The sequence below is a fragment of the Abrus precatorius genome, unplaced genomic scaffold (genome assembly GCF_003935025.1).
Source record: "Abrus precatorius isolate BTA unplaced genomic scaffold, Abrus_2018 Scaffold5, whole genome shotgun sequence".
Taxonomy (NCBI): Eukaryota; Viridiplantae; Streptophyta; class Magnoliopsida; order Fabales; family Fabaceae; genus Abrus; species Abrus precatorius.
Window position 1 is genome coordinate 16,238,156 of NW_020874395.1, and position 50,853 is coordinate 16,289,008.

Here is a 50,853-nt window from a genome sequence, read left to right on the forward strand (position 1 = left end):
AATATTAAACAAGCTCATCCTTTGACTGAAGTCTTGAGTAGAGTAAGCAATGGGTTAACATGAATCAAAGTAGAATACAATGGAAAGAACTACTAAAGACATTATTTTGTTCAGTTTCAATTCATTTATTTGTTATTACTTATGCATATATATATATATATATATATATATATATATGCATAAGTAATAACAAATAAATGAATTGAAACTGAACATATATATATATATATATATATAAGAGTGTGATTTTAATTTTTTGACATTATTGGCCCATGCTGCCATGGAAAATCTCTAGAGAGGGCTCTGCCTGTGCCAGGCTGGTTGTGACCTATTCATGACCCTTGTGACCTTCCTTCATCCTTCGCCACCTCCATCCCCAAAAAATAAAATATAAATATAAAAGTGGGTGTGCATGTACCATACATATAAATATGCATATTATATGATGTAGAAATACAATCTACAATAATAAACATGATTTGGTTTTGAAAAGAGAGCCATTCGTGTGGGACTGTGGAGGGTCCTTAGCAATTACATGATAAGACCCACGTTTTTCTTCGCTTGTTTGGTTCCTTCTCTTCCTCACTACTAAAACCCCCCTCTCCCACACACCTTTCCTTCATTCATTCACCTCATTTTCCCATTCTCACAAACACACACACAGTGTCACTATCATTACGACAACATTCACAACACAAACACACACACACACACACACACATTAAACACATCAAACAAACACAGATCAAAACAAAAACTTTCTATCAGAATTTCTTCAATGGGTGAGGCTTCGAGCCCAGAAACAGACACGAACTGCACTTCACCCTCTTCATCACCTCCACCATCGAACTCGAAGAAGCGAGGGAGAGAGAACACTAACACAAAGCACCCACTCTACAGAGGGGTTCGAATGCGCACGTGGGGAAAATGGGTATCCGAAATCCGCGAGCCACGTAAGAAGAACCGAATCTGGCTAGGCACGTTCGCCACCGCCGAGATGGCGGCGCGTGCACACGACGTCGCCGCGTTAACCATAAAAGGCTCCTCCGCAATCCTCAACTTCCCCGAACTCGCTTCCTCTCTGCCCCGACCCGCTTCCAACTCGCCCCGAGACGTTCAAGCCGCCGCCGCCAAGGCCGCTTCCATGGAGGCTCCTCCTCTCACCCCTCCCTCCCCAGCGTCCACGCCGGAGGATCTCGCCGAGATTGTGGAGCTTCCGCCGTTGGGAACGAGTTTCGAATCGCCCGACCCGTCTACCGAGTTCGTTTTCTTCGACCCGGATGATGGGTGGCCCTATTCTCACCCGTGGTTACACGGCATTCATGACGGTGGGTACTTCGTTGGTGACATGAACTCGATATCACTGTGGCCTTAGCTTGTGCCAACACTACACTAACGTTACCTACCCGTTGCAGTGTGCTTATTTTACTTTCTCTTTTTGTTTTTTTTTTTTTCCCTTAAATTGCATAGTACTTTTTTACATATGAGCCCTTCGGCAATTTTTCTTTTCAAGGGCTTAATATATATATAATATATAATTTTTCTTGTTTCTCAAGTAGCTAAATTGCGTTTGTTTGTTTGAATTTTTTGCTTGTGATCCTCGTCTTTGTTGTTGTTATTGTTATCAATTGCTTACAATGCTAGGTGGGGTTTTGCTATGGCATGGTTATAATCGAGTCTTCTATAATGATGCAAATGAAGAGTAATACACGTGTAGAAAGTGGTTCTAAGCTTACATTATATAGTTCTGCTTTTCGAGGACAAGAATAAAGGTTAAAGAAAGATTCTCTATTGGGTTTTTTTTTTTTTTTTACAGCTCATTATTTGTTTTTTTTTTTAATGTGTGTTTTTAACGAAAGTCTATCTTGACCGTAACAAAATTGCAAAGTCTCTATCTTATGATTGGACGAAACGATTAATGCACCTTTAATTTTACATTGTGTTTGCAAAGGTGGATAAAGCTTTGAATAGAAATGTGTCTCATGGTACATACAGCTAGCAATGAGTGATAATATTCAAGACACGTACGCAACGCGGAACTTCATGTTTTCACTTTCGTTATCACTGATTCATATTACTCCAAAACGTTATTATCTATACTTTCTCTTTACAAGAACAAAAAAAGAAAAGTAAAAAGTGAAAGAAATCCACTTTAGTTTTTTTGTATTAAAGAAATATGAAATGGAGGGTAAAATATACAAGGAAAAACACTCATGTTAGAGAAAAAAGTGCAATATGCAATCTCATTATCTTAATGTCATGTGATGATTTGCAAGAAAGATACATACACCAGTGACAGGAATTTCATTGCTATAAATATCATCACTATTTGATGAAAAATAATTGCATTATTATGTGGAATTATTTGCCCTTACGAATGTTCCATTTTGCAACTTTAATACTGCGCTTGCTAGTTACTTTGAGATGCAATAATTTAAAGGGGTGATACATGTCATTTTATGTGATATATTAAAAGAAATGGTATTCTAAATGATTAATCTCACTCCCACAATAGAACAAATGATGCCAAAAAATCTAAAGGAAAAAAAAAGTAGAAGCAGTACTTTTTTCTCCTTTCATGCTTCATTAATATATATACCTGACTTTGTTGTGGCCTTGTGGGGTTCTGATAGCTCTTTCTAGCGACAGGTTATTTCTTTCCCGTTGTTGTGACGCGTGTGTATGTATATGCATGTGCTGTCTGGACTTTACAATGTGGTCAAACACTCACAATCTTTAGGCTTGAATGATAAAAGAACACTGGTAAATGCACATAAAAGGTAGAGTGTATAGATATCTAACTGGTGGATCATCACCGTTTATTTTTCTTTTTCCTTTTTTTAATCCCTCTATGGCTCCAAGTGTAATTAATTAACATTTCTCATAATAAAATACCCAGAAATTTTATGACCTCGTTTTCTTCAATACCAAAATCTAGAGGGAGGGGTTTACCTTAGTTAAAATACAAAAATGTAAAATGCTGCAAGTCGTTTGTTCATACCAGTCAAATTTATTGTGCGAAACTAACCCCAAAAGAAATTAATTGGTTTAGTGTTAGACAAACATGTGCACGTAATTTGTGACACTGTCATATGATAAATGTTATCATAACAAAACTTGACACAGTAATTTGATCAAACCATCACTGGCCGGGAGCCTCTTATATCATAACCCAGAAAGAAACTATCAGCACTTTCTAATACTTTGAGCAAACTCATGTGCATTTTTCTTATACTCATGCTGATCATCCTTCCTGAACTATAATAAAGAGGACCGTAGCAACAGGATCTTTCACCTAGAAATTTTCTGATGCACAGGATCCATGAGAATGGCAAGTGCAGAGCATACTTCTTTCTAGTCAGGGACTAGTGGATATTCATTACAAATAAAGCTTTCAAAGAGAGAAACTTAGAAACAACTCATGATAGATATGAAACACAAATTTTATTTCGGGTTTTCTTCTCTTCTTTTCAAAAGACAAGAGCTCCTCCTTATATAGAGGATGGACAGCCAACATAATAATTACACACGATAAGGTTGGATAAGATTTCCAATCCTTTTTCAAAGTAGCTTTTTTAAAGCATATAAAAGCTTATACTTTAAGTACATCTGATTCACACAAAAAATAAAATGTCTAAAGATACTTTATTACATAAAGGTTCTTTATCAGAGATTCTTCAGTCCTTGAAGATTGGCTCGTGACTTGGTGACAAGTTGGGATCAGGACTTGAGGTATAGCTTAGAGAATCATCCGGATCTTGTGAATCCATGTATGTATCATTATGTGAAGACCCTTCATCTTTGATTATTACATGGCTTGTCGTTTCCCAATTTCCAAATGTGACACTAGAACAAGTTACTGGTGGACTTATCTGTTGAACCTTATTCCAGATATATGGATTGTCACTATCAGAAGGGCAAATTATGTCCATCGATTTTAATTTGGAGCATGTAGATTTTACTTTAAGCATTTCTTCGAGAGCTCCATTTTCCACATGAAGATGAATATTTAAGTCTGCCTAATTAAAAGGTGGTCTGTCTGGTTGAGATATTTCTTTGAGATTGAGATAAGTATTCCAAATTCTGACCTGATTTTGAGAATAAAGTAATTTCGTAACAAGATGTTCAAAATAAGGTCTATGAATGATTACCACCGTCACATGCTTGGGAGTTTCTGCTGGAGGCAGATCAATTTCTTTCCAAATGCTGAGTCTTTCCATTTCAGTCTGAACATCTTTTATCCAGTTTGGAATAGGTTGGAACCAGGATAAGAATTTCCATACCAATGTTGACTGATTTCGTGAATCACTGAGGAATTCAAACATATTGAAAGTAGGAAAAACTATAGGGTAATGGTACAAAAGGGTGGTACACCAAAGATACCATACATCTTCTTCAATTAAAGGAAAATCCATTAATAATGCAAAGATGTTTAGGTATAGTGCATCAGGTTGAAACCAAGTAGGTTTAGGTTTAACACTACGATGGTAGAGTGAAAGAGACAGATAATGGAACATGTGATTTTTTGTAAAATCTTTAATGTATTCTATGGTAATAACATCATGTCTCATATCTGGTGGAAATAATGGAAGAGGAGATGATCCAGAGCTGGTACTGGTTTCAGCAATATTGAGAGAGAAAATTAATGGATATGTGTTCAAGGTGGTAACAAGGGTAACTGGTTTTTTTGGTCTGGACAAGAGGTCAGGGACAACATTTTTTTCTCCTTTAATGTGTTTAACAGTAAAATCATACCTGGAGAACCAATTTTTTAGTCTGAGAACTTGAGGATTTGGTGGCATCTTATTTTTGAAATCAAGCAGTGCAGGAAAAGCAGAGTTATCCATATAGACTTCAAAATTATGACCTCTGAGATAGAAGTCAAATTTTTTAATACCATTTTTGACTGCAAGAGCCTCTTTGTATGTTGTATGATAATGCTTTTCAGATTCTTTGAATTGTCCACTGGCGTGTCCACAATAAGCCTTTTTTCCATTAGTTTCTTCAAGTAGAACAGCTCCCCAATAATGATCACTAGCATCTGTTTGCAAAATTCTTTTTCCATCACCAGGGATCTTTAGTGGAGGAGGATTTTGAGCTATCTTCTTCAGATGTCGAACAGCTTCAGTTTGTTCATTGCTCCAGGATGGAGGATTTTTCCTTAGTAATTTTGACAAAGGACTTGTGTACTTGGCAGCATTAGGGATGAAATCCCTCATATAATTCAGCACTCCAAGAAACTGTTGAATCTGTTTGACTGTAAAGTTTTCATCAGGAAAATTTAAGAGTTCTTCTGCAATGTGAGGTTGTGGCTGATAATTCTCCTGAGAAAAATGCATTCCCAGAAAATCTATCTGGGTTTGGGCTAGTTGAATCTTTTTTTCTGATAACATAATCCCATAATCATTGGCAAGCTCAAAAAATTTATTCAATAGAATTTTATGGGATTCAGTATCTTTTGAGAATAATAGTACATCATCTATGTAGATGAGTATACTATCAAGAATAGGTTCAAAGATTCTGGTCATGGCTTTCTGAAAAAGGGAAGGTGCTACCTTTAAACCAAATGGAAGGACTTTCCATTGATATTGAGCATTTGGTATGCAGAAAGCAGTTTTGTATCGATCAGAAGGATCAACACCGAGTTGCCAAAATCCTGACTTTAAATCAAACTTTGAAAAGATTATGGCATCTTTGATTAGTGTATGTAGAGAAGAGGTTTTAGGAATGGGAAATTTATCATCTTTGAGAAAATGATTAAGAGGTTTGTAATCAATGACTAACCTTTTTTTCCCTCTGATCTTCTCAGATCTTTTTTCAACATAGAAAGCTTGGCATGCCCATTCAGATTTGGTTGGTTCTATCAATCCTTGACGAAGAAGTTCAGCACATTCTTGTCGAGCTATCTGGAGATCAGTAGGACTCATTCCAGGATGGGTGGCTTTGGTGGGATTGATATCTTCATTGAGCTTGAAAGGGAGTTTTATAAAAAACTCTGGATTGTTCCAAATTGGTTTGGGATGAGAGAAATTTTCATGTCCATCTGCACACAAAGTTTTTAACCTTTCTTTAATTTCAGAGTATTCTATTGGGCTTTCTTTAAGGGAATAAAGCTTCAATATATCTGTATAAGGCTTGAAGGTCCTTTTGAATTTTATTCCTCTGGGAAGAATGTGGAGTTTGTCAGTGAGACAGTAAGCATCCATTCCAAGCAGAATGTCCTTATTAGGGAGATGAGTCCCTATAGGTTTAATCCAGATAATGCAGTCTGGAAATAATTTAATCCCAATAGGCATCTTTGAGATTAAGTGAGTATTGAAGACTTTTCCATCAGCTGCAATAAAGCTGGTTGTATATTGAGTCCAGCATTCTTTTGGAAGAATATTTGGATTCATCATAGTTCTCTGTGCTCCAGTGTCCATGTAGGCTATGGCTTTGATTGGAGTAGCATATTTGTTGATGAGAACTTGAACTTCCACACAAGGTTGTGATGGAGTTTGAAGAACGCTGTTTACTTCTTGAGTAAAATAAAGAGGAATGTATTCATCTTCTTTGCTTGATGATTCCAAAGAATCATCAGATGATTCTTGAATAGCAAAGACAGTATCCTGATCAGCTTCTTCTTGTTCTGAGAATTCTGATTCAATGTCTCCTTCAATGGGATCTAAAGAATTTACCAGATTTTGAGCTTTTGCATCTTTGTTGGGGCATTTTTTTGCAAAGTGTCCCTTTTTTCCACAAATGAAACATCTGGTTCCTTTGTTTTTCCCTTTTTTGGTCTTTTTCTTGAAGTATTTCATCATCTTCTTCTTCTTCTTCTTTTTTGAGAACTTTTTTACTGTACCTTTTTTCTTGGATGGACAAACACATTTCTTTTCTTTGCATCCAATCTCAAGGTATTTCTTTTTGCAGGCCTTAGTAAATTTTGATCTCTCATTCATCACGTCAAAGATGAAAAGATGTGTCCTGCACAATTTATCAAGAGATTCTAGTGTCTTCTGGTGGATCTGGCCAAGGCTTAGACTAGTTAAGTCTTGTCCTTGAGCAACAATAAGTTTATGGATCTCTGGTTGTAATTCTTGGGGAAGGAAGGCAACATAAGTGTTTTTTAAGCTGACATCATTGTATTCATTGAGAAGATAGAAAATTTCTACCATTCTTTTATGGTGTCTCTCCAGATCATTCTTCTTCAAAGAGCAGCATCTCATCTCAAAGTAATCTTGCCTGATTTTCTTGTCATAAAGATCTATGTCTCCTACAAATTCTTGATGTATTGCTCCAAGAACTTGGCGAGTATTTCCCAGTTGATGAAACTGGTCTTGTTTGACACTACCAAGATTATGATACCATTCTTTTAGAGTGCCAGTCATTCTACAACAAAATTCTTCAATGACTTTATATGGATCTGCATCTATTTTCATGAACTGAGTATCTAACCACGCTCCAAAATCAAGTAATCTCTTTCTCCAGTATTTTGGAGAAACATCATCGAGAGTGAAGTAAGGACCTCCATTAATTTTTTATCCTTTTTTCTCTCGTCTACTAGTATCTTCTTCTTCATCCGGTGAATCATAAAAATATCCTCTTTGATTACTGGATTGTGCTGTGTTAACCATCAGCATCTCAGTGATGTTTGTAAATTCTTCATCAGAGGACTTAACTTCTGGTACTTCTGATTCACTTTGGGATTCTTCAGCTGTTGAAGATTCATAAGATTCTCCATATTCAGCTGATTCAGTATCTAAAAGATTAAGTTCATCTTCTTCAAGAATTACTCCTATAAAAGGAGTTCTTTCTTGGCTTCCTTTTGAAGATTTCTTTGGGGGAGATCTTTCTTCTTCAGAAGAATCTAAGCTCTTTGTCTTAATGGTTTCTGAAGAGGAAATACTCATTTTTCCTTTACCCTTAGAGTCACGAGTGGATGGCCTAGGCTTAAGTTTGTAAGCAGAGGGCAAGAAATATGATGGTGCTGTAAAAGTTCCTTGGTAAAAAGGAGATGGGTTAAAAGGAGAATAATAACTTGAGGGAGCAGGAGGTGGAACTAAAAAGGGATTTATTTCAGATTCCCTATTCTGTTGTTTGGCAGCAATCAATTCATCCATCTCTTTGATTTGCTCTTTAAGTCTCCTGATTTCTCTATCTTTTTTGTGATATTCTCCAATGAAGACAGCTTTTTCTTCTGTCAATTTTGAGATATCTAGCTCCAGTTTTGCAATCTGCTTTTGAGATTCTTTGTAGTATCTTCTGAGCTTGTCAGAAAGATATTGGAGCTTCTCATCATTCTTATGGACAGTTTCAGCAATCTGGTCCATCTTCCCATCCATCTTTTTCAAAAGTTGGTTTTGAGCCAAAGAATTCTCAGTTTGCCAGTTGAGAACTTCTTCAGCTTGAGATGGAGTCTTAAGAGTTCCATCTGGATGTATTTCTGAGGGTATCACCGAAGGCTGAGTGTTGACCTTAGTGACAGGATCTACTTTTCTTTCCAAAGAAGGGAAATTTTCATCATACTTGGTGAACATCATGCAGGGAATAGGAGTTGCATCCTCTTTAAGAGGTGTACTGAAAGAATTGCACAATCCTGGTGGAGGAGGCCATGTGATCAAATCTGGATCACAAGGAGGTTTGGACAATAGTCCTTCTTTTCTCAGAATCTCCAAAGCCTCATCATAGATAGGCAAAGGTTTTCTTTCATTTCTGATCCCTACCCATGGAGTAAATCCAGGGTCTCTTCTCCTAGGCTTAGGAGGAGGTTTGCAAGGTTTCTTTTTCTTCCTTCTTTGAATCTCTTCATCATCATCATCTGATTCTTCATCAGAAGTATCACCAGTATGCATCCAGCAATCACAATCAGGATCACACATAGAAGGATCAACATCCCACATGAAGTGTCCATCAAATTTATCAGAATAGATAGAGGATCCATCAGATTTGAAGCTGTATACTGGGATTTTATGTTCTTTCCCAACAGGGATGACCATAAGTGATTGGAAACAGTCAGAGGAAGGTTTAGGTTCTTCTTCAGGCTTTTTGAATATGGTTCTAACACCACCATCAATAGATCTTCTGAACGTGGCTTCAAAAGATTGGATGGGTTTGTTGTTTTGCCTGATCTTCTCATAGTTAGTCGTCCACTCAAATCGAATTAGCTTGAGAAGTTCTGCCCTGGGGATCTGTCTAGGAACTTAGATGATAGAAGGAACATCATCCTCACTTCTATTGGCTATGACAAACAGACTATCATTTGCTGTCCCTAAAAGGGGTAAATCATGAGCATGATTTTGTAGTCTGTAGATCATTTGATGATGAAGGGTTGCTGTAATAGCTTCTTCGATCTGTTCAGCTCCAGTAAGCTGAATCTGGACTTTGAGTCGGGTTGGAAGAGTTTTATCTCTTAAAGAGACATTATAGTTTGGAAAAATGGTGAGAACCACACTTCCAGCATGGAGGGTGGTTAATAGTGTTGCGATGACGGCATGTTCATAATGAATATAGGTGGAATCAAGAAGAGTGATTCTGGCAGTAACTTGAAGATTCTTCCTACCATGGAGTGATAGGACTAATCTTATTGCACCAAAATGTAGAGCAGAGTATCCCTCAGTCTTCCAATGATCTATGAAAGTTTTAGGGATTTCCAGGTTAATATACCTTTCTTCCTTTGTAGCAGGTATCTGACACTGGTCCATTCTGGTAGATTGAACATACTCTTTAATGGGAGATTGCTTTCTAAGGATCAAAGCATTGACCTTGTTTGTCCAGGATTTATGTCTCCTGAAAACATTATAAGGGCTTAGAAGTGGAGCTATGGATTCCTGAATTTGAGCACCTTCAGGAACATAGGTGTATTCTATCAGGTTTTCGATTTTATCAGAAGCAGTTCTGATACAGTCTTTAGGTAATGAAATGGGAGAGTTTACAAGGAGAGGTGAAATTTCAGAAGAAGTGTCTGTAGGTGTATTCATGGTGTTGTGGTAACTCTTACTGACTTTATTTGTAATGACTATCACACTTATCCCCTCTTTCAACAGAGACTTTAGGCTCTGAATAAATACAGGCACCTACCGGAGAAACTGTAAATCAGAAGTACCAGAAGTTAAGTCCTCTGATGAAGAATTTACAAACATCACTGAGATGCTGATAGTTTCTTTCTGGGTTATGATATAAGAGGCTCCCGGCCAGTGATGGTATATATATATAAAATGGAAGAGACTGTTAAGAATTAAAAAAAAAAAAAACTCACTTTGATGATGATCACTACTAAGAGACTCAAAATATCAGCTGGGGTACCTTCAGTGCAAAATAAGAATGTCCAAATGTTGTGTGTATATGTCAATTATTTAGTACCATCTGAAAGAAACTTTTTGTGAGGTCCCTAATTTTAACATAGATAACATGTCTTTCGTTGAATTAAATAAGTGGATAAAGTATTCCACTATATGCATTCAATGCAAAAGAGAGAATAGCATCTGTTACTTTTTCGGGTAAAACTTTGATCAATTTTCATCTACCACTCCCCGCATTAAATAGAATTATAATTTATTATTTGAAGGTCCATTGGTAGAATATTTGTGCCAATATAAAGAGTGTTAATATGACATGTTTAAATCTAAAATTTCAATAGAATTGATGAAAACTTATTTTTGGATTTTTCCTTGTAACTTCAATTATCTTTTAGGGGCGCACTAGACAAATTTATCAAGAACCTCATATATGCAAAGTTATTAAACAGTACCATTAGTGTTCATTCCCTTTCCTCTAAGGCAACATTATTGGGAGGAAACTCAAGGGTAGGTGGACTCAGTTACAAATTGTGACTTTTGTTTCAATAATTGAGCACTAGCCTTGACCCATTTCTATGCAGGAAAATATATCTTATATCATTAAAATGAAACATATTTTGATGTCATCTTTTATTGCGATGAGTATTTTTAAAGTATATGTACATAAAATAATAAAAACAATTATATGTAATATCAATTTTAAAATATGTAAATAACAAAACTGTTTCTAATACATGTTGAACTTGCGATTGCTTTCCCCACCAAGGGAACTCATTTCTAAATATCTATCAGTATGTAAGTCAAACTTGATGACCCCATTACATAGCTGTAAGATGTGAAACGAAAAGGGTCCATTGTTTCGCTTACCTTCCTTTGTCTTCTAACTAGAAAAGAGATAGTTAGTTTTGTTTACGTGGCTGGCAATGGGAAATTAAACCTTAATTAAACTAACAAAGAGTCTGATTTCAATTAAATTATTACTTAATGGTCCAATTATCCAGAAACTTAGTAGTAAGATTTTGGGTGGATATGCATTTTGTGACTATCTTATATCCTCCTTGCTGCTTTCTTAGCGTATCTAAGAAGAACTAACCATCCAATCAAATTACTACGTACAACACTATTAAGCTTCGTTTTATGGGCCATACACGTGCATCCGTGTGAAAACAAGAGTGATGGTTACCCTTTGTGTTGCCCAAATTATATTAAAATGTTTCGCTAAACTTCATCGTTGCAGTGGGTCAAACAGTAATTAATTACATCGTGGGAGCATTTTGACCTAAATTAGATTTATATAAACATATATTTTACTATGATGAACTCAGCTTAGAAACCCTAAATCCAAACTCAATCTCAAATTCGAGTAAACAAAAAGGATTGTGTTAAATTTTAAATAATCAACGTAAAATTTATTAAAATATTTGAGTCAATGATAATGTTATTATTTAATTTTTAACCGAGTTCAGGTAGTATTATGTGATTCATATAATCAATTTTATTTAAATAAGATAAATATTAGTTGTTGTAAAGGTTGTCTTGGATCCAAAAGTTGACTGATGAAAGAATTATTTGGGAATTACAATAGTTAAGACTCAGTCCGATTTTTGTGCCATAGGGTTTCACAAATACTACTAATGTTTTCATTTTACTCCTGATCCAATGGTTAACCTACTACTACTATGAAACAAGCACCATCTTATCAGTTGGCCTAGCTAGTTTTGGGCACAAACTTTTATGTGAAAGGGATCACTGTGTATCCCACATAAAGCCTCACTTCTTTTTCAAATGTTTTAGTTTCACATTTGTCTGTAATGGACAATGGATTCTGATGACGTGATTAGTACCATGAAATTCTCTAACCTGGGTTTGCCACAGAAAGTACAAAAATACTATCAATTTAAATGGACCACTATCCTTGTGATTGCGCATTCAATAACGCACCTAATTAAACATATTTTAGTACTGATTCCAAATCATGTTTAGACTTAACTTTAGGACCAAACCATTGTGAATATGGCGAGACACGATTCCTGGAGGCTGATGAACCACTAGGATTCCATGGTCACGTGCCAAGGCAGATGTTTGCTTCAATTACCAACAAAACCATAAATCATTATCTGGTGCAACAGATCACAGACTGGCTGAAAGTATTAAGATATTAATTAGTAACCCTTACTAATGTTTAACTAAAAGTTAACTAATAATTTGTGTCTCAACATAGAATCTGATGAATTAAGCATCTGCCTCCAAATCCCAATGAATAAGGAAAAACATAAAAAATATTTTTCCCCATTAGATTTTATTCTTGTAGTATTCGATTCTTATTAATAATTAAGCATCAACCTTACAATTAATATTGCCTTTGCTGAAATAAGTACTAGACTACTGGCTAGTGGGAGTGGTAAATATTTGGCGCGATTCGTCTATATAGCATATCTGATCTCTAGAAATCTTAGACAAGTGAAAAAAAATGTGTCACAGACACAATAATAGGACATGGAAATAAGATATTTCAGTGTGAAATTATTTGTGGCAATTATATATATAATATAGTAATATACACACACATACACATGGTTCGTATCATGTAGTGAACCCCAAAAGGTAGTTGAGGTGATTTGATGGTAATTGGAGTCCCTATAGGCCCAGGAACCATGTCTCTCAAAAATTGTTGTCTATTAAGATGGGTATGCAATCTTATTTCCATAGGACAAGTCTTGTACCACAACGGGCGAATCAGATTTTGGGCCCTCATATGACAAATAAGACAATGAGACAACTATGATAAGTGATAATTCTAGATTTTCATGGAAATTTCTTCTAATTTCAGTGTCAGATGATAATTGTATGAATCTGAAGATTCTCTGGATATAAAATATTGTTTTATGTATAAACAATGGATGTATAAAATGTATAATAAGCCAGCTATAAATTTGATGAGAAGCCTAAGCTAAAGGAAGATGAAGTATAATTAATTGGGATCGTTTTGTTTAGTGTTTAGTTTCTAATTATGTGTAATAATAGAAGGTTTATTATCTTCTTCTGAGTGAAATGAAATGTAGCATGATAAATTTTCGTACTAACACCTGGGAGAGTGATTTATTAATTTGCCTAAATAAATGGATCACTGTGTTAGTTGGAAATTAATTGCTAACTACAAAAATGGAAGTATCAAATTAATGCAAGACTTTTGTTTAGATCTTCGTTCCACAACGGCCTTCTTTAATTTTTCAGCTGCTTCTTTTGATTGTAAGGCAGTATTAACATGAAATAAGTCTTTGTCCGTCTCAGTTTCAGTGTGGTCCAAAATGTTTAGTTATGACTTCCAGCTCTTAAAAGTGGACTCATTCAAAGCACTTGTCTCGTCAACTTCCAGCATAACTAGTCAATTTCAATGGATTGAGAATCTTGGTGAATTGAAACAATAATTTCCCAAAACTGAAATATTAACCCTTTTAGGATCTTATTACATGTTTTAAATTAAGTAGAATAATATGCTTAATGTGATTTAATTACATGACTTTTTTTATTTAATTAGCTAGTTTTTTGTATTAGATTCTTATTATGCGTTTATTCATAATAGCTGGTGTTCTCTTTAAGAATTGAGCTTTAATTAAAAAAAGTTATTTAAAGTGCAATATATGAAATAAGTGAATAAAGAAACTAAAAAGAAAAAAAAATTATTATGAAAGTCAACATGAATAAGTAAAAATTAGGATTTTGATAATCACAATTTTTAGAGTTGAGAATATTAAGAGTCTCGTTCCAGAAAATAAATGTTATCTACCAAATAGACAAATCTTTTAAGTTAAATTCCATTTTTAAAATAATACAAGTATTTAATAAAAAAAAATATCAATAAGAATAAGAATAATTAATATGATTTAAAAAATCATAGATAAATAAATAAAATATTTTTTCTGAATAGGAAAATAAAAATAAACGTATAACAGTATATTATTGAGCATCTAGGGACAATAATTTGTGAGATAATGCAAAAGTAATTAATGAATGAAGTGCCTTTAATTTATATAGGCAAGTTGTTGGGTACAAACCAGTAGCTACTGAAAGCATGGTTGCTGCGTAATTGTCGAGACCAATTGAGTTATTCAATTTTATTTGCTTTTATTAATTTGAACACTTTACTCAATAGATTCCACCTTCAACAGTCAGCATATGCCACATATTGAAAGCACCAAAATATATTTTCTAATAACAAGGTGAAAGTCCAGCTACAACTAATATATAATTTAATGTCATTCATTGGAGCTAAATGTTAATTAGTAAGTACTCAATCTTTAATCACAAAAAGTCTGAATTATTAATCTTGTTTTTTCTTATCTATTTTAGGTTAATAATCTATTTTTATTTATCTATTCAATTGTAAATTTAAAGTAATATTAATTATATTTTTTTATTATATTTCTATGTTAATTATAAAGTAATAATATAATGTTCTGTTATTAAAGAGAAGCAACATAAAATAGATAAAAATTTAATAAAAATTTAAAAACGATGTTATAAAAAATATTAATTATATTATTAGTATGTATATTTCGTATCTAAGTAAATGCATTTAAGCAAAAAGCTTAGGCACAAATTATGATATACTTATTTTCTACAATTATGCTTGTATACATAATTTAATTAAAAATTTATTTAATAATTTTTTAAATAATTAATTATACTATAAATTGAACTATAAAATTTTTTAAGATAATTTAAAATAAGTTAACATAATTTAATATGATAGGTTAAACTAATAAATATATTAAATTAAATTATAAATTTTTTATAAAATATTCATAAACTTTTCTAAACTAACTTTATTCAATTAGTCAGCACTATCCACGTATAATGCAAGAAAACATACTAAATAAACAATGAATAAACGCATAATTTGGTTACTAAGAAAATTATGTGTTATTTTAATTTTTTAAAATAATAAAATTGTGAAGTAATTAATAATTTAGTAAGATGAACTCATTAATAAAATGACTGTTTAAAAGTTTAATATTTAATATTATTTTAAAATTTTTAATGAACAAATAAATAATAATTATTTTTAAAAAAAGTATACACTTATTGCTGAGAGAAAATAATGCTGATATCTGTGTGTGTGTGTTTCTGGTTTGTAGCTCAGCAAGGAATTTATGTTTTAGAATATTCTATTTTCTGTCCTCCATGTATGCTTTTCAAAAGTAATATATTAGTTTTAATTGTAAGTTTCCTTATTCAGTATAGTTTCTCTGTATATTATTAGAAAGAATGTCTGCGTTTAGCACAGATTTGTTCATTCTATATTGGATAACTGTAGGTAAATTAATGTGCAAAAATGTTTACTAAGTAAATATCTAAAGAATATGTTGAGAAATAAAAGTTTATTAATATTGAACTGTATGATAAAATAAATGAAATGTGCATTGACAAAGTTTATTGGAAAAATTTGTATCATAATCTAAGAAATTTTATCATGGTAAACAATAAAAAAAAATTAATTATTTGGTAACTTTATTATTGAAAATGAAATAGATTTAAGATAGCTATGTCAAGGAGTTCATTAAACACGTTATTGTCCTCAAAGAATGACTATATATATTTGCTTCAAATGACTTCATTGATTTGCTTTTGAACCACTGAATTTTGTCACCAACAATGTCTTATAAGATCTTTAAGATTATTTTACGAAGTCAATGTTTTTGTGTTGATATCTCATTGCAAATAGTGATATATATATTTGGATATCATTGGATAAATAAGCTAGATAAACATTTAATTAAAAAATTTGTATCACATAAGAACTTATGTAATAAAGTTAACAGTGAACAAAAACTTTAGAAAACACTGTTAATGATTCTTTTTAATTATTTGAGAAATAAAAACACATTTTTTCTTCAGTTTGAAATTTAAACTTTTCTTGCCTCTAAAACAAATTAGAAGATTAGAGTGATAGCTAATAAAGTCGTTGTTGTTTTCTGGCTTTTAAAAAGTACTAATTATTTTAGTTCACTTTACATGCTAGCTCCACGAGGTAATAAGAAGATTTAGACCTTTTTTCCTATCCTTAATTATGCTTCTATGAAGAGCTTCTGGATGAGTTTTTCAATTCCAATGTGTGCTCTGTCTTGCATTAAGCATTAGCAAGATTAATTGAGTTGACTTTAAGATCTTTAACCTTGCAACTCAAACGGGTAAAAATGATTTTGGCAGCTATGCACAAACTTGCCTTCACCATATAATAAGAAAGTGGGTCCATTCTTTTTATAATCCCAGTCAATCTCAATATGGCAACTTATTGACAATCCAATATGCTCAAATGATTGAAAACACAAAGTAAAAGTTATTCATTTGCTTTTTGTTACTTTTCGGCATGTTTTCAGGAAAATCTAGGTGCAGTACATGAGATGTTTACAGTATTATCGTTTGATTAAAATTGAAATTTTACTTTAATAATTTTGTAAAATAAAAGTCAGCTGTTGAGATGATAAAGTAGAATTTTAATTGAAGAATAATATTTAAGCATGTTAAATGAAAATCAACTTATTTAAGGTTTCGAATTGCAATATTCTGTTTTCTCAGAATTTGGTGTAATTATTTTTTTCTTATTATTTTCTAACTCTTTCTTCATTATCTTTTACATTCTAGTTTGATATATATTTTTATTTTACTACATGCTCGTCTCTCATTCTTGTCAAATAGAGAAAGAAAGAAAGAAAAAGGTGGGGTATTGGAAGGGGTTTAGTCATTTAAATTTGAAGCTAGAAACTTCATAAATTTTAGAATCCAAGTTTCTGATGAATGTTTAGAGTATAAAGTGATCATTATTATATAGTAGTTAATATTATCATTACAAATTTTATATAATATCAACTAAAAACTATATGATTTGATTGTACATAATTTTTCTTTCCTTTTCTTTTCTTTTCTTTTCATGAGATGAAATGAGTACGATCGTTTGGGATTCAATTCATCATTTCTTGTCTTATATAAATCTCCTTTAAATAAATATCACATATAATAATTGGTTCGATTTACTTGAACAGTTCTTCTAATTAAACAATTTTTTGTTCTATATATATACACACACTGCTGAGAAAAGTTTTTGTAATGACAGATTGGTAGACATTATACATATCTCATGAAAAACGATGCACTACAGTACCATATTTTGTGGTTTACAACAAGCAGTTTTGATTACATGTCCATATCTATATTGGCATCAGAATTTAGATGCTTCATTGTGTTTTGTCCCTTATGAAAGTGGGCCAAGAGTAAAGTGGGTCTTATTCTGCATTGATGAGATTTAAAGTCAATAATCTAAAGATTAAAATTGATTTAAATAAGAGTTTGTATTATAAAATAATATTAATTCAATATACTTATGATTGATTTTATGTTGCTATTTGAATTGATGCATATAATATTGAAAAAAATCAAATATAATTACTAGTAATTCACCCTACTTATAACTTGTCTAAGTTTAATGATATGTACCTTATTCACATATATATTATAGGACCCTACTCATTTTATAAACTTTATAACATATGGTACCTAAATATTATTCACCTCTTTCCTTTATCCCTTTTACTTTGAGATGTTTCGAGAATGTGTTTTACCTTTGATTCACCTCCCTTTGAATTTCTTACTTGCTTCATTTTTTTCAAAAAAGGAAACATCATATGTCATCCCACTATAAACCCTGTGTTCATGCAAATGATTAGAGTAATTAATCTTCTTTCTTGCGAGCTATTTTATCAACTTGCTTCTTGTTCGTTTAGATTTTGTCACGATAGCATAAGGTGGCATGCATACGATGCACCCTCTTTGGCTATGACTATAGAATATGCAGGTTTTGCTGCGTGGCAAGATGATACAGTTATGAGAATAAAGAATGAAATAAAAGATAGGGTTATAATTGTCAATAAAAATCAAGTAATGATACTACTGCAAATTTATGATCAAACGTTTTTATTTGTTTCCAATTTTTACGAGATAAATATTAATCAGTGCTCTTAATATACTGATTTAAAATAAATTTAAAAAAATTATTTTTGTTAGAAAATATAACTAATAAACCTTTTTAATGATTTTAATTCTTTAACTACTGTTCAAAAGATATAATTATAAATCTTAATTATCTAACTTTTTAACTACTTCAATTTTTTTTCAATAATTAAAGTTTACAAATACTTAAATTATATTAATATTCATTTTTTATTACTTTTCTTTTTATTTTATATATTAAATCATCTATGTATTTATCACTTCTCTTAATTTTTTTACATCTTTCCAGTGACACATTTCAGAACTGGCTCAAACACTATCGTAATTGCCCAAAATATTGATATATGTTTACGAACTTCAAACTGTACGTGACAAAATGTTTTGTTCTATGAATCCAAGACTTACACGAAGCGTTTGGATACCCTCTACAATGCAGACTGAGACACTGAGATAATGAGAACACAATCCGTGTACTATATTTAGAAGTAAGAATTAATGTAATATATTGTATTTTGTAACGTGTTTAAATATAAAAATTATAAAAATAATTTATGTAATTTTTAAAAATTATAAGAGATATTTTTATCCTTAAAAATTTATTTTATGTGTCTCTAGAATTGAGACACTAATATCTCTTTTTTTAGAAGATACACTAATATCTTTTGAAATTGTGTTTTGTATGTCTTTTATATTTCTGTCTTTCCAACAAAATATTAGTCAACATGATATGCGTATTTTTGTCCTACTATCTCTGTCTCTAAACTAAATACTAAGTAAGTATCAAATTATGACTCACTTTTAAAAAATTTTATATTTGAATAATTAATTTTTTAAAAATCTGAACACCATTATACAAAATAATTAATAAAATTTACTGTACACAAATTAAAAAAATGGTTTGGAAAATACCTAAGCAATCGAAACAATAACCACAGCACACCGCCACCATGTCTGCCGGCCGACACCGGCACTCTATCTTTTCTTTGACAAAAGCGACAGTGCTAAAAGCAACAAATTAAAACAAAATCAAAGCCATTTATGATTACTCTTTACATGATTGCTTTTAAACGAAACATTTGACTCCAAACTTGTCTCGCTATTTGAATAACTTGATGAAGAAAAGAGAGAGACATGCACATGCAAAGCAATGCAAGGAAAGTGAGAGACAACACGTGTCATTCACATTGGGCTTTTAACCTCATCAGAGAAAGGCCACGCCGTCGCCGGTGGAACCGTGCAGGTCCAAATAGACATAACGATGATATTTTTAGTAAATTCTCCTAATTACTTTAAAAAAATATTAAATATAATTGTAAATATTTATTTCAACTTAACTTATAATTTTAAGAAATTTTATTTGACTTAAAATGAATATAGTTATGCTAAATATTTTTTTTAAAAAAATTGTCACTAATAATAATCATTCAGCTTAAGCATAATTGATTTCAATAAAAAATTTATATCTAAAAAATATTAAATATATTTTATATTTTTAAAGTAATAAATATACATACTTTTTTATTAAAAAAATATTTTATAAAAAAAGGTGTTTGTGACGGAGTGTTGATGGGGTGAGGGAGCGTTTTGGCAATGGTGACAGTGACCAATCAGCAGTGGCTGTCGGCAGTGTAAGCGTCACAGCATGTGCTCTCACTCTCATTTACTGAAAAAGTTGCAACCCATCACCACCGCCCCTTACTACCCACACTTTCATATAATGAAAAACGTGTATGATAATTAAGTTATATGCATGAAAATTTATTAGTATTAGTATGTAAATAGCTGGTAATTAATATATCAAGACTAATTTACAATTTAAAAGATAAATTTTATTGTTGAAATAACACAATTTAAGAGATAAGTTCTTGTGCATTATTGTGTATGGATTACAAAGTAATAGCTGATTTATCAAAAATATATTTATCGATCCTATATATGTCCGTATTTTTAAATTTTGTGAAATTTTAAGAGAATAAAAAAATTAAAATTATCAAAATATGAATAATAATTAATTCATGTAAAATAATAATAATAAAAGAAATAAAAATTAAAAGGGCATAAGAACATGAGGCAGAAAGAAAATCTTAGCTAAGATTCAAGTTAGAATTTCTGGTTGGGAATGGTCAACGTTCAACGCTCTTTCTTCTTTCTTCTTTCTTCTACTTTACAGCGTATGGTATGGTATGGTATCACTGTCTCACTACCCTTTTACGGATGCTACGGACACTGTTCTTCTTCACACTTCTCTTCTCATTCTTTTCTTAATTTTCTTTTCAGCTTTTGCGGCTGATTCAGATACATACAATATAATTGGTTTATTGGACCCCATTAATTGCCTAAACTTGTAGATTTTGTTGGGCCTAATGGACTGTAACTTGCTGTTGACAGTTCAGACCAAAAACATATATATCTCAATTATTTAGTCAATCTTGGAAAAAAAAAAAACTTTTAGCCAATAATTTTGGTTGAGTTTTTTTTTTTAAGTAGGTTCATAAGTGGTGATTTAAGTTTAACTATTTTTGTATAAAAATAATGTTTCTTTGATGATAAAAATTACACTAAATTATGAGAATGTTTTTGCTTATACTTTTTTATTTATTTATTTTAAATGATGAAGGAAACAAGTATTACTTTTGTTGTTGGACAAAAAAATCATAAATTTGAAGTAAAATAAACTTTACCTATAAATTGTCGAACACATTGGCACAATTTCCTAATAGCTTTAGTCTAAAAACCTCAAACTTTATTCTGTAAGTCAACTTGGTAGTAAATGGTTGGGAAAATTAAACTTAAAAAAAGATTAAGAACAAAGAATGTAAAGGAAATGTAAATTGTATAGATATGTAAAAGGTGAGGCATACTAGATATGGATAGTTTTGTAAGATATTTGAAAGATCTAATTAATATTAAGTAAACTAAACAAACAAATAAATTTGTCTTAGTTACCTTATAAGATAAATTATCCTATTTTAAGTGGACTAGTGAAATTAAGATATTGTATTAAAAATTAATTCATGTATGATGGAATTATTTATTACACGAGATAATTCAGACGAACCTAAATCTTATAAAATTGGCATACAATTACTCATTAAAAGTGCTTTTTACTTGTGTTTCCCTTATTCTATCCCAAAACTTGAGAAATTCAATCACAAAAAAAGAAATATAGTGCCACATCATTGGAATAACCTACACTTTGCACGAGATTTAGCTCGCACAATACATATGGCATTTGCATAATATCTAAACTTTGCTTGAGTTATTAATACATGGCTCTTACGTGACCACATACAACATGTAAAATGATTGAATGAATGAGAACAAAATGTATGAAAAGAAAATTAGACCAAAATAATCTTCTAAAGATTGACAAAAAATGATGATGCCTGTGTGGGAATTGGGAAGTGGCTGTCACCAAGGAACCATATTGTTTTCTAAAGTCGATATCATGTTTCTCCTATTATGCAATTTCTATCCTTCTAGAGAGGGGGAAAAAAAATACAATATGCACGAAAATAAAATCTTTTATGAAAAAAAGAAAAGAAGAAGAAGAAGCAAAATATGCTTTGAAAAGCTAGTTTTTCACCCCATGAAGATTAGTCCTCTTTCTGAAAATTACACTATTTTGGGTATTGGAATAAGTGGTTGCTTAATGCTTGTGATTCCTCATATTCATTTTCACTTTGTTATTTGGGTTGTGGCATCTTTTATATATGCTTTGTCGCCTAGTTTTGCACTTGCATTATTTTATTCTTGATTTGGCCATAGTCGTAGTGTAAAGTTTTTCCATTTTAAGATGACAATGATGGTTGGAGGCCACTTTTAACTATTTGAATTGCATCAACCAGAAACGTTATTGATGGTCATTTTCTTAGCCCAAGCACAACATTATTAATCAGGGTCACACTACATCAAGTGCTCAAACCCCATCACTTTCTTTTCTTTCTTTTATCATAACATTTTGGCAAGAAAAATTAGACCTAACATAGCCCGGGATTAAATCAGTGAATAAAGGCCAACCTGTCACACATATACATCCAAAAATGAAAAAAGAAAGAACGAAGGACAATTCTTACAAATAAAAAGCGATTTAGAAGTGCACGAGTGAAAATGAATGATGCTTATAATTTTTAAATCATAGTAATATCCGATAGTTATTACTATGATTTAAAAATTATTCATCTAATTTTCTCCTATTGAACAATTTTAGTGTTACATATGATCGAGAAAATTATTTTTAAGTCAAAACCTAACAATTATTTCTTTTTCTTTAAAAGAAAGAAATTTATATTACTTTTAAGAAATGACAAATATAGAAAAATAGTTACATATACACTTATTTTTATAATGATACTCTAGTGTGGTCCCATCATAGAGTTTAATAAACCTCATGATGTTGTATCAATATTTCAAGGGAAAAGGGAGAGAGGAATGAATGAAGGAAGGAAGGAAGGAAGGAAGGAGAAGTGCAATTTGAAATCAAACTCTTTTCACTAACTTGGTTCTTAAATGTACACAAATTTTATTTAAGAAAAAAAAATTGGTATAGAAATTAAGAATTTGACTATATAATCAGATACTAATTAACCTTACAAATTATTGAGGAAAAGAGCAACATGTACAGCTACTGGTGGCATCTCAGTGTCAAGTTTGTTGGGTTGAAAGCAATGGGAGCCTTTGTACGTATATCTTTGCTTTAGGAATAGGATTGTACCCACTTTATCATAATTGAAATATCATATCATGTAATATATATATATATATATATATATATATATATTATCATCATGTTATTACAAGAGTTGTCACTATTGTAAAATTCTTGACACGTTTTAGCCAATTGAATTTGAGACACCATCATCGGTCTTTGTAAATTTTTGCTACATAAGTTAGATGTGTTTGTTTGAAGTATTGTTTTTGATATCTTAACATACTCATTTGCAAATCTATTAGTAAGATTTATGAACATGTGGCAGCAAATAATGGAATGGTGTCGGTAGAGCAAGAGTAAAGGGTCAAATTTCCCTTTTATCACAAACATTTTGGTATTCCACGTGCTCGAATTCTTGTGTTTTTCTTTGTTTAATTGAACTTGGACAAATATTCGGAGAAAGACCACGTTGTGCTTGCATGACCACTAAGTAGTGCTTCTCTTATTTTATCGTTTTATATTCGCCTTTTAAAGAATACATTATGATTTATGCATCACTTTTTTTTATGAGAGAAAGACATAATTAATTTCACACTTGTTTGATTATTAAATCGTCAATTTAACACTCGATCATGCAAAATTCTCAAGAAAGTCAAAAGACAAAGCATTTGGTACTCTTCCAAATCAAAATTAGATATATATATTTTCTATATAAGAACACGTATTAAGGTGGAAAAACGGATAATTTTACGCAACAAATTACAGGTTTTAAATATTTAGCTACGAACAAAGGATTCTGTAAGGAAGAAGTTGGACTGAGAATCACAAAACCATTTTTAAGTATAATTATTGAATTAGAAATAATTCTTTAATTTCCATGCATAAACACTCGTTTTAGATGGGGTTATATACTCTAAAATGATGGTCACATATAAAATTTACACTCTTTAAATATATGTTTTAAAAATAAATTAATCATATTCATCTTTTTCATATGTTTTTGACAAAAAAAAATTTCTCAGAAATAAACAGCTCGCAAAAATGTACTAGATCCATTATTTGTTTGTGTTTTAGGCAGTATATTCAAATTTTGGTCTGAAATGGCATAAAAACACTTTTATGTTGTTCTTTTGTGCTAAAATAACACATAAAAAATGTAACGAAATTAAAATTCACCCATTAGAAATAGAAATTTACCCATTTATCACGTTTCTATATGATATGCACGAACTTCTCATAAGCTTTTTCCTTATGTTGTATAGAAGTGCACCGTTGTCATCTATCTACAAAAAGATGTTGGCCCAATAGCGTTTCAAGAACACAATTGCAACTTCAGGCCCAAATGATGTTGGCCCAATAGAAAGGCTAAAGAGTTGCCACTTTTGTTCAAAGAAAAAAAGGCCCTGAGCCTGTTGAAAAAAATATACAACTCATCATTGTTAAGAACAACTTGGGCTATACCATGAAGATTTAATATATTGAGAAATAAAATTATCGACAAAAGGATGAAGTTCTGCAAAAAATTGGTAGTTTTCTTGGCCACATCAATCTCAGATTATTTGATAGCATTGGCAAAAGATCACGACGACTAGCAGATGCATGAAGATCACCAGAGGGAGTAAATTTAATAAATTTTAATTAATAAAGTATGCTGGAGAATGTATTATTAACCCTCTTTATGAAAAAATAGGTTTAGAAGATGGTAAGAAAGTTAAAGATAAAGTTGATAAAGAAAAAAGATGATAAGAAGAATGAATCTTTGAGGGTAGACAAAGATTTTGAAAAAATTAAATACATTTTGTTAAGTGTGCAAACTAATTAAGAATTAAGTATACCCAATGATATAATAATAAAATAATTAGTATTATCTTAAATTTGAAGAAAATTAAAACGTGATTATAAACGATTAGAGATAATTGACTATTAACTATTGTAAATTTTATATAGCCTTGTTGAAAGGATAATAGACCTAAAATTTTTATTGCAAAATACCTAAAATTTATTCGGTAACAAAGAATATATATTACAAATAATGTGTCAAAAATGTTAGTGGCATTGCTTTTTTAACAAATTTAGTCGTATTGCATTATATACAAACACACATTAATGGTACATCTTTTAACTTTACAAATTCTGAATGTATAAATATTTAAAAAATATTTTTTCTTATAGATTTAAATTAAAAAATTATTTAATGTTGTTGATTAAGATAATTTTTGTTTTACACTCTATTTTTTATGTGGAAAGATAAAAGGATGGAGTGAATAATAAATAAATATGATAATTGATACGATGTAATTAAAAAGTGAAGTAAAATAGAAATAAAAAAGCTACAAAATATATAAATATCATTGTTAAATTGACTATGTACTTAAGCATTCAACAAACTAATTCCTTTTATTAGGTTGACTGCATTTTAAAACCACTAAATGATATGTATTAATTGTTCAGTTTATAGATTTTTTAAATGATATTATTTAGCTACAATTTTTTATTCACTTTATTGCTTAAATACTATTTACTATTTTTGTTTCAAATATACTTATTATATTTAAATTATAAAAAAGCTATATTTTATATTACGTATTTCTAAAATTTAGTTAATGACTATATGATTCATTTCACACAAGCATAATATTATTGACCACCAACATTATTAAAGATACACAAGACATCGTGATTCTTTTATGGTTACACATCTCACACTAAGAATTGCATCACTATCTAAGAACAGGGATAAAACAAAAAAGGATCTTATAAAAAACAACAATGAACATTCTCAAATACACATTCTTGAGCATACATTAACTTGAAACTCAACGAAATCAATAAATAAGTTATTTACAAAGCTAAAACTTACATTGCGAAAATTAATTAATCAATATCCAGCTTGTAGATGGTGATTGGTTTCAAGGTAAATTTGGACATTAATAAAAAAAAATAGATTAAATAAAAAGAACTTAATTAATGTTTTGCGAATAGGTGCAAAGGACCTTTATTGACATAACCAACGCAACTATCAGGAGTTCCTATATGTGTGTGCATATTAAAGTTTGACGTTGATTTTGTTTAGAAAATATACATATGTGATATGAAGTCAAGTGAACTTTTCCCACTTTTTATTTTATTAAAAATGTTAATAATGTATTTTTTTTATACTCTAGTAATGTCTTCTTAACACATTATTCTTTTATATGTACTTTTTTTATCAAATAAAATTTACACCATGTTTATTAAATCTAAAACATTATCCATAAAAATGAGGACAAGCTTCTCTCATTCAGTAACCAAACATGTTGGTACCCCATGATTTAGCTCAGATGCTAGAAGTTTGCTCTTACAATTGAGTCATTTGGGATTATGGGTTTTGGATATCTAATTTTAGGCAGTGATGATGATAAGATCTTGTACATGAATTGACTCAACATTAAACATGTTCTGCATGATTGGGAAGAAAATATAGAACACTGAGATGATTATAAATCTATAATATGATTAAAATAAAAATGAGTGTATAAATTAATGCAGTCAATCTATAAAGACATTGGGCTTTAACCATAATTAAATGAATCCAAAGGATCAATCTTAATTACCCATTACCTGCCTATTTTTCTCTCTTACATTTTTTTTAACTAAAAGAAAAATATTTCAACGAAAACACAAAAGAAAACATTAAGTTAAATTGACATATCTGATAAAAGACGAGCAAAACCAGATTAAAAAAAGAGAACCAACCCCATGTCAATGTCAGAAACCTAGTATACAAAGATTCACTAATATACAACCAAAACAGAACAATAAGAGAAACATGTCACCTCCGCTTATCTAATCATGTCCAGCACATAAACCAATAAATAAAATTATAATAAAAATTCCTCAACCGAAAAGTTGCAATATTAATTTTTTTTAAAATGCTAATATGTTAGCATAGAAAATTGAAAACACCTTTTTTCTTTATCTGATTCTTTTCCTTTGTCCCTACCCTTCCACACACATTACAACCACCGCCAACTCCTTCTCCAACTTCAAACTAAAACCCTCTTTGATCTTTCTTTTGCAAATTTTTCTTTTTTCTCTTTAATAAAAATTTCTGACTCTACCCCACAACGCAGCTATCTTGAAACTTGAAAGTCAAGAAAGAATAACAAACGCAAAAGGCCAACAACACTTTCTCTGACACCCAAGCAGAGAAACCGAATTCCCACTTCACAAACACAAAAAAGGTTCAAACTTGACCCACCCCACATCAAAATAATTCCAATTTCTTATCTGGGTAATCTTCCTTCGATTGAGGAATGTCAATAAGAGCACACGGTGGCTCAAAGAGGCACCAGCAACTGCAAAACGCCATGCCGGTGCACCCAATTGAGGAACTTCCCTCTCCGTTCGGCGACCCGGCTGCGAATTTTTCCGAATCGGAGCTCCGAGAAACGGCCTATGAGATCCTCGTCGGGGCTTGCCGGAGTTCGGGGCCGAAGCCGTTGACGTTCATATCGCAGTCGGAGAGGGGGGATCGGGATCGGACTCCGGCGCCGGCGCCGTCGTTGCACAGGTCGCTGACTTCGACGGCGGCGAGCAAGGTGAAGAAGGCTTTGGGTCTCAAAACGACGTCGTCTAAGGGGAGCAAGCGCGCAACGACGACGGGGGAGTTGGTGAGAGTGCAGATGAAGATATCTGAGCAGAGTGATACCAGAATTAGAAGAGCACTTCTCAGAATTGCTGCTGGCCAGGTTTTACATTTTTGCACTTTTATTAATTAATTACAAAATTTAAAGAGTTATTAAAAATTAAATATTTGGTTTTTGTTTTTAATGTAAGAAATTAGAAAAGGGTGTGCGTGCGTGTTTGGGGGGGGGGGGGGGTTATTTGTTTTCAATTTTTATGTTTGGGACTCACCAATTGATTTTTGGTAAATTTTGTGCCTTACTTTTCCCCTTCAAGGTTTTACAGATGAGTGAATGACATTTTACTTCATTTGACTTCTTTTGACTAAAGGAGTGTGTTAGAATGGGATGGATTGTTCTACTTTACCCCTATAACTAATCATTGTGTGCTTTTTGGTAGCTTCGTAACTTGTGCTAAACTTGATGATTAAAACTTTCGTTGATTGCCTGTTATATAGTGAATACCATTCCATGTAGCATTGCTAAGTAACTTGTTCAATGACATTGCAAAGTGCTTATTGGTAAGTAGTGAATACCATTCAATGTAGCATCTTTCGATATATGTTGTGAGAATGGACAAGATGCACTGATATTGCTTGCAAGGTCTTGCACCTAATCACACTTGCTCCCAATGCGGAGGATTATACTAGGAAATCAGTAATGATGATCAAAGAGATTATGTGTGAATTGACACCAGTCATGAGGAACAAATGGTGATGTATTATTTCTTTTAATCATCTGGTATTGCACAAGCTGCAAGCTAACAACGGTTTGTTGTTGGGTTAGGAAGAATATTCCATCCAATGTTAATGGATTCGGTTACACAGAAGAGCTGAATGGGATGGAGTGTAATTTATGCAATATCAAGGGACATTAATGTAACTTACTATGCTGTAATATTGAAATTATTCAATATAAACATTATTGGGCCAGCATGGTTTCAGTCCATAGTTATTGAATGGGCCCAATTCAATCCATATGTGATTGGGCTGGACTATTTTTGGCCCTATGTCTACTTAATTGATACATCTGATACTTAATGAATGTGATCATGGTTTCAAATTGGTGATGGCAATATTGTGGTGGCATAATATTAGGTTGATATCCACTCAGCTGCAGTTTTTTTGTTTCAAAAAAAGAATTTAATAATTGTGAAGTTGAAAAATTTTGCGGCTGCAGTCCATGTTGCAGTGGCTGCAACACCTACAGTTGTAGTGATCAAACCATAATGCAATTACTAATGCAACCCCAACTACAATTTAAAACTATATAAAGACAGAGACAAGAAGCAATGAACATCATCTATCGTTGGTTGTATATAGTATTATTGTTTAGAATTGAGCATCTGTATTTCACTTTTGTTTATTACTTGTTTGTTGTAAGTGGGATGTATTTCCTGCCAGAAAAGGTTGAATTTCACTTTCTAAGTAGTTATGATTGAAACGTTGTTAACCAACTTGACATTTCAACGCATGCATTATTGTTCCTTAAATCTGTTTAATCACTAATGATAGCGTTCATGAAATAGCTTGGAAGACGCATGGAGTCGGTGGTTCTTCCACTGGAGCTGATACAACTGTTCAGGAGCTCAGATTTTCCCAGTCAACCAGAGTATGAGGCTTGGTTGAGGAGAAATTTGAAGGTTCTTGAGGCAGGGCTTCTCTTCTATCCTCACCTTCCGATAGATAAGACAGACACTTCTGCACAGCGCCTCCGGCGCATAATTCGTGGAGCCCTTGAAAAACCCATGGATATTGGAAAGAACAGTGAATCAATGCAAACCTTCCGGAGTGTTGTTATGTCTCTTGCATATAGATCATCTGATGGGTCTGTTTCTGAGACATGCCACTGGGCTGATGGGTATCCACTGAACCTCTGGATCTACCAAACTCTTTTAGAAGCTTGTTTTGATATTAATGCTGAATCTTCTGTGATTGAAGAGGTCGATGAGGTCTTAGAGCTCATTAAGAAGACCTGGGTTATGCTTGGAATTAATGATATGTTGCATAATATTTGTTTCTCATGGGTCTTATTTCATCGTTATGTGGTCACTGGCCAAGTGGACTATGATCTACTGTTTGCATCAAGTAATCTCCTAGCCGAAGTTGAGAAAGATAATGAGGCCACAAAAGATCCTTTATACTCAAGAATTTTGAGCTCCACTTTGAGTTCGGTACTAAGCTGGGCAGAGAAAAGGCTCCTTGCGTATCATGATACTTTCCATAGTGGTAATATTGAATCATTGGAAAGCATTGTTTCTGTTGCTGCATTATCAGCAAAGATATTAGATGAAGATATCTCTCATGAGTATAATTGGAAGAAGAAAGAAGCTGACGCAGCTTACTCTAGCGTTGATAATTATATTAGATCATCATTGCGTGCTGTTTTCACTCAGGCAAGTTCTACCATTCAAGCTTCCTAAATATGAATACTCTCTTTCAGATGGCGCACACATGATAAATTATGACATATTTGTATGTGGTATACTACTATGGTACTTGAGTTTTCCTTTATGTTTAGATATTTGCTATTAACTCTTTCATGCATTACTGGAGCATAAAACTCATGTCAACCACTTCTTTAATGCGCAAGGATAATATATAAAGCTAAAACTTCTTTCTGGTCCTGCTTTGCTTTATGCGTCAACATTCTCATATTGGGTTTTCTCATTTGAATACTTCATTTTATGAAGCTAATTACCTAATTTTGGTGCTGTCAGCTTGTCTTAACTCTTTTTAATCTCCTTTAAGGCAGAAATTGGAGAAACTGGACCCAAGCAAGCATCCATCTAGAAAACAGAATAAAGCCTTTCCCATTCTTTCTGTCCTTGCTCGAGATATAACCGAACTGGCTTTTAACGAGAAAGCAATATTTAGTCCCAAACTGAAGAGATGGCATCCTCATGCCGCAGGTGTTGCCGTTGCTACCCTTCATGTTTGTTATGGAAATGAGTTGAAGAAGTATGTTAAGAGTATTAATGAGTTGACACCCGATGCTATAGAAGTTCTGATGGCTGCCGACAGATTGGAGAAAGATCTGGTGCAGATAGCAGTGGAAGATTCTGTTGACAGTGAAGATGGTGGAAAATCCATTATAAGGGAGATGCAACCTTATGAGGCTGAAGCTGTAATTGCTAGTCTGGTTAAGTCATGGATAGAGATCAGAGTGGATAGACTGAGAGAATGGGTTGACAGAAATTTGAATCAAGAGGTATGCCAAATCTCGATGCCCATAAATTTATAATCTAATCAAGTTGACATAGTATTTTTTTATTAAACAAATATTTTATATTTATTTTTTATTTTTTACAAGGTTTTTTTATAAGATATTGAGATACTACCATTGTTATTACTACAAACGATCATGGTTGTTTGCTAATTTAAAAGATTTAATATAATTCTAACTTCACCATCCTCTCAATATAGGTATGGAATCCACAGGCAAATAAAGAGGGCTTTGCTCCTTCTGCCGTGGAAGTTCTACGGATCATAGATGACACTCTGGAGGCTTTCTTTCTATTGCCTATACCCATGCATGTAGTTTTGTTACCTGAGTTGATGTATGGTCTTGACAAATCTCTCCAACAATACATCTTGAAGGCCAAATCTGGCTGTGGTATATGTTTACTGCATAGCATTTTTCTCTTACCAAACTGAATTTGTCAATCTCTATGTGACCGGGTTTTCTCTTTTTTATGATTCGCAGGGAACAGTAATACTTTCATCCCAGCTATGCCTGTGTTGACTAGGTGTTCAACAAAATCAAAGTTTAATGGTGTATTTCGGAAAAAAGAAAAGTCACAAATGATTCAGAGGAGGAAAGCCCATGTGGGAACCACAAATGGTGATAACTCGATTGATATACCCCAGATGTGTGTTCGCGTCAATACTATGCAACGAATTCGAATGGAGGTAGGGGTTTTGGAAAAGAGGATAGTTGCCAATCTCAGCAGTTCTAAATCTGCCTACGAGGATGATATAGCAAATGGGGCAAGCTTGAAGTTCAAGCTTTCTGCATCTGCTGCTGTGGAAGGTATCCATCAACTCTGCGAGTGTATAGCATACAAAATCATTTTCCACAATCTATGTCATGTTCTTTCGGATGGCCTCTATGTTGGAGAAGTTTCATCCACCAGGATTGAGTCTTTCATTCAGGAGCTTGAGCAATACTTGGAGGTTATATCATCAACAGTGCACGATAAAGTTAGAACACGTGTGATTGTTGAAGTAATGCAAGCTTCTTTTGAAGGGTTCTTGTTGGTCTTGTTAGCTGGAGGTCCGTCTCGTGCATTCTCTCGGCAAGATTCTGTTATTGTAGAGGAAGATTTCAAGTTTCTGACCGACTTATTCTGGTCCAATGGAGATGGGTTGCCACCTGAATTGATAGAAAAGCATTCTGCCACTGTCAGAAGTGTACTTCCTTTGTTTCATGCGGATACTGATCACATAATTCAGCAATTCAATCAACTTACTGTGGACATGTATGGTTCTACAGCCAAATCCCGGCTTCCATTACCTCCTACAGCTGATCAATGGAGCCCAAGAGAACCAAACACACTTCTGAGAGTTTTGTGTTATAGGAATGATGAAGCGGCTGCCAAGTTTCTTAAGAAGAATTACAACTTGCCCAAGAAGGTCTAACAGTTGATAAGTAACTCCTCTGATATGCTACGCCTTCCCATCTCATAAGTTTTTATTGGGTCATTTTTTGTGTTTTGATTCTACGGCTGGTTTCTGAGGACATGTTTTAGGTAGGTGGGATGTATTATACCCTTGCCGATTAACCTTAGGAAATATGGTGCTTTTTCATCAATAATGCCCGATAGTATACTTTGTACAGGTGTGATTCTTCGGCTTGCTAATTTGTTCGCTTATTTTCAGCTCGTGTCAAAATGCAATTACTAATAGCATGTTAATACAGAGAAATATTCAAAATTAGTTATTATTTGTTTTATAATTTCACGATGAATGGTCTATTTAATTGTTAGCACTGTCATTCTGTCCCCACAAACTACTTGAGCTTGATCTTGTAAAAGAAATGAAATTATTTATTTGTGCAACTTTGTTAATCTTATGGAACCACTTGAATAAATAATCCATTTAAAGGCTAAGTAGTTTATTCTATTTACAGCGTGAAAAACCAATTATATATGCAGAAATGTTAAAAATATGCAAGTAATAAATTATTATTATTTTCAAAAAAGTTGCTCTAAATTACCATGAATATTCCTCAGGTAGACAGCTAATGATATCCTACGGTAGAGAACTCGATATCGTTTGGCCTGATTTCTTTAGAATTTATTTATTTTAAGTCAAATAAGACCCTTAAATTAAAAATTTTGTATTCTAACTGTTTACACATTAGTTATTTTTTTAAGTTAAAATATTTAAATAATGTTTGATTTGACATAAAAAAATTAAACCTCCAAGTACTTGAAAATAACTTTTTGAAAAAAAAATTATAAACTTTAGAGTTATTTAAATAAAAATTAAAAAACCTTTCAAAAGTTTTTCTAAAACCATTTATTTGATCCAATTTCTTAGTTAAAGTTAGACGCATACAAGAAGTTAAATCAAACACTCGTTCTCAAAATGCCCTCCACAAAATAACAAAGGCACCCCATACAAGGGCAGAAAGTGCTTAAGCCTTGCAGCAAACACAGGAGACATTGAGGCAACATGAAATTAAGAGCAACAGCTAAAACATGCAAGCAAAATTGGTGTTTATAAACTTTTGAAGAGGGAAAATACTTACCGTTAATCCTTCAAGGACTGCAGCAACTACGTTCTCTTGAAAATCAGAACGGCTTATTTTAAAATTAAGTAAACTTAATTTTGAACTGTTGGCGTAATTAGAATATATATATATATATATATATATATGCCGTATAAGAAATACATTCTTATACGATCCTAAAAATGCAATCTTAACCAAATTTGTCAGAAAATATATAATTCCAAAATTTTCTTTTGATCATTCAATAATCGAGAAACTAATAATGCCGGCAAAATCTCTTCATGGCCCCTGTATTAGTTGCATACACGTATACATGAAACGCATAATAAGAAATATGGTTACCTACTTAAAGAAATGAAAAAACTAAACTAAAAAGGGTTCCTTTTTAGTTCTTTTCTTTTCGAGGTGGCTTTTGAGCTTGCTTTCTGCGAAACATGAGAACAAAAGACCAATCATAGTTAGGTCAAGTGATCTCCGATAAAATATTAAGAAGAAATAAGGCCATATAAAACAATTAACTACGTACCGATTTTGATTTTTTAATCTTTCCTCGAATCCTGTTCTTTGGGGGTTTCAACTTGTAAATCCGAACCATCCAATGGTGAGTTGTAAACACCTGAATGCATTAAAAGCCGTGACTTACATCAGAAGACCATAGTAGTTAACGCAATTTATCTGAACTAAGTTTGGGACCATATATTGATGACAAAAAAGAGTCAACTATAAGTAAACTAAAAATGAGATTATGTAAGCATTAGCATATAATGGTATCCACCAAGGAACAACACAGAACAACTATCCGAACATAGATTTACAGTAACAGTTAACAAATATAGGCCATTCAAAACCATGAAATATTCAAGGATATCATACCGTACTGGTTATCCACCCATGGTATTGTCAATAAAATAACATGGTTAGTTTGGCAAGTAATTCATCATGCCATACACTGAAATTAATTCCAGGAACATAATATATGACGTACACAACAAAGTTCCTGACAGATTTAGCACAGGACACAATTCAACAGAAACAATCTTACCTCCTCAAAATGAGTAAGTTTGAAATATTTCTTCCCAATTTCTGTTCGCCTCACTCTGTCAAAAGCTTTACCGTCTGTCTCCACAAATCTGGAGCAATAGCAGGGTAAGTAGTAGTGTAACAGTTAAAAACAGTTTTTCAAAGAACAAATTTTACAGCAAGACTGACCTGTAATATGAAAGTTTATACATGAGGCAGTTTAGCATTGTTGGGGTGGCCATAGAATCAATCCGATATTGACCGTCCCTCTTTTGAACAAGGGTAAATAAAATAAAAAAGAAACAAGAAAAAAAAGAAGACAGGTTAACACTCCTCGATGGCTGAAAGGTAGAGTATCAACTGTTTTCCAAAATAAAATATCAATGCTTTCATATTTATGTAACTTACTAAATAATCTGGTTCTTTTATGTGAGGGAATACACCCCCTCCAATACGAACCATCCACAGGAACTTGTTAATATCATCACTGGGATAGCCAACCAGTCCTGTTTAACAATCATAGCAAAAAATCAGACAAAGGTGACTTAAATAATCTCAATAAAGACAAAGAAGCTGACCTCCAAAGACAATGAGAACATATTTGACATCCAAGGAGTGGAAAATTTCCCAAGCTGCCTTCTCTGGGGAAGACATGGCAGTGCCAACGGTCGCAATATGTGTGTTATTCCAGGTATTATTATCAACAATGACAGTTCGGTTAGCCATGGCAGTTGTTTGGTATCCATAATCCCACCAAGATGCCACCTAGAAGAAATTTTACAAGCTTCAATTTCTCTTGATGTCAATAATGCATTTTAACCAACATTTACTTTCTCTTAATTTGGCATAGGTAAGTAATGTCAGGGGAAAAACAATTTAGGAACTTAAGCCATTAAATTTATAATTTATAAACATCATCCTCTAGAGTGGTTGATTAGATCAATATCTGGTTAGTGCATTAACCATCATCTGTCATTTGTCCATTTAAATTTTATGCTGCAGAAAATTGATTTAAACTTTAAAACATAATATAAATTTCAACAATTAGTATGAAACAAGGGAAACCATGCAAGCTAACCATCACAATTTTTTCTAGACAATCTTTTTTGGAAAGAATATTGATCATTAGCAACTTTTGACCTTGTATGAAGAAAAGGCCAAGATTGTTTATTCCAAAAAGTTTGTAACATGGTAAATGTATACAAGCACCCACAAACATTTGAGCAGAAGAAAGGAAATCCCATAAAACTTACTTTATCATCTACTTCTGTATTATGACTCAGCCAAGCATAAGCCTCTCTAAAATCATCGAAAACATGAAGTCCATCGTGCGAATGTGATGTTAGAACAATAGAAGGGGCTGAATAAGCCTCTGCTGCTGCCCAGACACTATGAACCTACAAGAGAGATCAAGCTAGTGAGGCACTTAGTTTGTTATAACATATAAAGTAGCATGTCATAAGCATACTAAAAATTCATTAAAAGAAGACATCATACTTCTAATTGAGTATTAACCAGAAGAATCCTACAATTTTTAACTAGAAAGAGATTAAGGGTTCATTTAAAAGAAATAAATTGCAAAAATAATACTTGAGAAATATATTATTAACTAAAAAGGAAGAAACAAATTGTGAACTCCTAGTGGAGATACACATAAAACTTGTATCGAACAAATAATCTACCTAATATAATTGGTAGATAAACTAAAAGATGTGATGGTTCAAAAATGTAGGAAACTTTATATGAAAGAAATCATGCTTATGAAATTACCACATAGAAGGCACCTAACAACACAAGTAAGAGAATAGCAATGATGGATGTTTCCAGAGGTAAAACTAAAAGCCTTTTCTTAATTTGTGACTTGCTAAGAGGCTTTTCCACAGGCTCCTTTTCCTTCTTCTTGCCCTTCTTTGAGGTCCGTTCCTTTGATGTATCCTCACTTTTATCAGTCTTCACCGAATCATGTGTCACAACACTATCAGAACTGGCATCCCGTTCCTTGAAAACAAAGCACAATTTGAACAAGGTAAACTCATAAAGTGACCAGAAGAACATAAAGGAATCCCAAAACTGGCAACAATTAAACAAATGCTTACATCAGCATGAGAATGATCTGATAGGCTGGGTAACTGACACTTTATAGATCTTGTGAAAACATCAAAAGCTTGAGAAAGAGCAATCCCAGACAAGATACATGCCGCTGGAGCAAGTACGAGCATCAGGCGAACCTGATATTTGACAAGGCTATGTCTTCAAATAAATAATGAAAATGCAATAAGAAGAAAAACTGCAGCCCAATATTATTCTTACCATGACTCCAGAAAAGTATACTGATGTAACAATATAAAGTACCACAAAAGAGCTTGCATCAGACAGGGGCAAAAAGCATGCCTACAACAGGAAAGCACCAATACAATTTAGTTTATAAAGAATACTAAAAGAAAATTAAACAAAGATTTTTTTTTTTCATATGTGAAAACAGAACTCACAATAATGCCTGCTGGAACCAAGAATGCCAGGACATTGATGTCCATAAAATAAGAAGGCCAAGTTGGTGGCTGATGTTCACTAACGCTAGCAATGATTGGTATATACTTGCTTGCATAAGTACTACAACAACAGAAACAATTGAAGTACTTGGATTTGAGCCAATCATAAGAAGCAAATATTTTGTAAAATGGCAAATAAAGGTAAAAAAGGGAAATTCTACTTTTGTAATTTTCAGCCATTAGCCTGGGTCAAGGGAATTATCCCTGGCTGGTAGCAATATTACTCTTACTCTCTCTGTAATTCAGTTCAGCTTTCATCAATAAATTCTACTTTTTACAGATAGATACTCTTTCCTATCAGTGCCACAAATGATTTTATTCGTTTCTTTTTAAGAATTTGAATGATAAAAAAGGTTGCAAACACAGCACTTACGGATCTAGTAAACTTAAACTTCTTCCACTCCATCCCTTTGTTGGGCTTGAAGCTACCAGTGCTATAAGTACAGCTATCATTGCACAACACACTGCCCTGCAAAACACACAAGAGAAAATGCAGAGACTACTTTAATTTTCCACCCATGATGTTTTGAATGGTCAAATAAGCCAATCAAAGAGACACCCACAGGCCAACAGAAATAACTAGTGCCATGGCTACTTTGAACATTTTTGGGGAAAGAATGCCTTTAACATAGGACACAAGAGCCACCACATGGATGATAATGAAAACCTGCACAAGAAAAAGAGAAAAATAAGGTAGGTTTCAAAAACTCTAATAAGAAACATTAGTTGGATATAAAGAGAAGGAAAAAAAGGGGGGGCGGGTATTGTGATAAAACAATTCCACTGGAAAGTTAGACAAACACATTTTTGGTCACTTATCTTTGAGGCAAGTTCAACTAAATCCAAAGACTAGGGGAGAACTCACCAGAAATGATGCAAAATGCTCTGATGTCATTACGGCATTAAACCCAACCACAGGCACCAAGGAGGCCAATAGTGTGCCCAGTATAACCTGGATTGAGAAAATCATTATGAGAACCAGGAACAAGATGAGATTTCTAAATATACACTCCATACAACAAACACCAATGGCTTGTAATTGTAAGCAAAAGTGTGATAAAATAGTAAATATGTGATCCAAAATGAATAACAGATTCTCTAATCAAGCAAAATGCAGAGTTTAAACAAATTGAATTCTTCATCTAGATGTTGAAAAAAGCAAGTTAAACCTCAGTGTAGAACACTTTATCTACATGTCCAAAAACTCCCTCAAATATTGTCCAAATTACAGCTTATTGTATCAAGCAAAAAGTAAAAGTAATGTAATGTACTAGATGCATTTCAACTTTCCAATTGAAAAGGGTAGAAGTGTTCACTTAAACTCTTAAACATAATGGAATGGCTGAGACAGATACTTACAAGAGGTGCATATGCAATGTACAGTTGAGAAGAATAGCGACCAGTAGTTATGCACAAGAGTACATGCATTGGAATAAGGTTAATGATAAAAGTGTACCCTCCCCATGAGCAAACCTGAAAGATAAGAATAGCAAATAACATAAATAAGAGAAGGCAGAGTCAAAGATAACCAAGATAAATAGTATCATAAACAACTTACCATGTAAAAGTATGCTATGGAATTCAAAGTGGCATAAAAGAGGGACCCGGTATTCAGTGTCTACAAGACATGCAAATCAAGTCAGAAACTTAATAGAGAATAAGGAAAAGCCCAAGTGTTTTCTATCCTCAGAGGCTACAGAACTGACAGTTCATACCGAACACTCAAATCACACATTATCAGATCACAATGATTATAATGAAATCTAATAATACCATGCAAATTTTAAGAGACCAATAACATTATACAATGCCATTCAATATAAAGTAAAGTTGCTTGCTTTTGAAGAGCACCTTAATATAGAGATAGAAAGTAAAGATCAAAGCAAATATAGCAACGGCTTCATTATCATAACTGCCAGCCACTGATCGAGATATATATGAGGGGACCTGCATGCACAAAATTATTCCAAATCAATTACATGTAAGAGAGGAGTCGGGGATCAGCAACCACAACACATTAGAAAAGAGTATCCATTAATTACCAATAACCATCATCAGTTTAGAAATATACATATCAACATGCATGGTTATTATTCAACCAGCATCCATCACTTTTAATGAACATTGATTAGTCAATCATTTAAATATAGGATGCTGAATGAATGAGCCAATAATTTTCATATTTGCAACCATAAATGAAATGTTTATAATCAGCAGGAAAATTTGAAGATAATCTAATTTTGCAAAGCCTTTTGAGAAATTCACCATAGCCAGAAGAACTGCTGCTGTCAAGCCAGCTCCCACACCCTTAACCTCCTACAAAAGGAAGAAGCTGAAGCAATTTAGCAAGCATGGAAATAACAGCAAAATAATACATGTCGCAATGCTAGCATAGACTAACCTTTGTCAGAAGATAAGTTGCCCATGAAGCAAAGGCTGAGAATATAGGTGCAGTAAACACACACACAGTTTCAACTGAGAGAGGGATGTTTAGGGAATTCAGTATCCTGACACCATAAGGGAACAGTCCAAAAATATCAACCACCTTAGATAAACTTTGAAACAATTGCTTGCATGGAAAATTAACATTTGAATCTAATCAATATAAAAGTGACAATTAAATGACAACCAACAACTCGTGATGTGTATTTTCAAATACCTACCACCATAAGGTGCCTGCTGTCAAGGTCAAACCAGGATAGACAGTCCCACCAATTACACGACCAAGTGGATACCTTAAAATGGAAAGGTAACGTATACATTAAATCCAGAAACATCTAACAATGACCTGATTAAACTACATATGCACAGAGGAATAACTGTTTACAGACCATTAACTTACCAAGTTCGGTCATCAAACCAATTCCAAAAATCATATATCCCATTCTTTGTCAAAAACTGAAACCAACAAATATGTATGTCATCTTATTGTAAAAATCTTTATTGCATTGAAAATCTGAGATTAACAAAGTCAAGTTGCACAAATGTACACACGAGTAAATTTCAATTTTCTATATCTATTAACCAGCATGAGAGACTCCTCAGTCATCCCAAGAATATCAAGTAATAAGTGAAAAAACAGTTTCTTTCCAATAATGCTCACCTGAGTGACTCTATAATTGAAATAAGGATCAAATTCGTGAATAACACTCTCGTACTTTATGACCTGTACACAATGCATAAAAATATCTTGAATTATTAGAGCAACTCTGCCCAATAGTGGGAATAGATAATCTACTATAGTGCAGGAAAAAACAGAAAAAGAACATTCAATACATCATGATCTAAAAGATATAATTCAGAAAATCATAATTCCAAAGGGGGAAAAAAGCATGGTCAGTTTACAGAAATGTTTACACCATATACCACGTGTACACAATTATTTCAACAAAATATGAGCGTGCTCGATGCATTTGGGCTTTTGGAATCATAACCAAAGAAAAAAAATAACCCTATCAAAGCATACTTCTTCAAATTTGAATTTCAATAAGCAGGCTTCAATTTAATATCTAATTATAATATCATAAACGGAAACTTATTTTAAATGCAAGTATACTTGAAATGATATCGGTTACATATTATGAAGATCATCTTATCTTCTTACTTTGCATGTCATTATTTCAGTCTAACTATTACACTCACACCACTAGTGTAAACATTTTCAAATCATTGACTTAACTCGCGAACAAACGAACACGGCTGGGTCAACTCACAGAAAAAATTTCTTTCTAAACAGTTAAGGCTAAGTAACTGAGATTCCACTACCGTGTCATAAGAACAATATAGAATACATGCGAATTGCAAGTTAGGCTCGTTTATTGTTATACACATGAGGAAACGGTTCAATTGAGCGGTTATTCGCGCCACTAAATTCAGAAGCAAACAATCACATTGAGAAAACGAAAACAAGGAACAGAAACAAGATGTAGACAACCAGATCTATGGAAGAAGAAAGAATGAGGAAATGCTTACGGAGAAGAGACGGATCGAGAAGGCGAGAACACCGATCAAGAGAAGTATGAAGAAAGCGAGAGCGTTTCCGTAGGCATGCCTCATGGAGGTACCGTTGTTAGCATCGGAGGCCGCCATTGACGGCCAAATTGAGCTCCGAAGAGAGAGTGCGTTTTGGGTCTGAGAGTGTGACTGGGGCTTTTATATCTCTGTAGAAGTCGTTGAGGTTGAGAGAGCTAAGGGGGAAGACTAGGCAGTGTTGGCTTGCGAACGAGAGAAGCTGTAACCTTACCTGAAAAGACAATATTGGGTCTCAACTTTTACTTAATGATTATAATATCCTTACTTGTGGACGTGGCAAAATTCTATTGGGCTCGCTACAAGTTTTTGCCACGCTGAGTCATGTGATTGGACGTGGACTCTCGTCTTAGGTCGTCGTCCATTGTTGATTTTTCATTTTTGTGCAATTGGAATTTTACAAATAAAACCTTTGTAAATCCATTTTACAAATATTTTTTTTAAGAAATTTGAAGAAGTGATTTAATTATTATTTTTTATTTTCATTATTTTATATATATTTCAATTAAAATTAATAATACTAATAAATATAAGAATTTTTATTAATATTAGCTCTTACAATTTAATTTAAATATTAATAAATAATAATTTATTTTTAAAAATTTGTATTTATTATATTAAAATTATAAAAGTAGAACAATTTTTTTAATAAATTTTTTATTATTATTAGTTACTTTTTTTTTATCTTTAAGAAAACCCTAAATATAATAATATTATTATTTTACGTACAGAAATTCTCGTAATTTTCATTAAAAAAATACTGAATCATTATAATAATTTAAAACTAATAATTAATATAGCTTATATGTAAAATGATTGCCATGTTTTAGTTTTTCAATTGGTCGCTACATACTAATGATTAACGGTTGATAAATGTAGTAATTCTAAAAAAAAAAATTGATATTAAATTTTAGAAATATCTTTGGCTTGAAAAAATTATTTTCATTTTATCAAACTTTAATATTCTCCTGTTTTAAAACAAATCGATTAAAATGAAGTTATATATTGTCAATAAAATTATTAATCAAAGAATTTTTCTTTTTTTGTCAACAATCACGATGGATTTTGATTTGGGATTTTTTAGCGTTGAGAAGCAAGGCCCATGGCCCAATATATGTTTTAACCAACCTCCGATAACGGCCTGCAAACGCAGACACGTCAATATATATTTTTTCTCAATACTATTTTGTGAGAAAATATGTTTTTATTTAAAAAAATACGTTTAAAAACATTATCATAATTCAATAATATTTTTTAGAAAATAAAATTCTAAAAAATAAACTTCAATACATTCCACAGAAGATAAAGAGATTTTAAAAAACTGTAATAACAAATATATAATAAAACTACTTTTTTCCACGAAACTAAACTAAATGTTAACTAAAACTAAGGTTATTTCAAAATAAATAGGATTAACATAATTCATATCATATAATATATTAAAAAGTGTTGATTTTGTACAAAAGAGAAATTGCTTCGAAGAAATTTTTTGCATAAGAAAAAAAAAACTAAATAGAAAAGTTAACTTTAATTATACAGAGAGAGGTTACAGCACAATCAGAATTCAGACAGAGGAAAAATAGAAAAATGAATAAGCCCTTTATTCATGAGCATCGAAATTCATTTAGTTTGTAGGCTACAAGCATGGAGCTCGTGTGGCTTCAACATTGAGTTAATCAGTAATAAATGTGTAAGTTCATCACCTCAGCAACTATAAAATCATACATTTCCTTTCCCTGCTTTGCTTATGAAGCTTCACAAGTTAATATATTTTATTTCCAGTGAAAAATATGACTCTTAGAAAGTTTATTCATTTTATAAGATTTCTTAAAAGTTGTGAATTGCATTAATTATTTTTTTACCAAAATATTCCTAATGAAGACAAATTAATTAATCGGGTTAAAAAAATCATGGTCTCAATAGTTTTAAAAACTACTATAAATGATTAATAAATTTATTGTCATTAGTTAAATCAACTAGTTTTATAAATTAGTCAAAGAGATTATATATATATAGAACTAAAAGTTTCCCCATCAAGCTCATAAAAAATAAAAGGAAAAAGATTGCAATCTTAATTTATGTTTGTGAGAGATATTTATTATATTTTTGTGAGATTTTAATTTTAGTCTTTGATTTCTTAAACTTTAGTAGTTTTAGTCTTACGTACATGATTAATAAAAAATTATGATGTCAATTTTTTGTCTGTATCACATTATCGAGAGACTTAAAAAAGTTGAATTTTAAAAGTTTATGGACCCAAAGTAAAAATTTTGAAGAACTATAATCAAAATAAATAAATAAATATATATATATATAAACTAAAGTATAAAATTATGTGCAATGCCCGGGTTCTGAAAACAAGCCACTGTTAATCGTCCGTGATCAACGGGTGCTTGGTGTATTTTCCAAGATGATTCCATTAATTTAATCCTGTAAGATTGGAATATTCAAGACCACGTTTCAATAAAAGCAATATAATGAAACATGTTCAGATGCAAAGTGACTCTTGTAATATATGGTAAATCATGAATCTCTTGCAGCAGATATTCCAAGGTCACAAGCCTTGAAGATCGCGGCCTTGTACAGCAGCATGTGTCAAAAAGACACAGTTCAGCTTATTTAATTTATGCAACACAATACAACAATTTGGGCATGGCCCTAACTCAAACACACTTAGAAATTCAGCTTATTTAATTGCTGCAACACAATACAACAACGTAATTGTTACCTAGTACTTTTAGTTTTCTTAAATTTGAGTTTCGACTTGACTCAACCTAAAAATATCTTACGAAGTAAAGACTGATGAGTAATGACAAACTTATACTTAAATTCACAAACACAACAATAATAAAGTACTTATTTTGACAAGTATAATTACTTTTTTTAAGTTTTGAGTGCTTCTTCCATGGTCCTCAAAGCTCCTTCCATCCTCTGAGCCATAACCTGCAAGCCAGTGTGAATGAAGGAATCAAGATATTCCAGTTTCCACCCTTCAACAGGGTCAACTTCATATAGCCACTCAATCTCACACCCATCATCTTCCTTTTGCAGAACCTTCAAAGTTGAAACGTAGGAGTGAAACCCAACATTTCCATCCACAATAGAATAGCTAAATGTTCTTTGAGTTGGGTCAATGGAGAGCAGTTTCTGCTTGGTCCAGTTCACAGTTTGTTTGTGATGGCCATCCAAAGGGGTCTTGAAACCAGCACAGAAGCGCACACAGCCAGGTTGTCCAGAAATGCCTTCAATGGGAAGACATGTTGAGAGAGTAGGGAACCACTTGTCAAGGCCAAAGAAATCCTCCAAAAGAGGCCACACTTGTTCTGCTTTCATTCCCTTTACTTGTGTTGTGGCCTTTCCCTTCCATTTTGCCTTTTCTTGTAACATAGGCTCCATAATATCAACCAGGAAGGAAGCAGCAATGCTACACAAACACGAGTGAAGAAGGATGTAGCATGTGGCTTATCAAAGTGGCCTTTATATATAATACAGAAAGTGTGTTACATTATTTTGAATAGAAAAAATAAAACCTAGGTATTATATTATTCTATAGACATAATTATATCATGTGATATTGCTAGGAATCAAAGTATGCCAAATGATAGTGATTTAATATTTTTTAGTTCCACATTAGATGGCAAGAGATTGGGAGCACATTTGAGTGGATGAGACTGTGTTTTTGTTGCGCTTTACAAAAATATTTTCAGTCGAATTTTGAAGGTTATTCGTTGTTAACTTCTTGGAGTTAAACGAGACCGAACTATATGCTGACTATTTTAATTTCTAATTTCAAAGTAGGTGAAACTAAAGGATTGATTACATACAAAAAGACAAAGTTATGATATGGGGTACTAAAACATACGCAAACGTAATGTCTAGAAGTTTTGTTTAAAAACTTTAGGAATAGAGAGAAAAATAATTTATGAAGTAACTGAAGAAAAAGAAAAAAATGTATGAGAAGGGTAAAAGGTTAAAAATTTCTCTTATTTGAATGATGAAGTCCTTCTAAAATAAGAGAATTAAAAAAAGACTTTAGAGGATTTTAAAAAAAAGTCAACACATGATCTCTTTATTTTTTAATTTTTTTTAAGAAAAAGGTGTTTTTTTTTATCTAACTTGCAAATACAATCTTAACCTAGCAATAAGCTAAAAGTATGAAGCTAGTAATAACCTAAGTTAAATTCATTAGTTGAGAAGACTCTTCAAAAGTTCAAGCTCATAAAATAACATTTATATCAAATAATGATCCCAATCAAATTATCCTCACACCTTAAAGCTATGGAAAAAGAGAAAGCTACTAGAGAATTTTTTAATGGCGCTAGAGCCGATGAAACTTTCTTAATTACCACTGTTCAAATCCAAGACATATCCTCCAAAATCTGCAACAGTTGACTAATAACAATAGTAGCACTAGCGATTAGTGCCAAAAAATATAAATGAGGCCAACTTGTACTAGCTATAGTGTGTGTGGTCACAAGAAATTAAGTATGGTACTCGATTTATATTATTAATCATCAAATGAATTCGCACCACTTATTTACACGCACGTTATCCCCATTTTAAAACTTTATTTTTTTTATTTTCTTTCTTTTTCCACTGAGATAACAGTTTATACATGTAATGAAAGAGGGTGTAAAAGAAATGATGTCAAAGAAATGTTTTCCTTATGGTATATAGCAAATAAACAAATCAATCTGAGAGGAGAATCAAAGAAAGAAAACAATCAATGAAGACAAAAGAATGAAGGAAATAACACAAATCAAGTTGCAATATTTTCTTCTGGTAGATAGCAAAGGCAAAATGCTGCACTAATATGATAAATTTGGTATTATTGTGGTCCAAAATTTCAAAGTGAGATAGCTCCCAAGTCTACAATTATGAATTTTTGAAGGTGTTGTGGAAACCACCGGCCAAATGCATGGTACAATTTAAATTCCCCCTTTAATCTTGATGTTGAAACAACATTGCTAGTGACTTTTGTGGTTAAGATTTGAGAAATTATATCCAAAACTAAGTATACACAATAATTCATACAAATAGAGAGATAAATAAATAATAAAAATAACACAAATAAAATAAGTGATATAATGTATGTTTAAAAACCTAATAAAATTACATTAAAATACGTTTTAATAACAAAATTATAATTGATAACGATAAAATAAAAGGTGCTTGCTACGAGAAAGTAGAAGAAATAAGTGATTATGATGGTGACAGTACGTGAACCACACATAGCTAGGGTTAATTATAATTGCAAGTTGAATATCAACACTACAGAAAAACTTCAATAACAACCAAATTCTAGAAACACTTTACATATATTTTTGTTTATCATATCACTCATTTCGTCTTATATTTCTTTCTTCTTTTCTCTCATTTTTTAAATTATAAAAATTGTTATAAGAAATTATCTCGAAATAGCATTATTTAAACAAAAATATTTGTTTCACACTTCTATTCTACAAGGGGTAAAATACGTAAAAGAAAATAATTAAACAATGATAAATAATATAACAAAAGATTAGATAAAAACATCATAAAAGAAATATAAAAAAAAAGTGCTTAAACTTCTTTAAAATATTGGGTGTGTAGAAAATATACTCCCCCGATATATAGCATGGTTAACTTGATTTCACAGCATGTATTATGTTTTGTATTTGATAAATACTAGTTTTTCTTGTGATACACATGAAAGATTTAGTTCTTCAAAATTAAAAGATTCACTTTAAAAAGTAAAGTTATCATCATCGTTCAAAATGTAAACACTGCATTGCGTGTACTGTGTATTGTCATAGATCGTTCGAATCACAGTGCAACAATGAAAATTAGTTATTCGAAATTAAGAAGTTTAGATATTTTAATCAGTTATTATTATTATTATTATTATTTAATTTTCATAAAACCTATGAGCATATTTTTTTGTTGTTTATAATATATATTTATATAATTTATCTTAAACAAATAACTATCGTAGAAATAAAAGAAATTGTGAATAAAAATTGTTGTATATTAAACTTGAACATGTATGTTAAACATGTAAAACGTCTTTTGACATATTTAATAACGGTCTTTTATTGTCCTTTAAAAAGTTAACTATTAAATATTTTAGGTATGATTCTAGAATGGTGGACAATAATAATGTTCTACTTTATAAAATGTTGTATATTTATATTTTGAATATGCTTTTACAATTATTAATTACAAGAAAATGACCAAGAATTTAAAAAAATGTATACTCTATGTTTTAAGAATAATTTTATAACTTTTCATACAAAATTGTCAACAATTAAATGATTTGTTGCCTATTAAATATTTTAGAAATGGTTTTACAACAACTGGTGAGGAAATTATTAACCATTAAAAATTATTGTCTATTAATTATATTACCTATCTTATATTTTAGAAACAATTTATAATGAAAATCATCAACAATTAAAAAATTATTACCTATTATATATTTTATAAACAGATTTACAGCAACTATATTAAAAATATTTACTTAAAAATTTGCAGCTTGTTATATATTTTAAGAATAATTTTTTAATCAGTAATAAAAAATATATATTACTTCCAATAAAAAAAATGTTGTGGTCAAATATGCAGATGCAAAAGATAATAATCTATAGAAGTGAATGGGGTTCTAGGGCCCAAGTAGATCTTCTTCTTGCCCTTGAAATCTCACATGGAACCCACCCATATTCATAAATGGCAGGCAATATAATTTGCTGATTAAATTTGAAATGTATATAAAATCTATATGGACAGGGCATACTCTCATTGCTGGATTATCTTAATTATACTTTATCTATTTTTTATGTATTTAATTAGAGTCTTTATTTTTAAATAAATGTTTCTTAAGAGTTTTTATTTTATTTTATCATTGCACCATATGACTTATCCTTTATTTTGTTTTTATCATTTCATTTTTTTTGTTTATTTTTAATTTTCTATAATATATTTTTATTTTTAAAAATATTTTTTATTTATATTAGTCATATTTAATATTAATAATTAAGTAATATATTTTTAAAATCTTCATTGAATTTAATAATATATAATTAATTACAAATTAGGTCTTGAGTCACATATTTTATTTTTTGATCGTCAAGGAGCTATGAAACTTTAATAATAAAATTGTGATATTTTAACTACAAAAGAAATAAGAGAGATAAAAAAAATAAGATATTTATTTATACGTATTATATTATATTAAGATTTCCTTAAAACTTAGAAAATTAATTCATATTTATAATAATCATTATCTTATCTAATTAAGAAAATAAATTTGATAAAACAAAGAAATATGATAACTAATTTTAAAAGAATTATAAAAATAAGGTAACTAACCTTATGAAATAACGATAAAATTAAAAAATATTCTTAAAAGATGTGATATAATAATTTTTTAAAATATTTTTATTTACTCTGACAACTAGTTATAACAAAATAATAATATTTTTTATTGGACAAAATTTAATTAGATTTCTATAAATGTTTTTTTACTTATTTTTAATCAAAATTAAAATTTTACTTTAGTAATATGTGTCATATTGACTTCCATTTATGAATTATTGAGATAAAATTTTAATTTTAATTTAACTATTAATAGTAATTATAATTTTACATCTAAATTTTTGTTTTGTTTTATTGTCTTATCCTGTGACATAATTTGTGTGTGTGTGTGTTAAAATCATCGTGACTAAAGGTACTGCAAAAATTTATATTTGAATAGCCTTTTTAGTATATCTTATATTTTTTAAAATTTTTATATCATCACATGTTGTGATACATGGAAAATTTATGATAATACTAATTCATACTTTTTTAAAAATATTAGTTTAACTTTAATTTAAAATTTGCTTTTTTTATTAGTATTATACTAATTTTATGTTATATTATTGTCATGAATATCTTATAATTTTAAACATTGACCATATTTTTGTATCTATCTTCTTATATTCATATTTTGTAATAATTAAAAAAAGAAATGCAGAGAAGAAAAGAGTTTTGCAAAGATTTTGATTAGCAAATCGAATTTAACCCCAGCAAAATAAAATGATATATAAAATAATAAGATATACAAACACTATAATTAATTTAAAATGAATTGTGTTTATGAAATACTTTTATAATTTAGTTACATACTCATACTTTTTTGTGAAGAGTCAAACCTTAGCCCATCAAGCTTTTTTTATCAATTTATTATTCATTAAAAATATTTTATTATTATAATAAAAAATTTATTTTATATATTTAGAATTACTTTCAGTTTATTTAATTGATTTTTAATATTTTTTTCACTTTTTAAATACAAAACATGGACAAGGTGCCATCTTATTTTATCGTCAGGCATTATGCGCTTGGATAGTTGACAGACATACACGGGGAAGAATTTGTTTACCTCAAGTTTTTCTTCTTTTAATTAACAAATTAATATAACTAATATATTATATTTATATTAATATATTATTTTATATCTTAAATTTTAGAAAAGTTATCAAATTAAAATATATTTATTAAAAAAATTTATTTTATTGTTTTATTCTCATTGAAACTCTTTTTTTCAAAAAAATCCCTTAAAAATTTGTTCTTGTAACACATTCGATTTAAAAAGGAAAAGTAACCCAACACACGAAAAATCATTATTAGAAATTAAATGTTCATTCTTAAAATAATGGGTGGAGATTAATTTTTTTAATTTCTCTTTTGTTATTTTTTTCTTTCTTTGTTTTTAGCGTTTTTTTTTTTTTTTTGTAATTCTCTCGTACTTTTCTGTTTTTCTTTTCCTTGGTTCTTCTTCTTTTTTATTTTTTCTTTGTCTTTTTTTCTTGTACTGCTTAATTAATTTCTTATTATGCGTTTAATCTATGTAGACAATGGATGGCAATCTCTAGTATGTTCGTTTTAAAGTGTTATAAAATTTATTTTAATATGACTAATCGTAAAGTATTAAGCATCACTAAGATATATACTAAATTAAATTTAATAATAACTTATTATTAAAAAATATAAAATTAATTTTTAACCATAAACTAAATGGGAAGCTGTATTGTTTAGTCATTTTCAAAATCCGTACTTGTTGCTCATGTAGAGTGAGATATTGCTGTCTCCACAGCGATGACTTCTTCATAAATATGTGGAGTTTAACGAATTGGGACCGCTGTGATAATGTGCATGTAGATCATAAAATGACATTTCCAATTTGAGGGGAGAAAAAAGAAAGAAAGAAAAAATGGCATTTTGCTTGTGACTGAGGTAATGTTGAAAGTTTGGCTTAATTAGAGCCTTGTTAGCAGTACTATATATATCATTCTATGTACCATACAAAGTTTTGCATGTTATTGCAAAGAACATTAATTTCATTAATGTTTCTAATCCATTGCTCAAACTTAAGCAACAACAAAATCTAGATTATATATAATAAATGCTGAATTATGAAATTCTGGATTTTGTTGGGCGCTTGCACTTGATAATGTTTATTGAAATAATAAGGTTTCTTATCCACTCTTTAAAAATAAAAATGGAAGAATCAACGGTGTATTGTTATATATATATATATATATATATATATATATATATATATATATGTCTTACTGCTACAGCCCTATTCAAAAGAACTATAAACTGCTGTACTTTCAGTAAAAGGTTTTCATAAAGAAACTGTACAAAAACAATATTTCAGAACCATTAGTTCGTGGTATTATTACAGACAGGGACGACCATTACTGGTCTCATCCGAAGGGCCTGTCAGCTGTCCAGCCTATAAACCATGGTTACAGAAATTTTATAAAGAAATTTAAAGTCCAGATCCAGAAGAACATAGCCATAAACAATTAACAGTTATATTCCTACTATATATATATATATATATATATATATATATATATATATATATATATTGCACATATTATTATTATTAC

At 31.4% G+C, this 50,853-nt stretch overlaps 4 protein-coding genes across 8 annotated transcripts; 2 read left to right on the forward strand and 2 right to left on the reverse strand.

Annotated features, from left to right (window-relative positions):
• The first annotated feature begins 753 nt into the window (after positions 1-753).
• On the forward strand, positions 754-1,375 carry LOC113866804 (dehydration-responsive element-binding protein 3). The gene has a single exon (XM_027501603.1). It carries the CDS (start codon positions 779-781, stop codon positions 1,373-1,375), a length of 597 nt encoding a protein of 198 aa, XP_027357404.1. The 5' UTR covers positions 754-778.
• Positions 1,376-26,891: 25,516 nt separating this feature from the next.
• On the forward strand, positions 26,892-32,655 carry LOC113867070 (protein unc-13 homolog). 2 transcript variants are annotated; one of them, XM_027502032.1, is made up of 5 exons: positions 26,892-27,665; positions 29,128-29,994; positions 30,354-30,809; positions 31,025-31,214; positions 31,305-32,655. In XM_027502032.1, the coding sequence occupies exons 1-5, from the start codon at positions 27,231-27,233 to the stop codon at positions 32,237-32,239; spliced, it is 2,883 nt and encodes a 960-aa protein (XP_027357833.1). In that variant the 5' UTR covers positions 26,892-27,230; the 3' UTR covers positions 32,240-32,655. The 2 variants fall into 2 exon arrangements, with proteins under 2 accessions (XP_027357833.1, XP_027357832.1); XM_027502031.1 differs by having other exon boundaries at positions 26,992-27,665; positions 29,128-30,012; positions 30,381-30,809; positions 31,305-32,521.
• Positions 32,656-33,506: 851 nt separating this feature from the next.
• Positions 33,507-41,121, reverse strand: LOC113867063 (dolichyl-diphosphooligosaccharide--protein glycosyltransferase subunit STT3A). 4 transcript variants are annotated; one of them, XM_027502020.1, is made up of 23 exons: positions 40,877-41,121; positions 40,008-40,070; positions 39,747-39,802; positions 39,568-39,639; positions 39,306-39,411; positions 39,170-39,220; positions 38,756-38,851; positions 38,463-38,522; positions 38,264-38,377; positions 37,770-37,856; positions 37,468-37,571; positions 37,278-37,373; positions 36,845-36,965; positions 36,666-36,746; positions 36,452-36,583; positions 36,126-36,353; positions 35,609-35,752; positions 34,934-35,120; positions 34,764-34,861; positions 34,545-34,624; positions 34,378-34,465; positions 33,862-33,951; positions 33,507-33,760 (listed from the first exon to the last, which is right to left on the reverse strand). In XM_027502020.1, exons 1-23 carry the CDS (start codon positions 40,991-40,993, stop codon positions 33,704-33,706), a joined length of 2,328 nt encoding a protein of 775 aa, XP_027357821.1. In that variant the 5' UTR covers positions 40,994-41,121; the 3' UTR covers positions 33,507-33,703. The 4 variants fall into 4 exon arrangements, with proteins under 4 accessions (XP_027357821.1, XP_027357824.1, XP_027357822.1 ...); XM_027502023.1 differs by having other exon boundaries at positions 33,536-33,760; positions 36,192-36,353; positions 40,877-41,059; XM_027502021.1 differs by having other exon boundaries at positions 33,539-33,760; positions 36,458-36,583; positions 40,877-41,058.
• LOC113867065 (lachrymatory-factor synthase-like) lies at positions 37,262-44,368 on the reverse strand. Its single transcript, XM_027502024.1, has 2 exons — positions 43,772-44,368; positions 37,262-37,272 (listed from the first exon to the last, which is right to left on the reverse strand). The coding sequence occupies exon 1, from the start codon at positions 44,327-44,329 to the stop codon at positions 43,817-43,819; it is 513 nt and encodes a 170-aa protein (XP_027357825.1). The 5' UTR covers positions 44,330-44,368; the 3' UTR covers positions 37,262-37,272; positions 43,772-43,816.
• Positions 44,369-50,853: the final 6,485 nt, after the last annotated feature.

Bases quoted from the DNA above. Each gene is read 5' to 3' on its own strand.
- LOC113867070 (XM_027502032.1), top strand. From the start codon at position 27,231: ATGTCAATAAGAGCACACGGTGGCTCAAAGAGGCACCAGCAACTGCAA. The intron at 29,995-30,353 runs GCAAGTTCTACC...CCTTTAAGGCAG, and splicing joins TGCGTGCTGTTTTCACTCAG to AAATTGGAGAAACTGGACCC. The intron at 30,810-31,024 runs GTATGCCAAATC...CTCTCAATATAG, and splicing joins ACAGAAATTTGAATCAAGAG to GTATGGAATCCACAGGCAAA.
- LOC113867065 (XM_027502024.1), bottom strand. From the start codon at position 44,329: ATGGAGCCTATGTTACAAGAAAAGGCAAAATGGAAGGGAAAGGCCACA.
- LOC113867063 (XM_027502020.1), bottom strand. From the start codon at position 40,993: ATGGCGGCCTCCGATGCTAACAACGGTACCTCCATGAGGCATGCCTAC. The intron at 40,071-40,876 runs GTAAGCATTTCC...CATTGTGTACAG, and splicing joins TCTCGATCCGTCTCTTCTCC to GTCATAAAGTACGAGAGTGT. The intron at 38,852-39,169 runs GTGAATTTCTCA...TTGTGCATGCAG, and splicing joins CAGCAGTTCTTCTGGCTATG to GTCCCCTCATATATATCTCG.
- LOC113866804 (XM_027501603.1), top strand. From the start codon at position 779: ATGGGTGAGGCTTCGAGCCCAGAAACAGACACGAACTGCACTTCACCC.